Source organism: Thalassophryne amazonica, chromosome 1, assembly GCF_902500255.1.
Source record: "Thalassophryne amazonica chromosome 1, fThaAma1.1, whole genome shotgun sequence".
NCBI classification, from domain to species: Eukaryota; Metazoa; Chordata; class Actinopteri; order Batrachoidiformes; family Batrachoididae; genus Thalassophryne; species Thalassophryne amazonica.
The window spans coordinates 87,022,293-87,094,381 of NC_047103.1; the positions used below are offsets into that span (position 1 = coordinate 87,022,293).

Here is a 72,089-nt window from a genome sequence, read left to right on the forward strand (position 1 = left end):
TAATCCCACCCAACCTTGTTAACCACACAATGAAGACAAGGATGTGGAGCTATTTTACCGCTAAAAACACACAAAGATACATCAGCATCTTACCAGCTTTACTTACAGCTTATAACAACAGTTACCACATAAGCATTAAGTTGACCCCAAATCAGGTGACAAAGCAGAACGTCAGAGAAGTTTTCAAGAACTTTTATGGCACGATGCCAACCTGACCCCCACTTGTGAAGATGAAATTTAAGACGGGTGAAGTCGTAAGAGTTCCTAAACTCAGACGCATATTTGATTAAAAAAAATATGAACAGAGTTACACCGATGAAGTGTTCACGGTTTCAGAATGTATACAACGTGTACCGCCCATTTATAAATTGAAAGATTATGACGGTGAGCTTCTTCACGGCTCATTTTATGAGCAGGAATTACAAAAGTTTAAAATAAGCAAAGACAAACCCTATCAGGTGAAAGACATTCTGGACGAGTGGATAAGGAGGGGGAGGAAATATTTCCTGGTCAGGTGGAAGAATTGGCCAGAAAAGTTCAACTCCTGGGTGCCTGCAAATCAGTTGATTTCAGTATAAATACACACACCATCGATTCTCTACTGCACTTCAAAATGGGTCAGGAACTGAGACACGGGTTTTACGTGACCCTGCCATCAAATTCCAGCCTGGATGTGTTTAAAGACAACACAATTTCATGCTTTCAGGTTGACTTAGCTCAGCATCTCTATTCAGAAGGGGAATGGCAGGTGGCCGTAAGTGAGATCTCGTACCCTCACACCTGGTTAAATATTCCAGACAGGCAGCACTCCGTGTTTCACTGGATGAAAAATGCACCCCCGGTTCATGAAGACTATGTCGAGTTGGGATATTACGATGACCTTGACGTGATTACACATCAAATCTCGCTTTAAGAATATCAAGCTCTTGCTGAGTTTAAATCCAAATGAATGGTTCAGGTGTGGGCCAGGAGCCATGAACTCCCCCACCACCCAGATATAAAAGGGCTGAAAAGGGCTGCTCTGGAAACCATCACGATAAGAATTCACACACTGCCAAGCCAGAACATCCCTCTTTTACAGAATTCGGATGGTTTCTTGATGATGGACATGAAGTTCCAGTTCCATCTATACAGCAGTGGTGTCAAAAGTACACACATTTGTTACTTTAGAAGTATAGATACTGCAGTTTAAAAACACTCTGGTAAAAGTTGAAGTATCAACTTGACCTCTTTACTCAAGTAAAAGTGAAAAAGTATGTGCTCCAAAACCTACTTAAAGTATAAAAGTATAAAGTAACCTGTAAAAAAAAAAAAAAAAGGTAGATGCCAGTATATGAATTGAAAGCTTAATTTAAAAACTGATTCGTTCTACATGTGGCCCAAGACCCAAAACCCCAAATTACCCCCCAACACCACCTGCATGAAAATGTTTCAATTCTAGAAGCTCTGAAATGCAATCTGGGACTATTCCAGACAATAAACTGCAGTGAGTGCAGCATCCATTTAGTGAAGGAAAAAATTCATTCCAGTAGTATTCTGCTCTTACTAGGATGCAGCAGTTTTCTACTTTGGCAGGTACAAGTAGTTCTGGAGAAAATCACTGAAGAAATTAACAAATTGAAAATATGGTTTGACCGAAACAAACTGTCATTAAATAAGACAGGGATGAAATGGAGGTGTAAGAGTCACTAGGTGTTCACAGGAAACACTTATTTATTTCTATATGTATGTATATATTTATTTATGTATGTTCATTGTTAGTTGCTTTTATATTTTCTGTTGTGTTTCTATTCAGGTTCTTTTTGCCTCTTTCTCTAAAATTGTATATAATAATCATTAGATTATTAATATATAAACAAAAATAAATTTAAGAAATATTACAATTTGAAAACAAATGCACCCGAACATGATGAGAGCTGCAATTGCTTAATGCTGTTTCAACATTGAAAATGCCATAGACATGCTAACGCGTTAGCGTTGCTCCCGTTTTTAAGTTATAAAATACATCTATCAACTGTTTCAGAAGACCATAACAGGTCGGTTTAACATAGAAAAGGTAAATAATACTCACAGAAGTATGCTCTTTAGGGTTTTAGCAGGGGAAAATTAAGCGAAAGAAAGAATAAATGAAGCAATAGGTCGAAGCATTGCGTCAATCTGTGAACCACTGCTTCGATTGGTTCACGGTTCAAAGCAAAGCCGCGCTGCAGAAAAGTTGATTACAGGCGCACATGACGTGAAATATATATATAAAAACAATAAACTGAAGCCAAGAGTAACAAGGCTGTTTTAAAAATGTAAGGAATAGAAAGTACAGATACTTGTGTGAAAATGTAATGAGTAGAAGTCAGAAGTAGGCAGAAAAATAAGTAATGGAGTAAAGTATAGATACCTAAAAAGTGTACTTAAGTATAGTAACAAAGTATTTGTACTTCGTTACTTGACACTTCTGGAAATTGAAGGTCATTTTGGTCAAATAATTACAAAGAAATTCAGTCCTGATTATTACATACTGGTCTCTAAAAGACATATTGCAAAAATACGCATTGAAATCAAAAGCGATCAAGACCAGCCGGTTAATTTCACATAAGGTAAAGTGATTGTGACATTACATTTTAAACCGGTGGGTTAAAAAATGTCTGGAGCAACGCACAAAACCGACATTTATAGATTTGTGCCTTACTATGAAAACCAAGTCGGAAATGGACTACAGGGGTTCCATGGCACTCCTAATATGTACGCTTGCGGCCTTGGGAACATATTTTCGAAACTATTCAAATTTGTTTAAACAAGGATACACAATCGTCAAGCCTCACCTGACAAATGCGGCTCAAAGCATCGCTTCCGACGTAGTGAGCCAAGTTGTTGAGAGGGTCGCATGGGATCAGGAACCTGAACAGCAGCGGGGGTCCGGGATCATGGTGCTCTCAAGAAGGCCACAGAAACACCCCCCCCCCTCCCCCTCCAGGGACACGCGTGAAAACAATTAAAAACATAAGATCCCCGGGAAAAGCAAAATAGTTCAAAGAAACCGTAAGAAGAGGAGGTTGTCCAGAGATATTTTCTCTTAAACAGTGTCTCTTTTGCAATATAATTCCCCCAAATGCGCCATGAGCGAAATGGATTTATTCGCCATCCCCGGGACCCAGCTGTCTATTGAACACAGCCAATACGTCGAGGTCACCTCGTTATCCGCGCTGAGGGACATGGCCCTATCGAATTTTTTATCCCCGGAGACGGTGAGAGGTATTTAGACCTCAGTAAGAAGGTCGTTGAAGATGGCGCCTGTGTGTGTTCCGGCTGCTGCTTGCCTGCTACCATGTCGTTTTCTGTTATTTTCCTGATTGTGTGTGCTGTCATATCAGCTTTGAGGGATAGCGATTGCGTGAGTGCAATACAGATTTATGATCGCGACTCTCTTTTTAAAATTAAAGAGACAATGGAATGCCTCTTTCATGACTGGGATAGCTACAACAAACTTTCCCACCTCCGTTTGTGTGTTCCCCCTCCTCCCGGGAATACCTGATGTTGTGGCGACGTCCAGGTAGTCCGAAAAAGAGGAGAAGAGGCTGCAGAGCGGATGTCCAGGTTCGGATCAGACAAGGAGTGTGGCGTGCGGCTCGTGGATACTGGAGTTACAGGTGGCTTCACCCAGTTCCACTCTTGCAGGGCCATACGGCTGGCGGTGCGGCCCTGTTCACGCATTCCACCACTCCTCTGTGTTGCAGGACTCAGCCTGGACATCACTGGGTCCCCGATGGACGAGTCGCTTGGGTCCCGGGTCCGTTCCTGCTTTCCGTGTTTACATCTCGGGAGCAGCGTGGGTTTCGCCGGTACAGCGGTGCCTCACGTGACCGTGGGAGATGTCTGCAGCCTATCCCGCTGTGCTCAGCGGATTCGACTACCACCTCATTGTTGAGTCGGATTGGATTATTGAATGTGTGCTCTATTTCAAATAAAGTGTTCTCCATTAATGAGCTTTTTGTCAGGAAAAACTTGGGCTTTCTTTTCCTCACAGAAACGTGGCAGAGGGAAATGAATGCATCCATTTAAATGAGCTCTGTCCTGCTGGTTGCTTAGCAGTGGGTAAGCCCCGCCCCTGTCGCGCGGGGGGAGGACTGGCTGCTGTGCACCGGGACCGGTACACATGCAGACTGTCGGATACGAGCCACGCCCCCTCTTTTGAGGCGCTGATGATGGAAGTTGGTTCCTCACATAAATTTTATAGTATTTTGATCTATCGACCTCCTGGCCCTGCTGGGACTTTTCTTAAGGCTTTTACTGACTTTTTATCGTCTATAATTAGATTGGAAAAGGTCTTCATTTTGGGTGATTTTAATTTCCAAATTGATGTTGATACTTCCACTTCAGCAAGAGAGCTTATAACTATGACAGAGGCTTTTAATTTTAAACAGTATGTGTCAGGTCCCACTCACAACAAGGGTCACACGTTGGATCTGGTTTTTGCACTGGGCCTGGAAATTACCAATGTATGTGTGGAGGATGTTCTTCTGAGTGACCATTGTTGTGTTTTCTTTGATTTGATGGTGCCATCTGAGCCTCGACCTGTTTCTACTAAGGCAGAAAGGAGAATTATCACAGAGACAACAGCTACGCTTTTCTGTGATAAGTTCAACCCCTTACTTTTTAATGATTTCACTGAAACTGATTGTTTCATGAGTAGCTTTAATAGCCACTGTGCCACTATCTTGGATCAAGTGGCACCACTTAAGGCTGATGGAGCTCCTCGTGAAAGTTTCTGTCCTTGGATAAATGATGGGATTATGACTCTAAGGAGAACATGTCGCCAGATTGAACGCTTATGGAAGTTAACAAAACTGGAGGTTCACAGGCTACATTTAAGAGACTTAATATCTTCCTTAAATAGGATGATAGAGGAGGCCAGGATGAGTTATTTTAATCGCCTGATTGCCTCCAATAAAAGAAATCCTAAAGTGCTTTTTGACACAATCAGCTCTCTTGTGTCACCTGCTGCCGTCACTCCTGTTATATCTAAAACTAGTTGTGAGGAGTTCCTGGATTTCTTTATTGATAAGGTTAGAGTTATAAAGGATAACCTGCCTCCATAACCTGCCTCCCACTCAGTGCTGGGCCTCATTTGAGCCTGTTTCTGTAGAGGACATCTCATCCATCATGAATAAAATGAAGCCATCCTCTGGTATTTTGGATGTTCTTCCATTTAAACTGTTTGTGAATGTATTTGACTCCATCTGGCCCTACATTGCTAAAATGTTTAATATGTCTTTGTCGAGTGGTGTGTTTCCCTGTTATTTTAAACATGCCATTGTGGAACCACAGTTAAAGAAAGCTGGATTGGATTCTACAGAACTCAAGAACTTTAGGTCAATATATAAAACCCCTTGCTTGGCCAAAGTCTTGGAAAAGGTAGTCTGTGCTCAGTTTAGATCGTTTTTGCAGGCTAACGACATCCATGACACTTTTCAATCTGGGTACCATGAGTTTCATTCTACTGAAACAGCCCTGTTGAAGGTGTCTAGTGACATGATGATGGCAGATGACACTGGCAAATGCTCTGTGCTGATTCTGCTTGATCTGTCTTCGGCGTTTGATACCGTTGACCATGGCATTCTGATAAACAGATTGCGGGATTTGGTTGGAATGTCAGGTGGTGTTTTAGAGTGATTTACCTCTTACCTGACTGGTAGAACTTTTAGTGTGATGGTGGGCAATGCGGTGTCGGAATCTGCAGATCTTCTGTGGGGTGTGCCGCAGGGATCGGTCTTGGGACCTGTTTTGTTCTCGTTGTATCTCCTTCCTCTCAGCTAAGCTGATCCAGCAGTTCAGTGATGTGTCCTATCATTTGTATGCTGATGATCTGCAGTTGTACTGCTCTTTTAAGACAACTGAGCCACAGAAACTCTGCTCTCTCACAAATTGTTTGGCCAGAATTACAGAATGGCTCACTGAGAACAGTCTGCAGTTAAATTCCAATAAGACTGAGACTCTGATTGTAGCACCAGATAGTGCTGTACCTGGAATTAAGCAGCATCTCGGTAGCCTAAGCTGCATGGTCAAAAGCAGCCTGCATAACCTGGGTGTCATTTTGGATGGAGAGATGTCTCTGGAGCAGCACACAAATTATCTGGTTAAGAACTGTTTTTTCCAAATTCGGAACATCTCTAAGCTCCGTAAGATGGTGACTTTAAAAGAGCTTCAGATGATTGTTCATGCGTTCATCTCATCGCGTTTGGATTATTGTAACAGTCTTTTCACCTGTCTGAATAAGAAGGAGTTGGCCCGCCTGCAGGTTGTGCAAAATTCTGCTGCGCCCCTGCTTACCCGCACCCGCAGGAGGGACCATATTACTCCTATCCTTAATACTTTGCATTGGTTGCCTGTCTCCTACAGGATTCATTACAAAATCCTGGTATTGACTTTTAGAGCTCTGCATGGACAGGCACCGGAGTACATCAGGGACCTGATCCAGCCTTATGCTTCCTCCAGGAGCCTCAGGTCGTCCAATCAGAACCTGTTGATGGTTCCTCGGACTCGGTTTAAAACTCGCGGGGACAGATCTTTTAAAGCGGTGGCGCCTAGCCTCTGGAATGAGCTTCCCTGTGCCCTTCATTCTCTGGACTGTAGAGATAGGATACTTTTAGAAGGCAACTAAAGACGCATTTCTTTAAGTTAGCTTTTTAGCCTAATATTGTATTTTATTGTTTTTATACGTTATTTTTAGATTATTTTTGTATGCCATGTGCAGCACTTTGTGACCCTGGTCTGTGAAAGGCACTTTATAAATAAAGCTTACTTACTTACTTACAGTAATATGCTACTTTATCTGCGTTTGAAAATTACGAACACTCATGGGACTGACCTGGCTAATGATGCCCGAGTGGGGTTAATAAATTACCCTCTCAACACAATTTTTTTGCAAATTGACGTGACTCTGGGGGACAGGTTAATTTCCCAGTCCAGCGCAACCCACCCCTACAGAGCTATGATCGATACACTGCTGAACTTTTCACCCGATTCTTTGAAATCGCAGTTCACATCAGGATTGTTTTATAAGGACATGGCGGGTCATCACAATTCAGCCATTGTGGCTGCAGTGGGTCCAAATAAAGGCCTCGTGAGCAGAGCACGCTTTAGTGCTAGATCAAGAGAATTTCACATTCAGGGACCGTTGCATGCGGACATATTTTTTGTGAGAGACTTCTTCTGAACAACGTGTATCTTAGAATTAAATTAGTTCAGGCCAGCAACGCTTTCTGCCTGATGGGATTGGAAGCTAGCACTTTCAAGTTGGAAATTCTGGAAATGTCACTATTCATCAAAAAAGTGTCCATATCCCCTGCAGTGAGACTGGGTCACTCTGCAGCTCTCATGAAAGGGAACGCCCTGTACCTATTATCACGAATCAATGTCAAGACTTATGTGATCCCCCACCACTCCAGGATATGCAGTCAGGAGAACCTGTTTGTAGGAGCCATGCCCAAATATGTGGTTCTGGGTATGGTGAATCACAACGCGTTCAGTGGCAGAAGAGATCTGTCACTGTTTGCATTCAGACACTATGACGTGGAGTACCTTGCACTCAGTCAAAATGGGAGACAGGTGCCGGCTAAGGCTTTCCAGCCTGAATTTAACAAAGGAGTCTCGGTGAGGGAGTTTTATAATCTGTACACGGCCACTGGGAGACAGCTCAAAGACCTACCGCCCTGCTTCGACCAGGAGGATTTTGCACAGGGTTATGTCCTGTACATCTTCAATTTAAACCCGGAGGAGGACAGCAGTTTTCTGAGTCCTGTCTCCACAGGGACCCTATAACTTGAAATGAGATTCAGAGTCGCAACTCCTCACACCATCACGCTGATCGTGTACACATGTTACGATTCTCTCCTGGAAATTAATTCCTAGCGGCAGGTCCTCGTGGAGATTTACTGATGAACACCCTGGAATTGGAGGCTGTTATGAGGGGATTAATAGGAGGCCTGTTCGGTGGTGTTTTGATGTCTGACGAGTTAATCTGGGTCAAACACACCATCAAGACTGTTGTGAGTTGCAGCAATTATGGAAACAGCCATGTCACACAGAGAGATAAATGTCCTGCATTTGGCCAGCAATGCCATAACGGCAACAAATGGAATCATTACAGGAAATGCTGCAAATCCACCCCACATGGTCAAGCTCATGAATTAAATAGATGTGTAAAGAGAAACCAATACAGGCAACTGGTGCACCGGTTAGAGGTAGAAGAGCCAGAATGCAGTGCAGCTGATGACACTTTCTATGTGGACGGCGTGGAGTTAATTGATGTGTGTGTGGACACTGTCATTCCTCGGACGGAGGACTGAGATGAAGGATTTGTTACATTGCTAGTACACAACAAACCAGTTGAGTTGAAAGTAGACACAGGAGTAAAATGCAATGTAATATCAAAAGACACTTTCGAACAACTCTCAAAGGGGCAAACAGTGAAATGCAGCAAAACCACCAACTTGTGGCCTACGGAGGCAGCAGAATACAGATTGCTGGGTTAGTCACGTTGCCTTGTTGTCTAGATGGACAGCAACACATGCTTTCCTTTTTTGGTAGAGCATGATGTGGTACCGCTGCTGGGATTTTGTGCATGTGTACACCTGGGACTTGTCACATTGAGCCCACACGTTCACCAGATCAGCACAGAAACCAATGTTGACTTCACAAAAAACATTTTTGACCAGTATAAAGACGTGTTCAGTAACGAGCTTGGAGAACTCCCAATCACATATTCCATGACCCTACATCCGGCTGCACAGCCTGTCGTCCGCCCGGCACACCATATCTCCTTGGCGATGCAAGTCAAAGCAGAGCTTGATAGTATGACACACAAAGGTGTCATTACCATGGTGTCAGAGCCTACAGACTGGGTTTCATCCATGGTTGTCACACACAAAAAAGACAAGCAGGAAATAAGGTTGTCCATTAACCCTAAAGATCTTAACAATGCCTTAAAGAGACCCCACGACCCGATGCGTAGTGTAGAAGAAGTTGCCACAAAAATGTCAGGTGCAGCACTGTTCTCTGTGCTTGATGCAAAGAGCTCATTCTGGCAGATAAAGCTTGATCACAAGTCATCCATGCTCACCACATTCAGCACACCCTTTGGTCGCTACCGATTCCTCCGCATGCCATTTGGCATAAGCTCAGCAAGCGAAGTTTTCCAACACTCAGTGGAGCAGCTGTTTGCATGATATCCATGTGCCATCATAATTAATGACATAATCATTGGGAGTCATGATGTTGCAGAGCATGAAGCCAATTTAAAAATGGTGCTCGACCGGGCACAAGAGATAGGACTCAGACTAAACCCTCTCAAGTAAAGGTTTCGCCTTGACCAGGTCTGCTACGTGGGTCATGTGTTCACAAAAGAAGGGCTGACGGCGGATCCCGCGAAGACAGAAGTGATCACAAAAATGTGAGTCCCTGAGGACGTCCCCTCCATGCAGCAATTCCTCGGTATGGTAAACTATCTCGGGAAGTTTATCGCAAAGCTCAGTGAGCTAGCAGCACCTCTGAGACAGCTCACACACAGAGACACCGCATGGAGTTGGCTTCCACAGCACCAGCAAGCATTTGACCACCTCAAATCATGCTTATCCAGCCCTCCTGTTCTATTCTACAATGATGTGAGAAAAGCAGTCACACTGACCTGTGATGCATCACGCTATGGCCTCGGAGCTCCATGCCTACAGGATGAAAAGCCAGTAGCCTATGTGTCTCAAATGCTCACAGACACAGAAACCCGTTATGCTCAGATTGAGAAGGAGCTGCTGGCGGTAGTGTTTGCATGCACCAAGTTCAGAGACTATATCTATGGGAAAGCAACGGTCGTCGAAACTGATCACTAACCTCTCGTCACAATCTTAAAGAAGCCAATCCACACAGCTCCTGCACACTTGCAAAGAATGCTGCTGCAGTTACACACCTACAACATCACACTGGTCTACAAGAAGGGTAAGCACATGTACCTAGCTGACACCCTGTCACAGTCCCCAGACATGAGTGTTTCCCAAGCATTAGTTATGAAGGACACATTTGAAGTGATGTCTGTCAGCTACATTTCAAGTGCCAGGCTAGATGAGCTACAGGCCCACACAACACAGGACCGAGCCATACAGACCCTCAGCACGGTCATTCAATGTGGTTGGCCTGACAAAGAGCACCAGCGTCCCCTCCCTATTCATCCTTTCTTCCACTATAGAGATGAGCTGGCATTGGAGGGTGGCATTGTTGTTAAGGGTCACAGAGCTATCATTCCCCACTCCCTGCAGCGAGAATACATCGATATCCTGCACAGAGGTCACCCAGGCTTGGAGTCGACTAAGTGCAGGGCAAAGATGACAGTGTTTTGGCCAACAATGAACAGAGACATCACAGAGAAGTTACTGTCATGCTCAGTCTGCAATAGCACTCGAGCACACCAACAGAAAGAACCCCTACAGCCACACCCTGTTCCAGTTTTGCCATGGTCCACAGTTGCTACCGATGTGTTCGAGTGGCATGGACAACAATATATGGTGGTGGTAGACTCATACTCAGGGTGGTTTGAAATCGACCTCCTTCACAATACATCTTCGGCAGCTGTAATCACAAAGCTCAAGCGACACTTTTCTGTTCATGGATCACCCCACACCCTTATCACTGACAATGCAAGATACTACACAAGCCAGTACTTCAAGGAGTTTGCTGAGCAGTGGGACTTTGTTCATGTCACCAGCAGCCCCGAGTACCCACAGTCAAACGAACTGGCTGAGCAGGCAGTCTGCGGCGCCAAACAACTGATGAAGTGGTCTCATCAAGATGGGACTGACGTGTTCCTCAACCTGCTGAATGTCAGGAACATCCCCCGCGACAAAACACTGGGCTCACCTGTGGAGCATCTGATGTCGCGACAAACACGTTCAGCTCTTCCTGTTAGCAACAGACTACTACCGCCAGCTCCAAAGAACACAAAACATGTCACAGCCCAGCGCCAAAAGAAACGACTCATCCAAAAGCAAGTACTACGATGCCTCAAGTCACTCGCTACAGCCACTGGCAGAAGGACAGGTCATCCGGATGCAGACAACCAAGGGCCACGACCGCTTGGGTATTGTGAAGGAAGTTTGCAAAGAACCACTCTCTTACATCATCCAATCTGAAGGGGGTATCTACAGGAGAAATCGCCACCACATCCTTCCAGTTGCTGAGACACCACCACAGGTCGACACTGCAGACTCTGATCACCAGGCAGCTGACCCAGCCATGCCAGACGTTTACCCTTCCACACTGCAGCTGCTGCAGGCGCCGCTACCCTCTCAGGTGATTCTTCAGCACTCTACCAGCCTGCAGCAGAGACCTGCAGTCTGCTCTCCTGTCAAGTTAACACGCACTAACACACCATATGTGACACGGCAGGTCGAGTTTGCAAGCCAAACCCGAAGTATAGACAATGAAAACAGGTACTGGCAGTCCACAGACCAGGGACCACCTTCAAGAGTGGGACAGAGAAGTACTTGTTGGGAAAGTGTAGGAGCACGGACCCACAACAGGGGGCGCAAATGAACGGACAATGGATAAAGCCAAATACAACACTTTACTGTTGTGAAAATGCACAACAACAACCGATTACAATAGTGAATGAAGTCAAATACAAGATGTCATGTGGGCAGGCTCGAAGATAGGAGACATCGGTCCGAAGCCGAACCGGAACCACACGATTTCCTCCGCCACCGAACCCCGGGAATACTGGAGCCGCCAAGTCCCGAACTCCCAGGTGACCACTGCCTCCGCGTGTCGGATCTGGTACTGCTGGCGAGGAGCAAACACAGTTAGAAGTGGGTGCGTGTGCACCCAGCAACACGTATGGTGGGAAACCACCTCCACCTCTCGTCGAAAAAAGGAACAGAATGAATACTGTCCAACTCACACAAGTAACAGATATTCCTGTCAACAAACACAGTCAGCTGAGAATATTACCTCCTTAGTAGAGTGATATCTCGGCAAGGAGGTGGAGATGCCGTCTTGCTGATATACCTCTGTAGATCTGGTGATTGATGACAGCTGTCGTCGGTGATAAGTGACAGCTGTCACCCCGGCTGCTCCTGTGAGGCGGCAGCGCCCTCTGGTGCCTGGAGCCCGCACTCCAGGCAGGGCGCCCTCTGGTGGTGGTGGGCCAGCAGTACCTCCTCTTCAGCGGCCCACACAACAGTACTTTGGACTCTAAGGGTCTGTTATGTGTAAATGTTGTGTTCATTTAGGAAATGAAGAGAGGAGACTTTATTGCATTAACGTTTATGTTCTTAAAAAAACAACTTTGGAAAAGAGTTTTACACTCTATAGCTCTCTAATTGAAATATTCAGTTATCATTGATGTACTTGATCTGCTTGATTTTCATTTTTATCTTATTCATATGGGATGTGATCAGCCTATAATAATAATAAGTTTGTGTTCAGGTCCTTGTTGAAACTACCGCTGGCTTGCATTGGCTACAGAAACGCCTCCAGTTAAAGCAGCCATGTTAGGCATTATTTGTATGTTAATGCGTAAACATATTTGTTTCCCCATAGAAGCACCAAGTAAAAGGGGAGGATGTAGCCCATTCTGGTGTTCAGTATGAACCTTATCAGACATCGTAACCAGACTGAATGCACATGCGCAGGGTTCTCCCACTCGGTGTCAGGTTCAGCTTGCAGTGTTTTCTTGCATGGGTACTGTATCCTGCTGCAGGTCTTCAATAAAAGCCATAAATGGATTTAACTGCGGACCAGTTGCTCATTCTTCACACACACACGTCGACCCAAATTTACAATCTATATCAACCAGAAAGGGAATGTTCCAACTCTGGGGTTGACCCGGAAGTGAAGCAAGAGTGTCCAGTTCTGGGGTTGACCCAGAAGTGAAAGCAGGAGCGGCAAGTTGAAGTTTATTTTAGTTGGAAAGCGATGAAGTTATACTTTGCCCATTTTGTGGAAAACACATGAGCCACTTAACGTGGTTTTGCTTTTCGTGTTTTTAATTCGAATGGACTCGGCCGATGGGCCAGATATGCTGCAACAGTGCATACAGTATTTTAATGAGGGACACTCGTACGCTGTAATTGTGGACATGATGTCATGTTTACATGATGTGCACATCAGGTTGCGGTCTCTGAAAAGCAAACTGAATGAAGCCGGCTTTTATCACAGAAAGGATTTATCCTCTACAGACGCAATAACTAGTGCCATATGACTGGAACTTCGTGGACCCGTACAGTTGTTTGGCTACCACATGATGTGGCAGGTACTCAAATAGAAGTGCCATCTGCGAGGGAAGAGGGACCATGTAATGAATTTGCTCCGGGAGCTCAATCCTCGGGGGTGCGAGAGGAGAGCACACAGAAGGTGAATGAATGAATGAATGGATTTATTCGGCACACACACAAATCCGAAAGAACAGAAACATACCAATAATATGAATGTTATATAAACAAGCCTGTGAGTCCGAAAGGGTGTGGGCAGAAGCAAAGCTTATCAACGTCCACCCCTGCTAGAATGAGTCCAACAATTATAACAGTCATAACAGCATATACACAAATTCACAACACACTACATATCAACACAGACATACACTTCAATATTCAATTACATTTCAATTCATGTATAAGTATGTTATGTATAAAGCGCCAAATCACAGCAAACTTGGCCCAAGTCACTCCATATTAACCCTGCCGACCCCCAGAGCAAGCACTAGGCAACTGTGGTGAGGAAAAACTCCCTCTTAGGAAGAAACCTCAAGCAGACCAGGCTCTAGGGGGTGACCCTCTGCTTGGGCCATGCATATATACCTGTATACGTACATACATATACACACATTATATACATATATACACTTATACACACACATATACACACTCACATATATACCTATATACATACCCACTAACACATAAATAAATATACACTACATATATATACACATACATACATTTATACCTACACATACATATACATACCCCTACACATATACACATATATATACACGCGCACATATACATACATACACACACACATGTATACATATATACACATACATGCTACATATATGCATATACATATATACACACACATATACACGTACATATACATACATATTGACTGATTGATCATTTATTTTGAGTTTTACAAAATAAGCATTTCTTTGACATCTACATTTACCCACAGTGGGTTGAAAAGAACAGGAGATACAAACATACACGCATACATACCCGCGCACTTAACCCCGAAAAGGGGTGGGATGAAGACGAACTTATTTAATCCCACCCCCAAATACCCATACATTATTACGACTACCGAGTGTGACCAGTATTCCTTTTTTATTACTATGTAATTGATATCATATATTAGTGATGAGTATCTATAATAATAATAATAATGATGATGATAAAAACAATTCCCACCATAATAGACAGTAATAATGACAATAATTATTGTCAATCAAAAATTTTTTTTCTATTATTATTATTACTACCATTTTTTTTAATTGCTATTGATATTGCTGGTGTCATTCCTTAAGCCATTTTCATATGTCAATAAATTCCCCACATTTACTCAGAAAATGACTATTTAAAAGGACTATTCTTGTGTGTGTCGATGGTAATTCTGTCTCAATATATATATACATACATACACATACACATCATACATGCGAACATACATACACAAAATATACACATACATCACCTATACACACATGTATACACATAATACATATACATATATACAGTTATGCTACATTCATTTTATTTTATTAATTTAATTACCTTAACTTTTTTATTAATTTATCATTATCATTATTATTATCATTATTTTCTTTTTTTTTTCCCTTCCCCTCCTTCCCCATTTGTCATGTGTGTGGTGAATTAAAAGATGCAAAGTATTTTGTAAACCTGCTGCCAGAGAGGGGTCACCCCCTGACACAGGTCCACCCTTTGCTGAATGTCCTAGGCTTTGCATTAAAAGACAAGGTTTTGGAGTCTGCTGGCAGAAGGGGGAGACCTTTGAGCAACAGACCCCCACTTGCCGACCCTGATTTGGTGATAATGATGTAAGTGATGTAAGAGGGGGAAACAAGGAGGAAAGAAAAGGAAAAGTCTTTTTATGTATCAATAAACTTACATATGTACATATTTATATAAATGTAAACATAAATATACATATATGTATATATACATACATACACACCCACATATACATACATATTATACATACACATATATATATATATATATATATATATATATATATATATATATGTACATACATACATGCATACACACGCATACACATATATATACGCATACATATATACATACATACATATACATGTTTCCCCCCTCTCTCTAAGTTATCATCACCATACTTCTATTTGACTAGCATTTCAACTACAGGATCATGATGTATAAAAATAATACTTTTGACCATGGTTACGACACTGGCAATAACAGGTATTATGCAAATATGTTAACATCTATTATATTAACAAACATATAGTAAGATTTTATTATCATTATTATCATTTTTTTTATAATATAGTTTACAATTATGGCTATGATATATATATAATTAAATTGATGTACAGGATAATTCCAGGTATTTTATGAAAGTTTGTGTGTCCTAGCGAGACCCCTTCTATTGCTGACAAGGCAAAAAAGCAAAGGTAAATTAACTAGAAATAAATTAAAAAGACGTGACGATCACGCACCTCTCTCTTCATTCATGTATTTCAACAGAACCATTTCTTTGTATCTTTTTTTGAATTGATGGATGTTAGGACATCGCTTGAGCTGAGGTGCCAAACTATTCCACAGCTTAATGCCACACACGGACACACAGAAACTTTTCCTGGTAGTTCTCACTGCCTTGACTTTAAAGTTACCACATCCCCTCAAGTTATAGCTTCCTTCTCTCTGGGTGAAGAGACTCAGAATATTATTAGGTAATGAGTTTTTACTGGCTTTATATAATAATTGTGCAGTGTGAAAATTAACCAGATCTGGCATTTTCAACAATTTGGATTGCAAAAATAGACTATTTGTGTGATCAAGATATCCTACCTTATAGATGATTCTTATTGCCCGCTTTTGGATTATACAGAGGGGATGTAGCAAACTTTTGTAATTGTTACCCCAGATTTCTATACAATATGTTAAGTAAGGAGAGATTAAAGAACAATACAATAAATATAATGCATTATGATCCAGAAAATATTTTGCTTTGTACATAATAGAGACATTCTTGGAAACTTTTTTATGTATGTGGCTGATATGAGACTTCCAGCTTAATTTACTATTGATGGTTATCCCTAAAAATTTGACTTCTGACACTGTATCTATTTTGACACCGTCTATATTTATTGGTAAATTAGAATTGACATTATGATTTCCAAAAAACATGACTTTAGTCTTTTTTTATATTTAAGGATAATTTATTAATATTCAACCAAGTTTTCAGCTTAATTAATTCACTATTTACCACATTAATAAGTTTGCTATAGTTATCACTGGAATAGAATATATTGGTATCATTTGCAAATAATAATTTTAATAATTGTGACACATTAAATATGTCATTTATATAAAGATTAAAAAAATGTGGACCCAGTATGGATCCCTGTGGGACCCCACAAGGGATGCCCAAACACCCGGATTTAAATGCACCCATCTGCACAAACTGATGTCTCTCCATTAAATAGCTTTGAATCCAGTTCCAAGCCACTCCCCTGATACCATATCTTTCCAATTTATTGAGTAGAATTGAGTGATTAAGTGTGTCAAACGCTTTCTTTAAATCAATGAATATTCCAACTATATAGTTTTTACTATCTAAGGTGTTTGTAATCTCTTCTATTGCTTCAATTATTGCAAGTGAAGTTGACCTACCAGACCTAAACCCATATTGACTTTCGTTAATTATGTTATATTTTTCTATAAAGGATCCTAACGTTATAACATATATATATATATATAACGATATAACAATGTTATATCATAACGAAGGTTTATAAGGATAACCTACCACTCCATGGGACCGAACTATATGTGGCACACGGATGGTTATGATAAACTCAAGCCATTCGGTTTGGCTCTTTCAGGCTGTATCAATGGGTTTTCACGTAAAGTACTATGGCTTGAATGTGGACCAACAAATAATAACCCAGCTGTGAGCACTCACTATTTCCTGCCATGTGTGTGAAAACTCTGCATCATTCCCATGGGACTGAGGACTGAATGCGGCACGGAAAATGGGACCATGGCCGCAATTCAGTGCACCCTACGTCATAACCACAATGACTACTACTCTGGAGTGTCCAGCCACATGTATGGCTCATCCACAAACAACCAGAGGATTGAGTCTTGGTGGTCCATATTCAGAAAGGGAAGGTGAGTGACCTTAATAAAGTAATTTAATTATGTGTAACTTTCATTTATTAATTCAAACATATATGCTTAAAATGATAATATGTTATTTTTCATTTTCTTATAGGGGTCAGTTCTGGATGGAGCTATTTGCAGACCTACGAGATGCCGGATACTTCAACTGGAGCCACGAGCATCAGTGTTTACTGAGATATTGCTTTGGAAATGTTATTCAGAAGGACTTGGATGAGTGTGTGAGACTGTGGAACAGCCACAGGATTCGCCCCTCCAGAACAGCATCATGTCCAGCAGGAGTGGTCAAGCTCTACTACTTGACACACAGGTAATACTTTGGTGATAGATGATGCTTGTATTTGTTTTCCTTTTATCTTAAATTTAAATAAATGTTATTATGTCTTCTGTTTAACATCGGTTTTAAAGTTGAACAGGGTGAACTGGATGGCTTTCCTGAGGCACATCCAACAAGAGCTCCATGCAGGGACGCAAACATGCAGGAGTACTTGGACTTTGCCATGGAGCACACTCATTTACAGAAGCCTGAGAACTGGCAGTCTTCAAGTGAACTCTATCTGAAACTAAAAGAAACTGCTCAACTGTGAGTTGAAGGGAGGTTTATTGTAATGGTGGAACATGTACAAAAAGCGTCTGAATTAGTCACCCACAACTTCTGTACCTCAAAGTTGGAAATAATGAATAAAAATGAAGGAAATAAATTTGTATTTATTACATTTTGTCTTATAGAAAACAATGTCTCTTTAAATACTTGGGGTTTTTTTTAGTCTAAATCCAAAAGGCACTAGAAGCAGGTCACACAGCAGAAAAGATCAAGCACAGTTACCTTAGGAGGATTTTGGGTCTTAGAATTAGAAGGCTTCATTTTAAAATATTAGACCTCCAAAATAATCTTGATAGTCTGCACAAAATGTTAGAAACTTTAGTGGAGGAAGAGGCCCATAATAAGATCACAAAGTTCATAGTTAAAATTCAAATGGCTGAGCATTTAAAAAGTAAGGAGCGGCAAATCAGGAAGTTTCACAACCTTTTAGTGTTGGGGAAAGTGTAATGCACGGACCCACACCAGGGGGCGTAAATGAACGTACAATAGAGATGCCAATAAATACAATTTAATATTGCAAATGTGCACAACAGGTCAAAATACTGCTTTAGTCTGTCAATTAAGTTTCCACAAAAGGTGACGTGTGGGCAGGCCCGAGGGTAGGAGACACCTATCCAGAGAAGAGCCGGGACCCACAAGGTTCCACCGCCAGCAGAGACCTGCAATACCCCGAAGCCGATAAGTCCCAAGTCCCCAGGTGGCCACCGCTTCCAGCTGTCAGATCTGGTACTGCTGGCAGGGAAAACAAACAGGTTAAGGTGGGTGTGTGTACACCCAGCAAACAGTCAGCAAAAAGGACAGTTCCTTCCTGAGGGAAAAAACCTCCACCTCCAAACACAGGAACACAGAGTACGTGCAGTGCCTTATGTATCACTTAATCAAGTCAGCAGTGAGGAGTGGAAACGCCAACTCCTTCCAATTTCCACAAACTCTGCTACAAGCTGCAAGTGTACAAAAAGGTTACGACTGCAAAAAGCTCAGATACAAAAATGTGTGCGTACAGCACAATAACGGCTGAAAACATTTACCTGACGGGTAAGCTGATAACTCGGCAGAGTAGTGATGTCTCTCCCAGGCTTTTATGGATGAGGTGGTGATGGGATGATTACTGACAGCTGTCAGCTCCGGGCTCCTGGTGCTCCTGTGAGGCGACTGTGCCCTCTGGTGCCTGAAGCCCGACGTCAGGCAGGGCGTCCTCTGGTGTTGGGCCAGCAGTACCTCCTCTTCGGGCGGCCCACACAACGGGACACCCCCCTCAACCTCGACCAGGCTTGTCGGGATGCCGCTGGTAGAAATCGGCCAGGAGGGCCGGATCCAGGATGAAGCTCCTCTTCACCCAGGAGCGTTCCTTGGGTCCATAACCCTCCCAGTCCACCAGATATTGGAAGCCCCGACCCCTCCGGCAAACATCAAGGAGCCTGTGGACTGTCCACGCAGGCTCGCCGTCGATGATGCGGGCAGGAGGCGCTGCTGGTGCGGGGGTGCAGAGATCCGAGGTGTGGTATGGCTTTATTTTGGACACATGGAACATGGGATGGATCCGCAGTGAAGCTGGGAGTTTCAGCTTCACTGCGGCTGCGGTATGATGGTGTCAGGTGGATCCGACAGCTCTGTTCTGACCTCCTCTTCATGCACCCGGGACAGTGCATCAGACTTATGGTTTTTGGTCCCGGGGCGGTAGGTGATCCGGAAGTCAAAACGTCCAAAGAACAGTGACCAACGGGCTTGCCTGGGGTTCAGACGCTTAGCGGTCCAGATGTAATCCAGGTTCCGATGGTCGGTGAAGACCGTGAATGGAACCACAGCTCCCTCCTACAGATGTCTCCACTCCTCCAGGACCTCTTTCACCGCCAGGAGTTCCCGATTACCGACATCATAGTTCCGTTCTGCCGGGGTCAACCTGCAGGAGAAATAGGCACAAGGGTGGAGAACCTTATCGGACTCCCTACTCTGGGACAGCACGACTCCTATCCCTGAGTCAGAGGCATCCACTTCAAATACAAACTGGCAGTTAGGATCGGGCTGCACCAGAACTGGCGCAGTCGAAAACCGGCGTTTCAACTCCCTAAAAGCGGCTTCACACTGATCCAACCAGGTGAAGGGGACTTTTGGGGAGGTCAGGGCTGTCAGGGGACCAACCACCTGACTGTAGCCCTTAATGAACCTCCTGTAGAAATTTGCGAAGCCGAGGAACTGTTGCAGCTTCCTACGTCTTGCTGGTTGGGGCCAATCTCTCACCACCGCTACCTTGGCCGGATCGGGTACGACGGAGTTGGAGGAGATGATGAACCCCAGGAAGGACAAAGAAGTATGGTGGAACTCGCACTTCTCGCCCTTCACAAAGAGCCGGTTCTCCAACAACCGCTGCAGGACCTGACGTACATGCTTAACATGGGTCTCAGGATCCCGGGAGAAGATGAGAATATCATCCAGGTATACAAAGACAAACCGATGCAGGAAGTCCCGCAAGACATCATTTACCAATGCTTGGAACGTTGCGGGGGCGTTAGTGAGGCCGAACGGCATGACCAGGTACTCAAAGTGACCTAACGGGGTGTTAAATGCCGTCTTCCATTCGTCTCCCTTCCGGATCCGAACCAGGTGATAAGCATTCCTAAGATCCAATTTTGTGAATATTTTGGCTCCATGCAGGGATGTGAACACTGAATCCAATAGAGGCAATGGGTATCGGTTGTGAACCGTAATCTCGTTCAGCCCTCTATAATCAATGCATGGACGGAGTCCGCCGTCCTTCTTGCCCACAAAAAAGAAACCATCACCTAACAGGGAGGAAGACTTCTGGATTAACCCGGCAGCTAAAGAGTCCCGGATGTAGGTCTCCATTGATTTGCGCTCAGGGCGTGAGAGGTTGTACAGCCTGTTGGACGGATACTCAGCGCCGGGGACCAAATCAATGGCACAATCATACGGTCGGTGCGGGGGAAGCGTGAGAGCCAGATCTTTGCTGAAAACGTCAGCAAGATCGTGGTACTCCGCCGGCACCATTGTAAGACTGGGGGGAACTTGGACCTCCTCTTTAGCAGTCGCACCGGGTAGGACCGAGGATCTTAAACACTCCCGGTGGCAGGTTTCGCTCCATTGAGCCACAACCCCAGATGGCCAATCAATCCAGGGATTGTGCATACTTATTCATGGATCACGCAAAATAATTCTGGAGGTAGAAGGTGTTACAAAAAACACAGTCTCCTCCCTGTGGTTTCCAGACACAACCAGCGTTAAGGGCTGTGTCTGGTGTGTTATTAATGGAAGAAGGGTGCCATCTAGTGCACGTACCTTCAATGGTGAAGGAAGGGCCACTAGAGGGAGCCCTACTTCCTTAGCCAATCTACTGTCAAGTAGATTCCCCTCTCACCCCGTGTCGATGAGTGCTGGGGCATGAAGGGTTAAATCCCCACAGAGGATCATAACTGGGACTTGTGCGGATTTTCGTGCATTTCCTGCGTGTGTGTTATGGCCCACCCTTAGCCCAGTCTCTAAGGGCGAGCGTTGGCAGTTAACCGTTTGGGGCAATTTCTCTGCAAATGCTCACTCGAGCCGCAGATAAAACACTCTCCGCGGGCCAGCCTCCTTTGTCTGTTGGCTGATCTCATTTTCGCCCTGCTCGTGTCCATAGCTTCGTCAGCAGGGGGAGCTGTCGTCACGCGGAGCGCTCTGGCTTTGGAGCGTGGGGAAGGCGGCGCTGGTTCGGACCTGGAAGGGAGAGGGACGGCTCGTGCCCGGCCACGCCCTTCGTATCGCTCCCGACGTTGTTCTTCTAATCGGTTGTCTAACCGTATAACGAGGTCGATAAGCCCGTCTAATTCCCGCGGCTCGTCCTTAGCCACCAGGTGCTCCTTAAGGACCAGAGACAGTCCATTTACAAAGGCGGCGGGGAGCGCTACCGTATTCCAGCTGGCTCTCACTGCCGCGACGCAGAAGTCGAATGCATACTCAGCGGCGCTCCGACGTCCCTGTCAAATTGACAGCAGCACGTTAGAAGCAGTTTCACCTTGATTAGGGTGATCGAACACCTGTCTGAACTCCCTCACAAACCCAGTGTATGTCATTAGGAACCGCGAGTTCTGTTCCCAGAGCGCCGTAGCCCAGGCGTGTGCCTTGCCTCGAAGTAAATTCACGACATAAGCCACCCGGCTGGAGTCTGACGCGTACATAACGGACGTTGTGCAAAGACGAGCGAGCACTGCATCAAGAAGTCCGCGCACGTCTCGACACAACCTCCGTCCAGTTCCGGGGGGCTAATGTATGCTTCAGGGGATGGGGGGGGGGTTCGTTGAACGACCACTGGAGGGTCTCTGTTCAGCAACAGGTACGCAGGAGGAGGAGCTGCAGCCATGCCCTGTCTGCGCGCTTCCACCTGAGCGGTGAGAGCCTCCATCCTACGATTGAGCAGTATGTTCTGCTCGGTCACCAACTCCAGCCGAGCAGTGAGGGTGGTCAGTATTTGCTGCAACTCACCCATCATGTCTCCTGCTGGAGCCTGTGCACCTTGCATCTCCATTGATTGTTCAATGGATGGTATGTGCCCCTCGGAATCCATGATGTTGGCCGAGTTATCCTGTTGGGGAAAGTGTAATGCACGGACCCACACCAGGGGGCGTAAATGAATGGACAATAGAGATGGGTTTTTTTTTTCTCTCTTTTTTTTCTATTTTTTGTTGGTGATTTGCAGGTTTGTCTGGAGGGGGAGGAGTGGCTGTTAGGCGGTTGGACGTCCGCCTGGACTCTTGTCCTTATTGCTTTTTTATGTGTTTTTAGGTATTTTCTGTTTGGGCATGTTGGGTCGTTTTCTTTTGTTGTTTTTTATTTCTCTACATTCCTAACCCCAACCTCACTTGCCCCAAGACCGTTTGTCTTGTGGGTGGTGGGGTGGTGCAGGTTGGTCACTGAGTATTCTCAGAAGACCTCTGCACCTGGGGGGGGGGTTAGAGGCGTTGTTTTTGTTTTAGTTAGGGCCCGGTTCCACTCCAGCCTCGGCGTGCCTTTGTACCATTTGTCATTGGTGTTGCCGGGGTATGGTGCTGCGAGGACTTACCTCGGTCGGAGGGGTGGACCGATCTGTTGCCGTTCGCCATTTCGGTAGTTCCACCCCTCCCGAGAGGCTGGGGTATGGTCAAGTTGAGGCACCGGACGTTTTTCCGGTTCTCTGCTGCGCCTTGGGGTTGGAGCCGGGCTAGTTTTTTCCTGTTCCCTTCTCCGGGTTAGTATTGTGAGCGGTTCGCTGATATTGAGCCACCGAAGGGCTCTGGGTGGGACCTGGGGTCTTTCGGGGTGCCAGGGAGGGTAACGGGGTTTAGAGTCGTTTTACCATCCCCCGGGGTTGTTTTTGGTAGTCCTCCGGGGGTTGATTTTTGCTTTTGTTTTGTTTCCTTCCGGGTTCCGCCTCCTGGGGTTGATGGTACGGTCCCCTGGGGGGGCACCGTTTTACTCTATGTACACCTGGGGACCTGTGTGGGATCTTGGTTCTGGCTGTTCCTCCTGGAACAGGCGATGAAGGCCTTCTGGGGGGGGTTGGTCTTTGCAGGTCATTCTGGGAGGGTTGTTTGTTATTTTTCTTTCGTGTATTTCTGTTTACGAGGTCTCTTAGATAATAAACCGACCCTTTTATTTTTTTTTTTAACTATATGGATTTGAATGACATGCGATTACACCAATCATGCTTGAACCCTCGTGCGCATGCGTGAGTTTTTTCACGCGTGTCGGTGATGTCATTTCCCTGTGGGCAGGCCTTGAGTGAGATGTGGTCCCGCCCTCTCGGCTGAATTCCTTTGTTTCACACGCTGCTCGAGACGGCGCGCGTTGCTTTATCAAAATTTTTTCTGGACCTGTGAGGAATATCCGAGTGGACACTATTCGAGAAATTAAGCTGGTTTTCTGTGAAAAGTTTAACGGCTGATGAGAGATTATGGGGTGTTTCTGTCGGTGTAAGGACTTCCCACGGAGCGGGACGTCCTGCAGCGCTTCCAGGCGCTGTCGTCGGCCTGTTTCGAGCTGAAAACATCCTAATTTAAGGCTTAATTCACCCAGGACATCGTGAGAGAACAGAGAAGATTCAGAAGAGGCCGGCATGAGGAATTTATGTGGACATTCCACTGTTTAAGGACATTTTTTTAATGAAAGACGTACGCGCAAATTCGCCGAGTCGTTTCCGTGACGACTCGGCAAATCTGTGTGCGCCGCGACAGGAAAAACACCTCCGTGTTGAAAACCATTTGTAGAATTCAGGCGGCTTTTAATGACTTTCAACAGCTTGGGCATGTTCCAACTTGCCCGTTAAGATTTCCAACGGAGGTGTTTTTCCTGCCGCGACCCCCCGCGGTCGGGTCCAGCCCGACATGCGACTCTGCCCGCACGTTCTTTCATTACAAAAGGACCGTTAACAATGGAATGTCCGAATAAACTCCTCATGCCGACTTCTTCTGAAAGTTCTCTGTTCTCTGACGACTTACTGCGTCAACAGAGCCTGAAATGTGGAAATTTTCAACTTGAAACGGCGAGACGCTGCCGCCTCGAAGCGCAGATCGCTGTCAGGCGCTGTGGACCGTCCTTAAAGCGACACTACCAGACCAAAATCTCTCATCAGCCGTTAAAATTTTTACCGAAAACCAGCTGAATTTATTGAATGGTGTCCACTCAGTTGTGCCTTACAGTTTTGAAAAAATTTTTATCAAACAAAGCAACAGTCTCTGAGCCATTCCTAAACAATGAAAAAAATCGATGAGCGGGTGGACGACTCCTCACTCAAAGACTGCCCACAGGCGAATGACGTAACCGACAGGCGTGAAAAAACTCTCGCATGCCCACGAGGGTTCAAGCATGTCTGATGTAATCACACGTGATTCAAATCCATATGGTTTTTGAAAAAAATAATAAGGTCGGATACTTTTCTAATAGACCTCGTATATTGTGTTTGTGGGACTGTGTTGGGTTTTGGTGTTTGGGATGATTTCTTTTCTTCCCGGGGTTTGATGGGACAGTCCCCTGGGGAGGTTGTTGGGTGGGTTTTGTGTTTTTTTTGTGTGTGTTGGATTGTTTTGGGGTTTGTTTTGGGGCTTTTGTTGACTCCAGCCGGCCTTCCAGCTGCGGTGCTGTCTGCTTCCTGGCGTGGACCCCGGAGGGAGGTGCTGTTCTCGGTCCTGGTTTGGTCGGTCGCCGGGGGGCTTCCCGTTGATGGGGGGGGTACTGTTGTGTGTTGGGGGGTGTGGCTGGAGGTTTTGGTGTTTTTTTCTTTTCTTTGCTCCTCAGGTGGCATGGAAGCTGATTTGTCTGTGGAAAAAAGGTGCTGGCTGAAGAATCCTCACCCTCGTCAATATCATGTGAGGCACCTGGGACTGGTGCTCACATGCAGCCCTAAAGACTTTCAGCTGTAGCAGATAATTGGATGGCGTTCTGCTTTTAAGGCATGTGTGAGTCGAGCAGAACTGCCGGGAACTCGACCTTGTGATGTTCGTTTGTGAGACGCTGAGGACCGCACCTGGGTTTGACACATTAAGCCTGTGAAGCAGGGAAGGATGAGGACACATGCTGTCAGCACACAGTAAAGGTAATTAACTGTTTGACTAATTGTAGATAGTAACTTGATCTTTTGCTACTTTGTATACTTGAAATTGTGATGAGAATGGTGTGGCTTGCTTCTCACTGCTGTGGCGTGCAGGATAAGTGATCCTCCACTTATTGTGAGAAGCTGCTCATGTGCATAAAGATAAAAAGTACAGACCTTGATGTGTTGCTGATAGCGTGTGTCTTGTGAAAGAAATTGTTATAACTGCTAACTTACCTCACATCTTCTGTGCTTCACAGAGAGTCAGTTTGTCGTGTCCACCTGGGGGGTGTTTGTCTGATGGTAGTGAGTCCAGGAGCGCCGGACTTCTCTCCTTATGAATGCTGGAGAGCGTGCCAGCAGTCACTCCTCTTGAAGGACATTGGGTTGGGGTTTTTTGTATAATTTATTTAGGCACAGGTGAAAAATAAATTGTTTTTTGTTGATGGAGCCACTTTCTGGTTATTTTTAGTACTGGGTCCTGTCTGACGCAGGTTCGCTCCTCAATCTGCGTCGACACATAACACTAAGGACAGGATCCCTAGTTACAAACAGAGCAATGTAGTGTATTCTATCAGATGTCAGGAAAACTGTAACGAACACTACATAGGTGAGACTAAGCAACCTTTACACAAAAGGCTATACCAGCACCGCAGAGAGGGTGCCAGTGGACCTCAGTCTGCAGTTCATCTCTACCTTAACAACACTAACCACACGTTTGAGGACAAGGAAGTTAAAATATTAGCCAGAGAGAAGAAATGGTTTGAGAGAGGGGTCAAGGAGGCATTCTTTATGAAACGTTTGAAACCCAGCCTTAACCGGGGAGGGAGTCTGAGACACGCTTTATCCCCTGTTTACAATGGGATACTCAGGTCAAAACAGTTTAGCCTATAGCAGTCTGCCTCTCGGTAGGAGGGGTCTGGTTAGGTTTAAAATTCCAGCTTTTGTGACTTCTGATTATTCTTCTCTACAAGAGTCAAGACAGAAGTCAGACCACCAGAGCAAGAATTTTAGCTGAGGAAGCTTCTGAGATTTGAAGCGAAAAGTCCTCGCGTCAAGCAACCCAGTCCATTGAAGATTCAAGCTTCTCTACTATTCAAAACAGTGATTCATAAATAGACAACAGTATGAGAATCAGTGATTGAAAACAATTGTTAAAATGCTAACTGCTCTCATACCCTTACATTGTAAAAACTTATTTAACAAAAGCAACTGCACTTTTATGTGCACCTAGAACTGCAACAAAGAACAAATAACATTTTTAGAGTCCGAGCTCTAGGTGCATCCAGTTGTATGGCTTATAAACAGCCAAATCCTGGACTATTTTGAATTCCAAATTCCATTTGTGACTTAAACACACTGTATGAACCCAGGACTGATCATTTCAAAATGTTTGAACATGTATTTGCCATTGGGAATGGCGAATCATCCAGGAACTCTATTAGCAGTCTCACCTTCTGCAAAGAAAGATTTGTTCATATACGAGGTCTGTTAGAAAAGTATCCGACCTTTTTTTTTTGCAAAAACCTGATGGATTTGAATCATGTGTGCTTGCATGAGCCAACCTTGAACCTTCGTGCACATGCGTGAATTTTTCACGCCTGTCGATTGCGTCATTTGCTGGTAAGCAGCCTTTGTGTGAGGTGGTGTGTAGTGCTCGCAGTGGTTTTTCATTGCAAGGAAAATGACGGAATGACTGGAGCAGCGCTACTGTATCAAATTTTGCCAGAAACTGGGTGACAGCCAGGTGGAAACCATTCGGAAGATTCAGACTGCTTTCGGTGACGTTGCTATGGGCGTCACACAGATTAAGGAGTGGTACAACCGGTTTAAAGACGGCCGCACTATGGTGGAGAGCGAGCCACGCCCCGGTCGGCCATCAACATGCCGAAATGACCAGGTCATTGCCAAAGTGAATGCTGTGGTGATGCACGAACGTCGTGTGACTATCCGAGAAATTGCGGAAGAGGTGGACATCAGCACTTTTTTGGCACATTCCACTGTGACAGAAGATTTGGCCATGAAAAGAGTTGCAGAGAAATTCATATCAAAGCTGCTGACGACGGAGCAAAAGCACTTTTGTGTTGAAGTCTCACAGGACATGCTGGACTCCGAAAAATGATGCCCACCTCTTCCGCAATTTCTCGGATAGTCACACGACTGAAAAGCCACCAAAAGCCGTCTGAATCTTCCAAATGGTTTCCACCTGACTGTTGCCAGTTTCTGGCAAAATTTGATGCAGTAGCGCTGCTCCAGTTGCTCCATCAATTTCCTTGCAATGATAAACCACCGAGAGCACTACACACGTCCTCACACAAATGCTGCTTACCAGCAAATGACGCAATCGACAGGCGTGAACAAATTCACACATGTGCACGAAGGTTCAAGGTTGGCTTATGCAAGCACACATGATTCAAATCCATCAGGTTTTTGCAAAAAAAAATAAAAAATTAAAATAAGGTCGGATACTTTTCTAACAGACCTTGTATAATGCATTTTAAATTCAGTTGTAACTTCCAGAACACAATAGGATCTTTTTTTTAAAGATATTTTAATTTATTTGCAACTGCACCACAAACAATCCCCAGTTGAGAAACACTAATATATACCATGGTAATATGATTTTTCGAGCAGTTACAAAAAACCTTACCTTCACAATCAAGGAGAAAGTCGGCCTAGTAGGCCAATGTTTGACATTCTTTTAGTCTCCTGGTACTTCCTGAAGGGCTGAGGTCAGGTTTGAAGATTCTTTCAAGTTCAAAGCCAGTGAGTCTCTTTTCAGAGTGGCACAGGACCGGGGTCAGCAAAGTAGGGTGTTGCTGTAGTGCACTCAGAAACTGAACAGCTGAAAGACCATCTTTGAATCTGCAAAGTGAACACAAGCACTTTCACTGCTGTGTTCCAACTTCTTTGTGCGTCCTGCTCACTGCTGTAGTGAAGCATCATTTACTTTGACAGCATACTGTGGTCCGTGTACTGTGGTAAGGTAATTATTCTATCCAGATTAATTTGATTTATAAATCAAAACAATAAGTCAAACCTGCTTTCCTTTTCAAGATGTCTGCCTCATGGCTGGACCTCTGTATGCTGTCAAGGAAAATTACTTTTTTGTCGCTGCTTGGTGGCTAGGCTCCTTCTGTTGGGGTAAAGTTGAGCTCAGCTGCCTTGCTGTTACGCAATATGTAGCAGACAGGAGCCAACAGGGTTCGTAAATGTTTTTTACTAACTATGTAAAAAAAAAAAAAAAAGTTAGCAGTCTAAAAGTTATTGGAACTAAATATATTGGAAGCTAATTGGTCTGCTGATGGTTTTTGAAGTTATCAGAAAAGCTAATCTGCGAACAAGAAAGTTAGCTTTGTTAATTAGAGGATTAGCAGAATGGTGCCCACCACTACTCATATGTGCATAGTAGGTTTATAAATACAGTATTACAGCTGAATAAGCTGGATAAATTTATTCTGTAATTAACTCCTATGAAACACTGTCAACCTCTTACCAGCCACATTTGTGTGTATGTGTGTGACTTTGACAACATGAGAACTGCTGAATTTATTTGAGCACTAACTTTTCATTAATGTACCTTGTCATAATATATCTGAGCTCGCATATGATGGTCATCGGTCAAGTTCAAGGTTGCTTCTGGTGCAGTCATTGTATTTCTTTCTTAAGTTGAAATTCTTCTGTTCCATATTTAAAGTTGTTTGTGCAAGTAAATTCTGCTGAGACCTGACTCATAATGCACTAGTAAAATACATGAAATGGTTTATTTCTGCCTGATGTTGTCCAGGTGTGGTAACCCAGGGTGGTGGAGTGTTTGACACTTATATATCAAGCTTCTACCTGCAGTTCAGCCACGATGGCAGACACTGGTACACTTACAAAGAGGTGCTCACTGACGAACGATCTGCAGCTAAGGTCCCACTTTGTGTGTTGGGTCTGTACGTTGTAGAACTGATTTCCCACATCTTGAATTGTTAGATTATTAATTTTTTTTGCCATTCTCTGTCCAGATTTTTCATGGTAACTATGATGATCGTGGGGTGGTGGAGAACAGACTGGATAGGAGGGTGTGGGCTCAGTTTGTTCGCCTCCTACCACATGACTTCCACAATGGGATCTACTTGCGCCTTGAGCTGATGGGCTGTGGAGCTGGTGATTAGACGGCTACATGTACTTCATTCAGCTGACATGTATTTGCACAAATATTATGTCAGGTTGACAACTCTCATCCTTGCCTCTTCAGTCTCCACAGCAGCTGGCTGCACAGCAAAGGAGTTCCAGTGTAACAACGGCCACTGTGTACCTGCAGACTCATCAGGTGTTGTATGTGATGGCATCAATGACTGTGGAGATGGATCAGATGAAATGTACTGTGGTGAGTTTCCAAAAAATAAAATGCCTATTTCTCCTTTTTGTTTAGTCAGTCATGAAATTTGACTTATATATATATAATGTGTGTGTGTGTGTGTGTGTGTGTGTGTGTGTGTGTGTGTGTGTGTGTGTGTGTGTGTGTGTGTGTGTGTGTGTGTGTGTGTGTGTGTGTGTGTGTGTGTGAGGTCTTGAATAGATGTGTGCGACACCTTACAACCCAACTCAATTCTCTTGGTTGCTCGTGAGTGTCAGTAATTAATTCTTTGCTGGTTCTTCTTTCTTCTCTTGTTGTTCTTCAGGTGTTTCTACAACTCAAGGTTTTTCTGGGCTCCAGAATCAGACCAGCCCCACAGGGAGACCAGGCTTCCGTAGTGACACAACCGTTGGTGTTCCAGGAATCTATACTGCCAGATCACAAGGTGGTTGATACAACGTAGCTCACCCAGGGGCCACAATCCAACCTGAACTTCACCAGACAAGCAGCCACATTTTACACTGATTAACTAATTAATCGAATATGCTCGGTCACTCAGGAGGAGCTCGGAGTCGAGCCGCTGCTCCTCCACGTCGAAAGGAGTCAGTTGAGGTGGCTCGGGCATCTTTTCCGGATGCCCCCTGGACGCCTCGCTGGAGAGGTGTTCCGGGCACATCCCACTGGGAGGAGGCCCCGGGGAAGACCCAGGACATGCTGGAGGGACTACATCTCTCGGCTGGCTTGGGAACGCCTTGGGATTCCCCCGGAGGAGCTGGAGGAGGTGTATGTGGATCGGGAGGTCTGGGTGGCTTTGCTTGAGCTGCTGCCCCCATGACCCGACTCCGGATAAAGCGGAAGAAAATGGATGGATGGATGGATGGATCAAATATGCTGATGATACAACTATCATTGGACTGATCAGTTCTAATGATGAATCACTTTATCACTTTTTTTTTAGATAGAGAATGTTGTTCTCTGGAGTGAGAAAAACAACCTATTACTGAACACTTCAAAAACGTGTGAACTGGTGATAGATTTTAGTCACAATAGGAACCATGATCCTATTATTATCCATAACTCTGTGGTGCAAATTGTTGAGAAAAGGAAATTCTTGGGTGTGTTTCTTTCCCATGATTTGAAATGGAACTCAAATACTTCCAATATTGTTAAGAGAGCAAGGCAGCGTCTCTTCTTTTTATGTAAGCTGAGAGAATTTACACAAAACAAAAAGATTCTCGTAAACATTTACCATTGCGTAATTGAGAGTGTACTTTCTGTTGGGGAAAGTGTAGTAACATGGACCCACAACAGGGGGCACAAATGAACGGTCAATAGATGAGCCAAAAGGTAACAATTTAATGTTGTGAATGTGCACAACGATTATACAGACAATCACAGAATCTGATAGCAGTCAATACACAAAGGTGACGTGTGGGCAGGCTCGAGGATAGAAGACGTCTGTCCTGAGAAGAGCCAGAACCACACGATTTCCACCGCCACCGAACCTGGTGAATACTGGAGCCGCCAAGTCCCGAATTCCCAGGTGATCACCGTCCCCGACTGTCGGATCTGGTACTGCTGGCGAGGAGCACAAACAGTGAGATGTAGGTGTGTGCACACCCAGTAACAAAAACAGTCAGAAGGTGGAAAGTCACCTCCACCTATAATCACATACTCGTGCAGCTCCTGTTACCACTTATCTGGTTGGAGTGAGAGGCGAAGACGTCGGCACTCTCACTGACCGCCAACCCAGCTGACAGGGCACCACAGGACAACGGCTGCAAACAGATCACACGTAAGTCAACGTTTAGACACAGCAGAGAATATTACCTTCACAGGTAGATGATATCTCGGCAGCAAGGTGGAGATGACGTCCGGCTTTTATGGAGTGGATTGATGAAGTGGAGATGGGTGACAGCTGTCATGAGTTGATGAGTGACAGCTGTCAACCCCGGCTGTGTCCGTGGCGGCAGCGCCCTCTCGTGCCTGAAGCCCGCACTTCAGGCAGGGCACCCTCTGGTGGTTGGCCAGCAGTACCTCCTCTTCTGGCGTCCCACACAACAGGACCTCCCCCCCCCCCCCCCCCCCCCCCCCCAACGGGCGCCTCCTGGCGCCCGACCAGGCTTGTTCGGGTGACGGTGGTAGAAGTTGGCCAGGAGGGCCGGGTCCAGGATGAAGCTCCTGTTCACCCAGGAGTGTTCCTCTGGTCCATACCCCTCCCAGTCCACCAAATACTGAAACCCCCGGCCCTTACGACGGACGTCCAGGAGCCTGCGCACTGTCCATGCAGGCTCCCCGTTGATGATCCGGGCAGGAGGTGGCGCCGGTCCAGGAGTGCAGAGGGTGGAGGTGTGGTATGGCTTGACACGTGAGACATGAAAGACCGGGTGGATCCGCAGTGAAGCTGGTAGCTTCAGCTTCACTGCGGCCGGACTGAGGACTTTGAGGATCTGGAATGGTCTGATGTAACATTCCTTCAGCTTAGGGGAGTCCACTTGTAAGGGGATGTCCTTCGTTGATAGCCATACCTCCTGCCCGGGCTGGTAAGCAGGGGCCGGGGAACGCCGGCGGTCTGCATGGGCCTTAGCCCTCGTCCGGGCCTTCAACAAGGCAGAGCGGGCGGTGCGCCACACCCGTCGGCATCTTCGCAGGTGGGCCTGGACCGAGGGCACACCAACCTCTCCCTCCACCACGGGGAACAGTGGGGGCTGATACCCCAGACACACTTCGAACGGGGAGAGGCCGGTGGCAGAGGACACCTGGCTGTTATGGGCGTACTTGATGCAGGCCAGATGGTCACTCCAGGCCGACGGGTGTGCGGACGTGACGCAGCGGAGAGCCTGTTCAAGTTCTTGGTTGGCCCGCTCTGCCTGTCCGTTCGTCTGAGGATGATACCCGGACGAGAGGCTCACGCTGGCCCCCAGTTCCCTGCAGAAACTCCTCCACACCTGGGAGGAGAACTGAGGACCACGGTCCGAGACGATGTCCGCTGGTATCCCATGCAGACGCACGACGTGGCGGACCAGGAGGTCTGCTGTCTCCTGGGCCGTTGGGAGAATCGGGAGGGCCACGAAGTGGGCCGCCTTGGAGAATCGGTCCACTATCGTGAAGATGGTTGTCATGCCCTGAGACAGTGGGAGACCCGTGACAAAGTCCAGGCTAATGTGGGACAAGGGGCGACGAGGCACCGGTAGAGGCTGCAGATGTCCTTGTGTCTTCGTGTGGTCTGCCTTGCCCCTGGCACAGGTGGTACAGGCCTGGACATACTCCCGGACGTCGGCCTCCATAGACGCCCACCAGAAGCGCTGCCGGACAACTGCCACGGTCCTTTGCACCCCCGGATTACAGGAGAGCTTGGAACCGTGACAGAAGTCCAAGACTGCAGCTCTGGCCTCTGGTGGGATGTATAAACGGTTCTTTGGACCGGTTCCTGGGTCCGGGCTCCGTGCCAGCGCCTCCCGGATGGTCTTCTCCACGTCCCAGGTGAGGGTGGCCACGATAGTGGACTCAGGAATGATGGACTCCGGTGGATCCGACAGCTCCGTCTTGACTTCATCTTCATGTACCCGGGACAAGGCAGCATCCGATCTCTGGTTCTTGGTCCCGGGGCGATACGTGATCCGGAAGTCAAAACGCCCGAAGAACAGTGACCAGCGGGCTTGCCTGGGGTTCAGCCGCTTGGCGGTCCTGATATACTCCAGGTTCCGATGGTCAGTGAAAACCGTGAACGGCACAGATGCTCCCTCCAACAGGGGTCTCCACTCCTCAAGAGCCTCTTTCACCGCAAGGAGTTCTCGATTGCCGACATCATAGTTCCGTTCAGCTGGGGTCAACCTGCGAGAAAAGTAGGCACACAGGTGAAGAACCTTATCGGTCTCTCCGCTCTGGGATAGCACGGCTCCTATCCCTGAGTCAGAGGCATCCACTTCAACCACAAATTGGCGGCTAGGGTCGGGCTGCAGCAGAACTGGTGCAGAGGAGAACCGGCGTTTCAACTCCTTGAATGTGGCTTCGCACCAATCCGACCAGGTGAAGGGGACTTTTGGAGAGGTCAGGGCTGTCAGGGGGCTAACTACCTGACTGTAGCCCTTAATGAACCTCCTGTAGAAATTTGCAAAGCCGAGGAACTGTTGCAGCTTCCTACGGCTTGTTGGTTGGGGCCAATCTCTCACCGCTGCAACCTTGGCCGGATCAGGGGTGACGGAGTTGGAGTTTTTTTTTTTTTTTGCCAGCTTGCACTCGACCGAGACGGACGCACTTTTCTCTTCTCCCTCCCTCCTTATCTTTCCTGCTTCTGTGGCGTGTTGTCTGTGAGGCTGCAGCTTTGCTCTTCTGGAAACGACAAAAATGGATCTGTTAAAGTCGTCTCTGAACGCAATTGACACTATTTTTTTTACAAGACATTCGGGAGCGGAGGACCCGACCTGTCCTGCTGGGACGCATGTGATGGGTTACGTGATGGACCCGTGAAGGAGATGGCAGGTCATGTGCCTTTACATGCTTTCTGTGGAGGACGTCGAAGATGTGTACATATTCGGCTTGGTGGTGACCGGCTTTCTGATGTGTGGTGCGGGCACTCTGCTGGTTTACCAGAAAATCAAGAAAGTGGAAGCAGCTTTGATTGGTCCTTCCAGGCTGCCCTATATGATTGATTCGTTTGGGAAGGCAGTGGCTGCGCAGTCGGCGGGGGTTAACCGCGCGTTGGAAAACATCTCAGGCAAGATCGCAGCCCTGGAAACCCGCTATGATCGTCTGTGAAGACCACATTCTACATTCAGATGCATTGACAGCCACTCTGTTCTCAGAACTGTGGAATCTTTCAGGCGTCTGCTAATCTGGCTATTCATTTGGCTTCCCCAAATACAGCTGCACTCCAAGGTCGCTGTGATAAAAACCTCCTCAGAAGATCAACACTTAAGCCTCGTTCCCTGGTCTTCCCCCCTCCCCTCAGCTTCTCCAGCTCTGACGTTAACTGTGTTAGAGCTGTCCAGGACTGCTCAGATGTGCAGGGCTGTTCCCTCCCCCCTCCAGACTGTCGGACAAGGCCGTTGACGGCGCCGAACAGGCTGCCTCCGGAGTGTTCTGATAAACTGGTCCTTTCAAATCTCGGTTGTCGTCCTGTGTCCTTGTTTTGTCTCTGTGATTATTGTTTTTCTGTGCTAATGGGATTTTTTTTCCCTCATTGCCGCTGTGTAATGCAGCAGCTATGAGGGTTTTTGCTTTCATATATATGTTTTATGTACCGGGCCGGCCTATGTGTTGTGTGTTGTGTGTGTGTTGTTTGTTATGGGTCGGTGTTGGTTTGCTCAGCCCTGCTGTTCACCAAGGCAGGGATGTACATCTGGAGCTGGTCCCCGGGTGCCTAATTGGCGACCTCTGCTCCTACTGGCAAATAGGATGGGTTAAATGCAGTAGCCACATTTCATTGTGCAGGGAACTTGTTCTTCTGTGCATATGACAATAAAATTCCTTTGAATCCTTTGAATCCTTTGAATGATGAACCCAGGAAGGACAAAGAGGTGCGGTGAAACTCACACTTCTCGCCCTTCACAAACAGCCGGTTCTCCAACAACCGCTGCAGGACCTGACGTACATGCTGGACATGAGTCTCAGGGTCCGGGGAAAAGATGAGTATGTCATCCAGATATACGAAGACGAATCGGTGCAGGAAGTCCCGCAAGACGTCGTTTACCAATACTTGGAACGTCGCGGGGGTGTTAGTGAGGCCGAATGGCATGACCAGGTACTCAAAATGACCTAATGGGGTGTTAAATGCCATCTTCCGTTCGTCTCCCTTCTGGATCCGAACCAGGTGGTACGCATTCCTAAGGTCCAGTTTGGTGAAAATTTGGGCTCCATGCAGGGGCGTGAACACTGAATCCAACAGGGGTAAAGGGTATCGATTACGAACCGTTATGTCGTTCAGCCCCCTGTAATCAATGCATGGACGGAGTCCGCCATCTTTCTTGCCCACAAAAGAGAAACCTGCACCCATCGGGGAGGTGGAATTCCGGATCAGCCCGGCAACTAATGAGTCCCGGATGTAGGTCTCCATTGATTCGCGCTCAGGACGTGAGAGATTGTACAGCCTGCTGGACGGGAACTCAACGCCTGGGACCAAATCAATGGCACAATCGTACGGATGGTGCGGGGGAAGGGTGAGCGCCAGATCCTTGCTGAAGACGTCAGCAAGATCGTGGTACTCAACCGGCACCGCCGTCAGATTGGGAGGGACTTTAACCTCCTCATTAGCATTTACACCGGGAGGAACCGAGGATCCTAAACAATTCCGGTGGCAGGTTTTGCTCCACTGAGCCACAACCCCAGACGGCCAATCAATCCGGGGATTGTGTTTAATCATCCATGGGAAGCCCAAAATCATGCGGGAGGTAGAAGGAGTTACAAAAAACTCAATCTCCTCCCGGTGATTCCCAGACACTACCAGGGTTACAGGTAGTGTCTTGTGTGTGATAAAAGGGAGAAGAGTGCCATCTAGTGCTCGCACCTTCACTGGCGAAGAAAGCGCCACCAGAGGGAGCCCTACCTCCCTTGCCCATCTGCTATACAGCGGATTCCCTTCTGACCCCGTGTCCAACAGTGCTGGGGCTTGAAGGGTTAAATCCCCGCTCAGGATTGTAACTGGGAGTCATGTTGAAAGATGTGTATGACCCACGTGAATGTTTTGACCCCCCCTCAGCCCAGTCTCTAAGGGCGGGCGTTTGTATTTTGACCGTTTGAGGCAGTCCCTCTGCTGATGCTCACTCGAGCCGGAGACAAAGCACTCCACACGGACCAGCCTCCTCTGTCTGAATGTGGCCCTGCTTGTGTCCCTAGCATCGTCAGCAGGGGGAGCTGTAGCCACACAGAGCGCTGTGGCTGTGGAGCGTGGGGAAGACGGCTCCCTTTCAGACCCGGGAGGAAGAGGGACGGCTTGTGCCTGACCATGCCCTTCGCCTCGCTCCCGTCGGCGTTCTTCTAACCGATTGTCCAAACGTATAACCAAATCGATAAGCTCAGCCAAATCCCGCGGTTCCTCCTTAGCCACCAGGTGCTCCTTCAGGACCGACGACAGTCCGTTTATGAAGGCGGCGCAGAGCGCAGTCATATTCCAGCCGGATCTCGCAGCCGTGATGCGGAAGTCGACTGCATATTCGGCTGCGCTCCAGTGCCCCTGTCTCATTGACAGCAGCACGGTAGACGCGGTTTCGCCTCTGTTAAGGTGATCAAAAACAGTTCTGAGCTCCCTCACAAACCCAGTATAAGAGGCAAGGAGCCGTGAACTTTGTTCCCAAAGCGCTGTAGCCCAAGCGCGTGCCTCACCTCGAAGCAAATTAATCACGTAAGCTGATCACACTTTACGCCAATCCCACAGATAAGGAAACGCCACAGGAATACGGCTGCAAAGAAGTTCAGATTATTACTCAATGTTTAAGTCAGCAGAGACAATTACCTTCACAGGTAGATGATATCTCGGCAGCGAGGTGGAGATGACGTCCGGCTTTTATGGAGTGGATTGATGAAGTGTAGATGGGTGACAGCTGTCATGAGTTGATGAGTGACAGCTGTCAACCCCGGCTGTGTCCGTGGCGGCAGCGCCCTCTCGTGCCTGAAGCCTGCACTTCAGGCAGGGCGCCCTCTGGTGGTGGGCCAGCAGTACCTCCTCTTCTGGCGGCCCACACAACACTCAGGTAGTGAAGAGCTCCTGGGCGCTTCATCATCCTCTTTAATGACAGGACATAACGTTATGACGTCTTTAAAAGACATGTTAAGACATGTTTTGGTTGCACTGTACCTTCTGACTCCTGGTCCAAGGTGGATGAGGGAGGGAGGCCCTGGTTCTGGGCCTCTTGTGGCTCCTGGACCTGGCTCATGTTGCTGGTAGTGGGCTGGGGACCCAAGAATGGGTCCAGGAATGAGAGGACACCAGAGAACCTCCGTCTCCTCCGCTGGTGTGCTGCTGCCCCACTCTTCCTGGCCTCCATCTCCATCCTTCTCTCCCTGAGGTACATGTCCCGCAAGCCCTTCCACCGCTTGCGGCACACTTCCGCTGAAAATAGATTAAGATAGATTTGTTTTTGTAAACACTAACTATCAATTAACATAATATCATTTTGATTAGTGTAGAGGATTAACCATTAAATAACTTGACTATGTGGAACAGCGGCTCTCATTTTGGAGGTCAATATATAAACAGTTACTGATTTGGAGGGCAACGTATAATGTGATGACAGCGGCTCTCATTTTGGAGGTCAATATATAAATAGTGATTGATTTGGAGGGCACATATTCAGTGAGCTGGAAATGGTCATGTGTGGTCATGTGTTCTTTCCCTAACATGTCTGAAGAAAACTGTCCGTAAAAATGATTCATATTGTCAATATTCCTTATGTTTGTCTGTTTACTTATGGCCTATGAAAATGGCAGGACTGTGCTTAAAGGTAGCTGTAATTTGTGAGTGGTTCATGTGATATTTAATACACAGTTAAAGTTTTGATATTTTCACCTTTAATACAAGAGTATTAAAGGTGAAAGTTGGATGTCCAAACTACAAGCAGATCTTAACTGTTTACTTACAGTTCCATTGTGGTGGTATGTGGAGACAAAATTATAAAACTTGTCACTGTTCAAATACTTATTGACCTGACTCTGGTTTTTTTGTCTATCCATTCACTAACTGTCTTTTACCTGGTACTAGATTCAGAATAATCTGCCAGGTGCTGTGAAAGACATCACTGACAATGCATCAGGCACAACAAAAAACACTTATCTTTGAATTCTGGCTTAATTACATGCAAAGGTCTGTGATCAAGTTGACATTATGATGTATGGGACATTTGTTGAATGTAGCACTTCTCATTGTCACTCTATTTAAAGTATGACTTGATGTTTACCATAGAAGTAGAGAGATGGAATGCCAACTCTTGATCTCAGGGGCTGAGGTTGTGCCACGCATGTGTGAGGGCAGTTTGGGTTCTTCACTTCTGGTCTTTTGCTCTGCAGCCAGCGCTTCATTCACAGGTATTTTAAGCCTCTCAAGGCAGGCGCTGGAGATTTGCAACAGCTAAATATCTGATTTTTCCTGTTACTAAAAATTAATTTGAGCCTGAGAGGGATAAACTCCAATTTCTGCTGGGAATCGACGATATGAAACATCACAAAATAAGGTTAATTGTTTTCATAAATTATTCCGTATAATTTACTGAGCCTTACATTTTGTAGCTGCCCCGATTATCGCTCACAAAGTCACGCTGCTCTGAAAAATGCGTCGGTGCTGCTCTGTTATTGCTGCGAAGGTTTGGAAACAACCGGTTAGGTTGAAAGATCAAGATATAACCCACGTATCCCACATGTCGGGAATTATTCAGCTAACATTTATGTTTTATAAAATATCGATCTTGCAGTCGATTAGCAACAAGGCAAGTTTTAAAAGACAGTTAAAGTTAAGTTTATTCAGTCAGCTAAGGGAAGAGGATCACGCCACCCTTTTTATTTATTTTTTAATGTGATTTCTAGTCCAAAAGATGAGCTTATCTTTTAGTCCATTATTTTCTTGTTCAAAATGTAGTGCTAAATTTGTTGTCTACACTTCTACAGGGATACAGTTGCTATTTACTTTTATTGAGATCTTATTGTTCTGTGTTCAATTTATACTTATTTTATTTTATTGGTATCCCAGTTGTTGTTGTTGTTGTTGTCGTCGTCGTCCATTCGACTGCTCCAGTATTGTTCGGGGTCGCCGCAGTGGATACAGCCAGATCCGCATTAGTATTTGGCACAGCGTTTACGCCGGATGCCCTTCCTGACGCAACTCCCGTTTTACCTGGAGAAACACACAGCCGCTGGTGTTCTGAAGAGGTCTCCCATCCAAGTACTAACCAGATCCTGCACTGCTTTGCCTCTGAGATCTCACGGGATCAGGCTTACACAGAGCAGACGGGCTGCTTATTGGTATCCCAGTATAAATTGTATATATATAAACTATACACTTATTGCTACTTACATCAATTGATGAGATGATTATGTCTTTGCAATCTTTACGTTTAATCGAGTACCTCAGTGTTGTCAAGTTTTAGCCTCACATGGACCACAATGGAATTAAGCGTTTGTTTCATTGTATCATGTGTGTATCATTGATATATTCACCTTTCTGTGTTTATATTGATTTTACAAACAGGGGACGAAATAGTACATACATGTGCTAGTTTGTGCAAATATTATTTGAGCAGTGCACGTAATTTTATACTGCACTTGGTGCAAGTAACTTTATCCAAGTTTTATCAACTATAAGCACCAGTAGAATGAACCAATAAAGGAATAAATAAGGGAAAAAAAAACAATTTCCAGAGTGGTGTCTTCGTCTTCCCTGCGTTTTATGACTCACACACGGAGTGAGTTGCTGTGCTCTGTTTGTTGTGGAAAGCTGACAAACATCGCCAGCGGCGCCGTCCCTGGGTTCACAACATCCTCATGAGACATTCCCAATAGAGGCTGACATTTTTCGGGAATCCCATGAGTCACGGGATTCCCATGGGATTCCCATGGGAATAGGAGTCACCTTTGCTGCTTATCATGTGATTGGGACAGGATGGGATTAAAAGTTCACGGGAGCAGACAGGAGCGGGAACCAAGGTTTTAGACAGCGAGCCGTTGTAGAGGCAGGATTTTTGAACTATCAAGTGTCCCCCATCTGAACTGTGTGCCCTCTAGTTGAACTGTCAGGTGTCCTCCATCTGAACTGTGTGTCCTCTAGTTCAGGGGTGGGTATCGAGGGCCGAGACACTGCAGGTTTTCCATGCAACGATTCACCTCAGCAGGTGGGTTGCTGATGAGCTTCTCCTCTGAACATAAACACCTGGTTGTCTATGAAATCACCTGCTGAGACACCTGATCATTAATGAAATCACCTGCTGAGGTGATTGGTTGCACGGAAAACCTGCAGTGTCTCGGCCCTTTATGGCACATGATTGCCCACCCCTGCTCTAGTTGAACTGTCAGGTGTCCTCCATCTGAAATGTGTGCCCTCTAGTTGAACTAACAGGTGTCCTCCATCTGAACTGCTAAAGATGGATTTCATTTGAGCTAATTAGTGCCCCATTAGTCTCTCAGACTGTCAAGTACCTTCCAACCTGGTAGCAGAGCTGGCTGACACCCAAGCAGTAATGAGCCCTCATGCCAGGTGCAGCTGGTAGAAAGTGATGTTTTTTAAAAATGACAGTTGTAAATCTGTTAACCATAATGGGGGAACTGTCATATAGGAATAATTAAGCTCTACGCCTGCTTAGGGTGAACTAAAGGTCGCTTCCATTAGAAAACCATGTTTGAAGAATGAAATAAATGAATGAATGAATTAATTAATGGATTTATTTGGCACACACACAAATCCGAAAGAACAGAAACATACAAATAACATAAATGTTATATAAATAAATAAAATTAAAATATATATAATAAAATATATAAATAAATGTTAAATAAATAAAATAACAGAGGAGGAGCGATGCCCACGGGTTTCCTATAAAAAGATGAGCGCGGTTGGAACATATTCAGTCTCTCTAGAGGACTCAGTTTGTACAAGTATTCTGCTCTGCTGAAACTTGACTAAACTTAAACTCTGCGCATTTTATCCTGTCCAAGGCTGAGTTTTTCTAAGTGTTGTGTCTCCTCTCTTGCAAACCACCTGCAGTCATTTTTGTGTTATCCAAGAAGACATTCTGAGACAAACAAAGAGAAGGACCACGACATAAATTGGCGAGCCAGAGTCAGGAGGGACCAGAGGCGTCACGGCGACCTGGGTCGGCCCGGATCAACCTTCCAGAACGTAAAATAAAAGTGATCACAACAGAAAGGTAAGCAGAAACCTTTTATAAAATCTGCACGCTCTGGAGGATTGAGTCTGGATTCCGCCCAAGTTGCAGGTGAAATTTTTGTAATTGTAAATGCCTCTTACCCAGAAGAACCTGGAACAGAGAATTGATAAGAAACCAAAAAGGAGATAAGATTGACAAAAATTCTCAGGCCTTGTGGACAGAATGCTCACAGTGTGAATGAGTATACCCGGGGAGGAGAGTGTCTGTGTGAGTAAAATGTTAGGAATGTTATGAACTCTGGTGCGGAAAGAATGCATGAAGACTAACCTGGATGTTTCGGAACAATTGATGTTAAATTTGTCAATAACATGCTGGCTGATAGCATGCACTGTGTTTTAGGGGGGGTAATTTGGTTAGTAGTACATGCTGAGAATAAGTAAAAGAGAAGTAAAGGTAACATAAGTATATTTATAGAAAAAAGAGACTGAAGCAGAGAAAAATAGTGCTGAAGGCACACGCTAAGCTCACGGGAAGCTCAATAAAGGAAAAGATTAGTGCGGGAGGCACAATATACGCTTGTAAAGTGCGGGAGAATTAATTAATGAAGCAGAAAAAATAGTGCAGAGAGGCACAGCATCTGCTCGTGAAGCACGATAGAAATACTGTAATTGATGAGGAAAAAGATTAGTGCAGAGAGGCATAGCGTGATAGACACAGAGTAAAGTGAAATACTGTAAGCTCGGGAGAGAGCTTGTTAAAGAAAATAATATATTAGATGCTGGCAGCGACTGAGTGCTGTCTAAGTGAAATACTGTAAGCTCGGGATGGAGCTTGATAAAGAAAATAATATATCAGTTGCTGGCAACGACTGAGTGCTGTCTAAGTGAAAGAGAGATACTCAGGCATAACGTATTGATGTTAGAAGAAAAAGAAGTTGTCCACAAAGTAAAGGGGTGACAGAGGTCAAGATAAAGACGTATAGGGATTTGTTTTAATAATTTTTGTGTAAAAAGATTTGGAGTTGTTGTGTGATAGCTCATGGGAGAGCGGCGAGAATAAGATGGGTGTTACAAGTGCCCTGGGAGTGCTTAAATAAGTTGTAAACCAGCTGACATATAAGATTAATGTGAGTGTGTGAGAAGGTTGAGGCGTTTGAACCCAACGTGATGGATTGGGTGTGCTTACCAGATAAAGAGGACAGTGAGAAATAGGCTGTACAACGGGTGCAGTGATATGACAGAAAAAGACGAGAGAAGAGAGTGATAGTAATAAAAGATATTGTTTCAAAGAAAGGAAGACTAGGCATTAAGAAGTAAATAAACATAGCAGGAAATAATGGGAGAGTAGAAAGATATTAGGAGAAAAAGTCAGGAGTGCAAACACATGAGGAGGTGTTTGATAATACTAATAAAATAATTGGAAGAGATAGAATTGACTAAAACTAAAGAATTAAAACTGTAAAAGGATTAAAGAAATAAAATTGATTAAAAATTAAAGAGTTAAAATAAAAGAGAATATAGTAAAAGGCTAACAGACTGATCAATGCCTGTGACAGTCATTGATGGGAGACCTAAGTGATGATGAAACAATACTCCCTGAACATTACGCAACTGACGGAGACATAGAAACCCAGGGAATTAGGACACATTTTTGGCTGGAGAGGACATATTATGATAATACAGGTGCAGAGCATTGGCAGGACGAACAACAGATTAATCACAAATTATGGCAAATAACTAGAATAGTCAACTTAAAACAAAAGAAAGAACAATTCCCTCTAATTAATTGGGAGCTGCTGATAAGACAACTGTGGCATCAAAGCTTAGCCCCATGATTGGAACTGCTTTGTGCTGATCCTAATAAAGAAATTAGTATACCACTAAATCAATTAATAACACTACCAAATGATCCAGGTGAAGAACTATTCCCTAGGTTGACTCTGACTGTGGTCCCAAGGAAGGTTCAGTGGGAAACAGGTAAATTTGCATATTTGGTTAAAGAAAAAGAAGACGGAAAATACAGATGGAAATTTAATCCATTTAAGAATTTAAAATACAAAACTGGTGTTACAGCAGGCAAACTATTAGTCTGGATCAGGACAGCCCCTGAGGGACAATCAGAACACCATAGGAACATCTCACACAGTGTTTGCCAGGGTTATATGGGTAACGCTCAAGGCCAAGGTCCCGCTAGGCTTAGTACTAAGAAAGTATCCGGGAAAATGCATTAAGGCCAACCGATGTATGAGAAAGTGGCATAAGAGGTCACATGTGGACAGGCAATGGCTGTTGGAGGGATCATTTGATCCAGTGATGTGTGAAGCAGTTGCTGTAGAAATACAGAAAAAAGAAATTAAAGATCAGCAGAAAAACATGAATAATAACAAAAAACGAGCTGAAGAAAAAGAAGTGTTGGCCGTGTTCAAACAAGAGGCACAAAAGCTACAGCAGAGAAAAGAGAAGGTGGCAGAGGAAAAATCCAAAGAGACCAAAGCCAGTGCACCGAGCTGGGAAGCAAAGCCATATAAACATCATGATGGGTGGAAAACAGCTGGACAATTTGTACTAGGCACTCTTGAAGAGGACCAGGGCATGGATGTAGAGGGCAAGTTCACATTGACACTAAAGACCCGAGAACCACAAGGAAACAGGCCCTCAACCTGTCAAATGGATCCCATGAGGTCTCCGAGTCCAAGGAGGAGCAGCACCCCACCCCAGTCAACAGAGGGGGCCACATATGACAGTGAAGCTGAGTTGGATGAGGAAGAAGAGGGAGGGTCGAAACCTTCACCTGCGCCCAGAGGCCGACTGAAAACCATCCCCTCCCACCATAAGTCAGCCGACTGGACACTCTCAGGCCAAAAGGGCTCCTAGGAGTGGTACCAGAAGTTTAGGGACACACTGGATCTGGCCAGAAGAGACAATGAAGAACTAGCTGAACAACTTCGGCTAGTGGAGGAAATAAGACAAAAATACTGGGACGCCGAGGAAAGAAGGAAATTTCAGCAGTCAACACCCAATCAAGGGAACCACACCAAAGAGCCGCCCACCCGGAGGATTTCTGGTGAGGTCACCATTGAGAGTGCAAGAGAGGCCCGACTCAGGCAAAGGCAACAACGTACAACCAAAGAAATAGCAGCTCTGGAACAGGACATAACTGGCTTACTGGGTCGCCTGGGGACCGTCAGTAGCACTCGATCCGGCAGAAATTATGGAGCCCCCACAGGGATAGAAGAGGACGAGGAAGACATTATGTGACCACTGGTAGCTAGAAATGGTCATCATGTGTACACCCCATGGAGTTGGACGGACATGGTGGGGCTGGCCAACAGACTGCCAGATGTCACCCAAGGAGCTGGGAGATGGATAACCGCCCTAGAGGAAGGCACTGCAGGGGTCACCTTGTCTTTAGGTGACATAAAGGTCTTGCTGATGCATGTAATGGGGAAGCATGACACTGAAGAACTAGCAGGAAAGGTCGGACTGACACAGATGATGGGCACTAATCTATACGATGAAGTCCCCTTTAATCGCTATAGGAACACTATGTGGGAGGAACTGAGAAGAAATTACTCTGAGGTTTTGGACCCCTCTAAGTTTGATGATGAGGAGTGGAAAACCAAGGAGTGCCCAAAGAAATTCCTGCACAGGTTCCAGAAGAGGTGGGCGGAGGAAACAGGAAATGCATGGAACCATTCCCCAGCAACTGAAATCCTGTTCAAAATAACTGTAAAAAAAAAAAACCTCTACCTGAAGCTGTTCAAAAAGCCCTACATGGAGTAGTGGGACTATCAAAAATGAACTGGGCCTTATATTCTGAACATTTTTGTCACCACCTCGAAATCTATAAGAAAGAAAAACAAAAAGAAGAAGATGCAACCAAATCCCTGACACAAAAACTGGTGCAGATGCAATTGGGAGAACTGGCCAAAGCAAAGAAAGAAAAAACAAAGACCCAAGCTCCTGTGATGACCCCTGTTTCGGACTCCCGTCCGACTCCTTCTGGACCGGCGGGCACCGGTACTGCAGCAAACACTGCTGCCACCATATAGGCGCCTGTGGTAACAACCACACAGAGCGCCCAAGGAGCAACTGGACCCAGTGGAAACAACGCTCCCGCGGGGGGAGCCTCAGCACCAGTGGAGCATCACCATCACTACCATAACACCGACACACCTGGAAATGGGCCCACCTACAGTCATGGGTGGAGAGGAGAACCACGGAACTTCCAGGGTCCCAGAGGAGGGTGGCGGAGAGGACTTCGCCAAAATCCATTTGAAAACAGATTCCAAAACTTGGCTCCCAGGAACAGTCAAGTGGGACCACCTACAGGACCAACACCCCCAGCAGGGAATCAACCTCTCAATGAGTGTTGGAGCTGTGGACAATCCGGATATCGAATGAGAGACTGTCCAGCTCGACCTTGGGTCGGACCCTCCACCTATTGGCAATAGGGGGGCCTAGAGAAGCCGGAGGGGGAAACTGTGGTATTGGCTATTTCTGCGATACCAAAGGAGGAGCCAACTGTCACCGTTAATATTCAAAACAGAGATTTCCCTTTTATGGTGGATACAGGGGCAACATACTCTTGCATAGGGAAAATGGGCGCTCTTCTCCCCCTCTCTGGGTCTGCAATTAAGACCATCGGCTTCTCTGGGAAAACCCAAATAATACCTTTTACACGCCCACTTCCTGTAACTACTGCAGAAAAAACAACTGAAACACCCTTGTTATACTCACGAAATACACCTCTGAACTTGTTGGGAAGAGACATTCTATGCAAACTACAAACCAAGATAGTGTTAAAAAAATCTCCTTTAACAGTGGAATATCCAGATAAAATGCTGAAACCGACTTCTTCTGAAGCTTCTCTGTTCTCTCACGACGTCCTGGATCAATAGAGCCTGAAATGTGGAGGTTTTAAGCTTGAAACAGGCTGATGACGCTGCCTGAGAGCGCTGCACGACGTCTTGCACCGTGAAAAGTCCTTAAAGCGACAGTATCACCTCAAAATCTCTCATCAGCTGTTAAAATTTTCACTGAAGACCAGCTTAATTTTTCGAACCATGTCCACTTCGATGTGTCTCAGAGGTTTAGAAAAAATTTTGATCAAACAAAGCGCCAGTCTCTCAGCAACTTCTCAGACAAAGGAATTCCGATGAGGGGCTGGACGACTCCTCCCACAAGGAGTGCTCACAGGCAAATGACGTCACCGACAGGCATGGAAAAACTCACGCATGCGCACGAGGGTTCAAGCATGTCTGACATAAAACCATATGAATGAAATACATGTAGTTTTTGAAAAAAATAAAAAGGACCTATACTTTATGGACAGCCCTCGTATGTGTATGCATTTAGCTTTATCTGTGTTACGCAGATGATGGTAAGGACAGACATTTACCCGACCTTCGTTACTAACATATATCCTTCTTTGTTTTTTTTTATTTACACTCAGATTTCTGAAACCAGTCCGTAATTCAAACTCAAGAACCAAGGTCATCGTCCGTTTTCAGTGCCATTACGTCAGTCCGCGCTCCTCAGCATTTACTCAGCATCTGAAGTTTTGGGAGAAGTTGGGGAATATGGGGAGGTTGGCCTTTCAGGGGTAGTGGGGGAAGGATCAGGAATTCTGGCTTTCAGACAGTCGCGCAGTTCTCTGATGGATCTTTCCAGCTCCTTGTGCTGCTTGGCCAGGTTGTACAGGGCCCCCAGAGAATTCTTGCCCACATTCAGGGTGGTGGTGGCCAGCCCTAGGTGTTCCCTCTCCATATGCTCCATCATGCTGGCTAGCATGTCCATACTAGACTGAAGACCACACAGTTGAGTATGGAGGCCCTCCTGAGCACAAGAGATGTTGGCATTGTCACGGTGTATCCTTAACAGGTATGCAGCTGTCTGACTCAGTTGTGGCATGAGTTCCTCAAATAGTCCATGGGGAATGTGATTTGTGAGGGGCAGGAGCTGCTCCAAGGTTTTTGGAACAGACTCTTTTGGAAGACAAAGCTCTCGAACCAAGATTGCCATGTCCTGTGGGGTGACCATGACCAGATTAAGGTTGTGCAGTCCAGGGGACAGGAAGTACAAGGGGGAAGGCATTTCGTGTGTGAGGGGAGTATTGTTGATGTCGCCCGGGCAAGTGGTTGGGACACTATGGGCATTTAGCAGCCTATACAAAGCTCCCCTCTGTCCTGGTGGGTGAGTTCGGCTAAGGTCCACCCCTGCTGATCCTCCTCCAGAGGCACTGGGCTGATCAGAATATCTCTCCTGCCTTGGGGGTGGAAAGCTGGGGACAGGTCCTAGCAGTGAATTGGGTCTAGGATGCACTCGGGCGGTTGCTGCATATGGCCAACCTTGGCTGCCTCCCCTGGAGGGTATCGTTGCCACTGGCACATGTGACTGTCTCCATGGCATCTGCGGAAGGGGTGTGTTCCTGAGTCCAAAGGGTCCTTCAGGTGATGGTGGAGTCCTCGGGCCGACTCTTGCTGCAGGCAGATTCTGTGAAGCCGTCATCGCCAGGTGCTGGAACGATGAAGATCCTTCTGTTGCCAACTGGTTTAGCTGCTGGATGGATGGCGGCTGTGGCGACCAATCATGGCTCGACCGTCCCTCCATTATATCCTCTTCTCCAAACAGTTCTGAGAGTCCAAGCAGACTTGATAGAGGCAGATCAGGCATAAGTCCCTGATCAGGGGAGTCTGGTCTCTCAGCCATACTCCTGTGTCCTATTAATATACATATACGTTCATTATTACAGCTCCATGTCATTCTTTCAGATACTGTCTATCCTATCCCTCATTGTTGTGGGTGCATGTGTGTGAATGTAAATGTGCGTGCATGTCTTCTTCCTCGTCTACAATATCACCAAGCACGGTCCATCCCAGTCCTCCCTATCTGGGGTATACGCCACAATATTAGGTAGCTGGGGGCTGTCGGGGAGGATAATTGGTATTTCATCCATTTCCATATATTCTGGTTCTCTGTCTATTTCGTTTGTGCTTTCTTCTAGAGCTCGGACGGCTAACAGTGGGAGCTGTCCTACTGTGGATGAAATCAATTTATTGACCAGAAATTTTATCAAGGGAATACCACAACATATTACCAGCAAGACCGCCACCCCTGTTAGTGCCAAGATTACACCTATCTGATATAACCAGTCTTTCCATGATATCCACCCTCTCCTTAGAGCCCCAAACAGTGAAAATAGTGGGCCAATATTCATTCCATTCCCTACAATGTATCCAGAATCGTCAGTTTCATTTCTCCCTCCTATGGAGTTACTTAATAGTTCCTGTTGCATCTCTTCAAGTGTGATTAAGAGCTCTGTCAAATTTCTGTCTTCCCCTGTACGCATGGGAATAGCTGTGCAACATTCGGTGGCTTTGATCATAATACAAACTCCTTGTTCATCAGCCATCATCATCTCGATAGCTAATCTATTTTGCATTGTCATTAGCGAGGTGGCGTGCAGTTGTTTGGTTAAGGCTCCTACAGCTGCCAATGTCCAATTCAAATATCTTTGTTGATTATACCACAAGTAATTAATCCACTGCACCTCCTGGAACCTAGAACGGACTTTTGGAGTAACCCCGAACAGAGCCAATGCCCATCCCCATTTATCCCCATCTTCATCTGCTTTAACTCTGCTACTGTCTATGGCTTCTAATTGTCGGGGTATCCCTTCTGGTATCCCGTTTCTTATTGTGACGTTGTAGTCTGTTTTAAATGTCATTATTCCTCTCTTCTTACGAAGTTTCTGTGGCATGGGTTGTATTGAATTTGGCATTTCAATTACTGTTATTGCTCCTGTGAGCATCCAATTAGGGGACAGCGATGACAGGAGTTTCCTTTTTTGTCCGCATATCCAAAAGATGTCAGCCAAGGGTACCGTTCCCTTAGCTAAATTTGGAGTGGATACCCATGAAGCATGGGTGAGATTCAGTCCAATTACAGACCCCCCTGTGGCCGGTACTATTTGTTCACACTGTATGCCTGCTGCTGGCAGGGTGTGACAGACGGTAATGTTCCATGCTGTTTTGGCCGGTTTGTATTCTTGCTGCTTTTGCATACACTGTATGTGGTGTTTTGCCTGGATCGTCCCTACCTGCCAATCGCTTATGTATTGTGCTACTAAGCCTTTAGCTATACAGAATGGGTGTATCATCCCTTTCTCTATTTTAATCATAGGTGGAACGGTTCCTTCTGTACTTAGGAGCACTGGACAAAGTTTAATGTCGGCAGCATATTTTTCATCACCTACTGCCATTTTCATAACACATTGTGTATAGCATTCTGCTTGGTCTGAGTTATGTTGGGGGCTCCTATAACAGTTGTTGATATCAGGTAGGGGTTTAGCCTGAGGTATCACACCCTTCCGGTGACAGGCTATGCAAGGCTTTTCACTGATCTGCCTAGCCGAAAATTTCAACCATTGGTAAAATAAATTAGTCTTCAACCCTTGTGTGCGGGCTAGGTCTGTACTGGGATCCCATCTCCCTAAGTGACTGCTTGTTTCTAGGCTTCTAATTGTCCTCTTTTTCCTTGGTTTGATTTTTACCCATTTTGTGGCTTCATGTACTGTAACAGTTACGTCTTGCTTGGTTTCCCTGCATCCTCTTTTATCACAAATTACCTCTATGTTGAGTGTTCCCTCCTCTTCACATTTGATGCTAATGGCTTCGCCTAATATGTAATCCCCCAGCTTTCCCTGTATTCCTATGTTCTTGTAGGCTTTTGATTTAATGTATACCAAATTATATGTTTTTCCTGTGTTTAGAATGCCTTGTTTAGTTGCTATTGCGGCCATGGCCACTGCACAGTCCGTTGTATGTTTTGGACGTCTATTTTCTCCCATACTAACCACCAGTAGCATTGTCAATCCCTTGAATAATTCCTTAATCATTGTTCTGGTGACTGTTGAGATGTGCTACTAGATGTGCTACTGAGTGAGCCGTCGCTAGATGAGCTGTCACTAGGGATGTGTGGTGTATCTGTGCTTTGTCTGGGTTGTACTTCCTGCAGTTCTTCTGTCGGTAAATCTACTGAGTTGCTGTCCGAGTCTGATGTCTCCTGTGGCCTGTCTATCTGTCGGTCTGTATTTCTGTCTGTTGGCCTGCGTCTCTAGTTGTTTCTGAGTCTGCATCTGAGTCTGTCGCTGCTCTATCTGGCAGGGATCCACTACTCTCTGAAGCTGTGCGTCGTCTTTGTTCAATCAGTCTCTGTGAGCGCCTTGGCCGGTGTTCGCCTGGCTGCAGGGAGGCGTGGCCTTCCCTCGGTGCTGCTTCTGGCTGCAGGGAGGCGTGGCCGTCCCTCGGTGCTGCTGTAGGGTCTCTGGCTTCACTTGCTTCCCCCCTTGGCCCGGCGGCTCTGCCAAGACGAGCTTGCCGAGGCCGCAGGGGCACTGGGCCACCAACCCTTCTCGGCGGGGCCTGTCCCACTTCTTTTTGAACACTTTGACGTAAACCAGATCACCAGGCTGGATGCTCTGATTTTCAAGTGGAATCTCTGCTTCTCTGTCTTCTGTAGCACCTTTGACCTGCAAAAAGATAGTTTTGTGTATTTGGGTTAACTGTCTCAGATAATTATGCCATTCGTCTTGTAGCTGCTCCAGCGATGGTCCTTCGTAGGGTCCTCTCAGGTATGGAATAGGCATCGGCTGACCTGTGAGAGCTTCAAATGGTGTCAAATGGGTTAGTCGGTTAGTTTGTGAGCGCATTGACAATAAAGCAAGCGGCAACGCATCCAGCCAGGTTAGTTTGCCATTGCTGTCTGCTATGATTTTTGCTAGTTTGTTCTTTAAAATGCCATTAGCCCGTTCCACCGCCCCATTTAATTGAGGGTGATAAACACACCCAAACTTCTGTTTGATACCCAATTGTTTGAATGTTTCTTGTGTAACCTTGGCTACAAAAGCCCTACTGTTGTCAGATGAGATAGTATCTGGAATGCCAAATCTTGGAAAGACGTCTTGGCACAGGAATTTGGCTACCGTTTTATGGTCTTGATTTGCAGAGGCTACTGCCTCAACCTGCTGAACCTGCATATCACTACCAAAACATATCTCATTCGTTTAACTCGGTTTTCAGCTCCCATGTCTATGAAATCCATCATAAGATGTCTGAATGGCCCATCAGGGACCGGAATGTGGGCTAAAGGGGCTGTGAATGATTTCCGGACATTGTACTGTGCACATACCTCACACTCATTCAACAAACGGTCCACTGTAGCTGCCATATATGGTGACCACCAGACAGCTTTTAGTTTGTTCATAATTTGGACTCGCGAACAATGATCGGGTCCGTGGGCCCAAATGATTGCATGTCGTAATAAATTGGTGGGTAACACAAAATGTCCATGACTACTGCGCCACAGCTTGTCCGCTGGCCCCTGACTGCGTGTCTCAATAGCGCCTCGTTTAACCCACATTCGTTTTTCTTCTCCACTGGCCCTACTTTGAGCCACTATCAGTGCGTCAAGTGAAACCAGTGGGGCACAATCTTGGATGGTTAGCAGGGGAAACATATTTTCCCCTTGTGCTCCTTTGCGAGCTGTGTCATCTGCTAGGTTGTTACCTTGAGCTATGATATTATTATTCTTTTGATGACCTGCACATTTAATGATGGCTACCTCAGACGGTAATTGGAGAGCTTGTAACAGTTGGGAAATTGCTTCTCCATGAGTGACAGGGGTGCCATCTGCTCTCAGGAATCCCCTTTGTTTCCAAATGTTTGCATGTACATGACATACGCCATAAGCGTAGGCTGAGTCTGTGTAGATATTAACACGTTGATCTTTAGCTATCTGGCAAGCCATAGTTAAGGCTTTGATTTCTGCCAGTTGGGCTGAACAAGGCTGATCAATTCCTTGGGACTCCAGTAATTCAAAGGTCTCGCCATCCGTGTTTAGTTTAACAATCCCCATACCTGCATGCAATCCTGCAGCATCCCGAAAGCATGAGCCGTCCACAAACAGGGTTAGATCTGCATCTATGGCGTGATTATACAAATGTTCTCTGGCTCTCAAAAATTTCTCTGTCTCTGCCACACAGTTATGTTGAGTACCATCTAACGGTGTGGTCAATTTGGTGGCGGGATTCACCGTGTGACAACGTTGTATTGTTATTTCTGGAGCGGACAACACAACTTCATATCCAGTGCGTCTAGCTTGTGTTAAGACAAAACGCTGACTTGTTAGCAGGGCATGTAACTGATGCGACGTATACAACGTTACTGCATGTCCCATGATTATGGATGATGCTTTTTGAAATGCAAAGGCAGCTGCTGCTAGACCCTGATAGCATGGTGGCAATCCTGTTTCAATGTTGTCAAGCTTTGTACTATAATAGGCCAATGGTTGTTTTCCTTCATTTGTTTCCTGCATTAGTACAGCACAAGCATATCCAGCTTTTTCAGTAACATACAAATGGAAAGGTTTCCCATAATCTGGGTTACCTAACGCGGGAGCAGATTGCATGTCTGTTTTTAGGGCCTCAAAAGCTCCCGTTGCCTCATCTGTCCAGACGAGGAGAGCTGCATTGCTTGTTTGCCCCACTGCTCTAATCATGGCACGCAAAGGTGCAGTTTTTATAGCATAATCACAAATCCACGGCCGGCTGTACCCTGCCATCCCAAGGAATGAAAGCATCTGTCCCACTGTTTGGGGTTTGGGAGCCTTGATTATAGCCTCCACTTGGCTTGGGGCTATACATCGCGTGGTCCCACACAACTGTCTTCCCAAGTATTCTACTTGTTGTTTGCAGAACTGCAATTTGTCCTTACTTACTTTATGACCTCCATCTGCCAATGCATGCAATACAATTAATGAATCTTTTTCACACTGTTCTTGAGTCTCTGATGCAATAAGGAGATCATCCATATATTGCACCAATGTACTGGGTATGTCAAGGTGTTGTAAATCTTCAGCCAGGACTTTGTTAAAGATGGCTGGGGACAGGTTCAGTCCCTGAGGTAGCCGTGTATACGTTAGCTGTTGTCCCAGAAATGTGAATGCAAACAAATGTTGTGAGTCTGGGTGCACAGGCACACTGAAATAGGCTGAACACAGATCGATTTCTGTGTACCATTTTGCTCCAGCAGGGATGCTTGATAGTATAGTATGCGGATCAGGTACTATAGGTGCATCCATTTCTATTATTGCATTGATAGGACGCAGATCATGTACCAGCCGATACTCTTTGGTATTGTTTTTAGGGATAGGGTAGATAGGAGTATTGCATGGGCTTGCAGTTTTTATTAAAACTCCAGCTGCCATTAGTCCCTTAATTACTGGTTTTATGCCTTCAATAGCCTGAGGTTTTAATGGATACTGCCTTTGGTGAGGCAGTTTTGCTCCCGGTTTTACTTTTATTTTTACTGGTAAGGCTGTTTTTACTAGTCCTACATCTGTTTTGCTTTTGGACCACACCACTGGTGGTATTTGCTCTAACAATTTCTCTTGTTGGGCCAATAACACCATCTGTCCCTCTGGTCTAGGATTGAGCTCCACTTTTTGAGCTATAGCCTCATCATTTACTTTTAAGTTAATTCGTACAAACTGCTGGTCTTTTGACAGATGTACTTGTGGACTTTCCATGTTTTGCCATTCTTCAACTTCTGAGGCTGTCTTTACCATTGGACCTAGGTCATGGGATTCGTACTTTTCTGAGACTAAAAGGGTCACATGAGGCGTGGCATTCGGCACTTGATACCATTGTTGTTCAGCTGAAGTTAGCTTGACAGAAGCTGCGGCCCCTTGGGGGCCTAAATAAATTTCTGTGGTGGTTATGTGAAACAGCCGTTGATTCATCAATGCATCCCAGCAGCATGCATAGTCAGTTTGTTCTTGTTTGGCATCGAACATCAGGGTGACATGTAAAGGTAAACTAGGTGTATATACTGCTTCATAGTGTTGTTCTGCCCAGGGCTTCCATTTTTCCCATTCCAGTTGAAGATTTGAATTTTCTGGTTGTAACTTCAGCCAGTATACCATGGGTTGCACAGGTCGGACCTTGTTTTCCATGTCCATAAGCACCATAATGTTGGCGAGTGCTTCGTCAGGAAAGTGTATTTGCAGTCCTTGATGGGTACACACTATCTGGGTTTGTAGCTTACATAAAATGTCTCTTCCCAGCAAATTCACAGGTGTATTTTGTGAGTATAACAGGGGTGCTTCAATTGTTTTTCCTGCAATCGTTACAGGAAGTGGGCGTGTAAAAGGTATTATTTGAGTTTTCCCAGAGAAGCCGATGGTCTTAATTACAGACCCAGAGAGGGGGAGATGAGCGCCCATTTTCCCTATGCAAGAGTATGTTGCCCCTGTATCCACCATGAAAGGGAAATCTCTGTTTTGTATATTAACAGTGACGGTTGGCTCTTCCTTAGGTATCATCGAAATAGCCAATGCCACCGTTTCCCCCTCTGTCTTCTCTAGGCCCCCCTATTGCCAATAGGCAGCGGGTCCAACCCAAGGTCGGGCCGGACAATTTCTCATTCGATGTCCAGGTTGTCCACAGCTCCAACACTCATTAGAGGGTTGATCCCCTATTGGGGGTGTTGATCCCATAGGCGGTCCCGCTTGACTGTTCCTGGGAGCTGAGTTCTGGAATCTGCTTCCAAATGAAGGTTGGCGAGATCCTCTTCGCCACCCTCCTCTTTGACCTTGAAAGTTCCGTGACTCTCCTCTCCACCCATGACTGTAGGTGGGTCCATTCCCGGGTGTGCCAGTGCTATGGTAGTGATAGTGATGCTCCACTGGTGCTGAGACTTCTCCTGTAGGAGTGCTCCCTGCTGCTCCTTGGGGGCTCTGTGTGGCTGTTACCACAGGTGCCTGTATGGTGGCAGCAGTGTTTGCCGTAAGGCCCGTGCTTGCCAGCTCAGAAGGAACAGGGGTCATCATTGGTGCCTGGGTCTTTGTTTTTTCTTTCTTGCCTTTGGTTAGTTCTCCCAACTGCATCTGCACCAATTTTTTCGTCAGGGATTTTGCTGCATCTTCTTCTTTTTGTTTTTCTTTCTTATAGATTTCAAGATGGTGACAAATATGCTCAGAGTATAAAGCCCAATTCATTTTCGATAGTCCCACAACTCCATCTAGGGCTTTCTGAACCTCATCTGGTAGAGCCTTTTTTACAGTTATTTTAAACAGGATTTCAGTTGCTGGAGAATGGTTCCATGCATTTCCTGTTTCCTCCGCCCATCTTTTCTGGAATTGGTGCAGGAACTTCTTTGGGCACTCTTCAGGTGTCCACTCCTCATCATCCAATTTAGAGGGATCCAAGACCTCAGGGTACTTTCTTCTCAGTCCTTCCCACATGGAGTTTCTATAGCGATTAAAGGGGACTTCATCATGTTGATTAGTGCCCATCATCTGTGTTAGTCCAACCTTTCCTGCTAATTCTTCAGTGTCATGTTTTCCCATGACATGCATTAGCAAGGCTTTTATGTCACCTAAAGACAAGGTTACCCCTGCAGTGCCTTCTTCTAAGGCAGTTATCCATCTCCCAGCTCCTTAGGTGATGTCTGGCAGCCTGTTGGCCAGCCCCACCATGTCTGTCCAGCTCCATGGGGTATACACATGATGACCATTTCTGACCACCAGTGGGCATATGAGGTCTTCGTCCTCCTCTTCTTCTGTGGGGGCTCCATACTGTCTTCCAGATCGAGTGCGACTGACTGGTTCCAGGTGGTCCATCCAGTTGGTTATATCCTGTTCTAAAGCTGCTATGTCTTTGGCTACACATTGTTGTCTTTGCCTGAGTCGGGCCTCTTTTGCACTCTCAATGATGATCTCACCAGAAATCTTTCGGGTGGGTGGCTCTATAATGTGATTTCCTTGATTGGGCGTCGATTGTTGTAATATTCTTCTTTCCTCAGCGTCCCTATGTCTTTGCATTCTTTCCTTCGCTAGCCGAAGTTGCTCAGCTAGTTCTTCATTATCTCTTCTGGCCAGATCCAGTGTGTCACAGAAGCTCTTGTGCCACTCTTTGGAGCCTCTATAGCCTGAGAAGGTCCAGTCGGTTGACTTATGGTGGGAGGGGACGGTTTTCAGTGGACCTCGATGTGCAGGTGGAGACTTCAGGTCTTTCTCTCTATCTTCGTCTACTTCAGTGTTACTGTTATATGTGGCTCCCCCTACTGGTCGTGATGGGAAACCACTTACTTCTGGACTTGGAGACCTTGTATGATCCATTTGACAGATCGAGGACCTGTCTCCTTGTGGCTCTGGAGCTTTTAGTGTCAGTGTGAATTTGCCCTCCACATCCATGCCTTGGTCCTCTTCACGAGTGCCTAATACAAACTGTCCAGCTGTCTTTCCCATATCATGACGTTTATATGGAGGTGGCTCTGCTTCCCAGCTCGGTGCACTGGCTTTAGTCTCTTTGGATCTTTCCTCTGTCATTTTTTCTCTTTTCTGCTGTAGCCTCTGCGCTTCCTGCTTGAACAAGGCCAAAACTTCTTTTTCTTCAGTGCGTTTTTTGTTGTTATTCACGTTCTTCTGCTGATCTTTAATTTCTTTTTTCTGTATTTCTACTGCAACTGCTTCACACATCACCGGATCAAATGATCCCTCCAAAGGCCATTGCCTGCCCCCATGTGACCTTTTGTGCCACTTTCTCATACATTGGTTGGCCTTAATGCGTTTTCCTGGATATTTTCTTAGTACTAAGTCTAGCGGGGTACTTTCCCGACCTTGACCTTGAGAGTTACCCATGTAACCCTGACAAACACTATGTGAGATGTTTCTATGGTGTTCTGGTAGTCCCTCAGGGGCTGTCCTGATCCAGACCAATAACTTGCCGGCTGTAACACCTGTTTTGTATTTTAAACCCTTAAAAGGATTAAATTTCCAACTGTTATGCCCGTCTTCTTTTTCTTTAACTAAATATGAAAATTTACCTGTTTCCCACCGAACCTTCCTTGGGACCACAGTCAGAGTCAACCTAGGAAACAGTTCTTCACCTGGATCAGTTGGCAGTGTTATTAAATGATTTAATGGTATGCTAATTTCTTTATTAGGATCAGCACAAAGCAGCTCCAGCCACGGGGTTAAACCCTGATGCCACAGACGTCTTATCAGCAGCTCCCAATTAATTAGAGGGAATTGTTCTTTCTTTTGCTTCAGATTGATTACCTTAGTAATCTGCCATAATTTCTGATTGATGCCAATGTTCTGCTCCTACACTGTCAAAATAGGTCCTTTCCAGCCAAAAATGTGTCCTGATTCCCTGGGTTTCGATGTCTCCGTCAGTCAAGTAATGTTCTGGGAGTATTATTTCATCATCACTTAAGTCTCCCATCAAAGACTGTCCCAAGCATTGATCAGTCTGTCAGCTTTTTCACTATAATCTAAGCTTTAACTCTTTTGATTTATAACCAACTTTATTTATTTAATCCTCTTACAACCCTAACACTTCCTAATGTCTTTGCTCCCGACTATCTATTTTTCCTTCTAGTTTTCTTTCTTTGAAATAATATCTACCTTCTCTGTATTTACATAGCAGTCTCTTCTCCTGTCTTTTTCTTCACTGTCTCTGTTTCACACTTTCCTCTCTGCCTGTCATGCACCTCCCAAGTCCTTCTGTTGAGTCTAAACGTCTCCTCCTCCTCGTACTCTTTACATTAATCTTGTATGTCAGCCAGCCTGCAAGCCCTCACAGCTTTGCCTGCAACTCCCCGCTTACTCTCCGCTCTCCCACACACCAATCTTCAAAAGCTTTATACACAAAAATTATTAAAAACAACTTTCTATATATCTCTATCTAGACTTCTGCCACCCTTTACTCCGCGGCTTTAAACAACCTTTTTATTCACTTAACACCAATGTGTTCTGTTTAAGTATGTATCTCTTCTTCACGTTAGACAGCTTCTCCGGCGCTGCCAGCAACTCATATATTATTTTTTAACAAGCCCTCTTTGAGCGTACAATATTTCATTTACTTCTACGCCTTACCGCGCCTCGCGTGCGTATCCTGTGCTTAATATATTATTTTTCACAAGCTCCTCTCTGAGCATACAATATTTCATTTATTTCTACGCCTTACTGCGCCTCGCGTGCGTATCCTGTGCCTTTCTGCACTTTCTTCTACTTTTTTCACTTACTGAGCTCCTCGTGAGCTTAATGTGCCTTTGCACTGAAAATACTCTCTTTTTCTTTTCTTATAAAAAACTCATATTACTGTGTACTTAATTACTTATTCTTCTCCCACGCCCCACAAGCGTGTATTTGGTGCCTTACTGCACTATTTTCTGCTTCATTAATTCTCATGTATTCTGCACTAACTCTTCATTCATTATTTTTTTTTATATAGTTTTTCTCTTTTCTTAAAAAATGACGTCCTTTATTGAGCTCTTTTACTTACTGTCAGCTGTGCTACTTTGCACTTTTCTCTTTAAATCTCTTTTTCTCACTTATTTCACTTCAGTCTCTGTTAAACTCTTTAAATAACCTTGTATTACCTTGTATCTATTTGTCAGTATACTCCCCTAAATTAACCCCTACAGCGCATGCTATCAGCCGGCACGTTAGTAACGAATTTCAACACCAATTATTCCCCAAGCATCCAGGTTAGTTCTCCATGCACTCTTTTCCGCACCAGAGTTCATGAACATTCCTGACCTTTCACTCACACAGACATTCTTTTTCCCGGGAACACACACACCTTCTGAGCATTTTATCTACAAGGCCTGATAATTTTCAATCTTATCTTTTTTAGTCTCTTATCAATTTTCTTAGTCCAGGTTCTTTTGGGTAAGAGGCAATTAAAAATATCACCTGTCAACTTGGGCGGAAATCCCGACTCACTCCTCCAGATCGTGCAGAAGTTATAAAAGGTTTCTGCTTACCTTTTAGTCATGATCACTGTTATTTACGGTCTGGAGGGATGAGCTGGACCGTCCCAGGCTGCCGGAATGCCCCTGGACCCTCCTGAAGCTGGCTCGCCAAGTTCTGTCGTGGTCCTCTTTTTGGTCGTCTCAGGATGTCTTCTTTTAGATAACACAAACTAATTGCAAGTGATTTGCTAGAAAAGGACACAACACTTTGGAATAATTCAGCCTTAAGCAAGATAAAATGCACAGAGTTTTTAAGTTTATTTAAGCCTTTGACGCAGAGCTTATACAAACTGAGTCCTCTAGAGAGACTGAATATGTGACAACCGCGCTCATCTATTTATTGGAGACCCGCGGGCATCGCTCCTCCTTCGACTTTTTTATTTATTTTATTCCCAAAACATGGTTTTCTATTGGAAGCGTCCTCTAGTGAACCCTAAGCAGGTGTTAGGCCATTATTTCAATATGACAAACGCTCCCATTAAAACTTGAAGGATTTACAACTGATTTTTTTAAAAGACCTTCGGCCACAGGTGCAGCTGGCCTGAGGCCCCCTGCACGTGGCCTGCAGGAAAGCACCTAAAAGGCCTTGGAAAGCCCCTGACAGACCGAATAACTAATAGAGCCCCTTTTTTTTTGGGTTGAACACCTGCTAGTTCAGCCAGAGGACATACAGTTCAGATCAGGACACTTGATAGTTCATCATAGTTCAAATAAGGACCTAAAAATTCTTCTACAATAGTGTGTACCCATCAAGGACTGCAAATACACTTTCCTGACGAAGCACTCACCAATGTTATGGTTCTTATGGACATGGAAGATAAGGTCCGAACCTTACAACCCATGGTGTACTGGCTGAAGTTACAAACAGAAAACTCAAATCTCCAACTGGAGTGGTGAAAAGTGGAAGCCCTGGGCAGAACAACACTATGCAGCAGCACATCCGCCCAATTTACCGCTGCATGTCATCTTGATGTTCGATGCCAAACAAGAACAAACTGACTATGCATGCTGCTGGGACACATTGATGAATCAACAGCTGTTTCACATAACCACTACAGCAATCTATTTAGGCCCCCAAGGGGTCGCAGCCTCTGTCAAGCTGACTTCAGCTGAACAGCAATGGCACCAAGTGCCAAATGCCGCGCCTCATGTGACCCTTTTAGTTTCAGATAAATACGAATCTCATGACCTAGGCCCAATGGTAAAGACAGCTTTAGAAGTCAGAGAATGGCAAAACATAAAAAATCAACAGGTATATCGTTCAAAAGACATGCAGTTTATACGAATTAACCTAAATGTGAATGATGAGGCTATAGCTCAAAAAGTGGAGCTCAATCCTAGACCAGAGACACAGATGGTATTATCGGCCCAACAAGAGAAACTGTTAGAGTAAATACCACCAGTGGTGTGGTCCAAAAGCAAAACAGATGTAGGACTGGTAAAAACAGCCCTACCAGTAAAAATAAAAGTAAAACCAGGAGCAAAACTGCCTCACCAAAAACAGTATCCATTAAAGCCTCAGGCTATTGAGGGCATAAAACCAGTAATCAAGGGACTAATGGCAGCAGGAGTTTTAGTAAAGCTGAGAGCCCGTGTAATACTCCCATCTATCCTATCCCTAAAAACAAATATCAAAGAGTACCGGCTGGTACATGATCTGCGTCCTATCAACGCAATAGTAGAAATGGATGCCCCTGTGGTTCCTGATCCACATACTATACTATCAAGCATCCCTGCTGGAGCAAAATGGTACACAGTAATCGATTTGTGTTCAGCCTATTTCAGTGTACCCGTGCACCTAGATTCACAACACTTGCTTGCATTCACATTTCTGGGACAGCAATTAACGTACACACGTCTGTCTCAGGGACTGAACCTGTCCCCAGCTATCTTTAACAAAGTCCTGGCTGAAGATTTACAACACCTTGATATACCCAGCACATTGGTGCAATATATGGATGATCTCCTTATTGCATCAGAGACCCAAGAACAATGTGAAATAGATTCATTAACTGTACTGCATGCTTTGGCGGATGGAGGTCACAAAGTAAGTAAGGACAAACTGCAGTTCTGCCAACAACAAGTAGAATACTTGGGGAGACAGTTGTGTGGGACCACGCGATGTATAGCCCCAAGCCAAGAGGAGGCTGTAATCAAGGCTCCCAAACCACAAACAGTGGGACAAATGTTTTCATTCCTTGGGATGGCAGGTTACAGTCGGCCGTGGATCTTTGACTATGCTATAAAAACCGCACCTTTGCGTGCTATGATCAGAGCTGCAGGTCAAACAAACAATGAAGCCCTCCTTATCTGGACAGATGAGGCAACTGGAACTTTCGAGGCCCTAAAGACAGACATGCAAACTGCTCCAGTGCAACCCTGATTATGGAAAACCTTTCCATTTGTATGTTACTGAAAAAGCTGGTTATGCCTGCGCTGTATTGATGCAAGACACAAACGAAGGAAAACAACAATTGGCCTATTACAGTACAAAGCTTGACAACATTGAAACGGGATTGCCACCATGCTATCAGGGTCTAGCAGCAGCTACCTTTGCATTTCAAAAAGCGTCATCCATAATCATGGGACATGTAATAACACTGTATACGTCGCACCAACTACATGCCCTGTTGACCAGTCAACGTTTCGTCTTAACACAAGCTAGACTCACCGGGTACGAAGTCGTGTTATCTGCTCCAGAGATAACAATACAACGTTGTCACACAGTGAACCCCACCACCAAATTAACCACACCGTTAGATGGCACTCCACATGACTGTGTGGCAGAAACAGAGAAATTCTTGAAAGCCAGGGAAGAATTGTATAACCACGTCATAGATGCAGATCTAACCCTGTTTGTGGTCATGCTTTTGGGATGCCGCGGGATTGCATGCGGGCATGGGTATTGTTAAACTAAACACTGATGGTGAGACCTTTGAGTTGTTGGAGTCCCAGTGTATTGATCAGCCTTGTTCAGCCCAACTGGCAGAAATCAAAGCCTTAACTGTGGCCTGCCAGATAGCTAAAGACCAGCGTGTTAACATCTACACAGACTCAGCCTACGCTTACGGCGTATGTCATGTACATGCAAACATTTGGAAACAGAGGGGATTCTTGAGGGCAGATGGCACCCCTGTCACACATGGAGAGGCAATTTCCCAATTGTTACAAGCCCTCCAACTGCCATCTGCAGTAGCCATCATTAAATGTGCAGGTCATCAAAACAATAATAACATTATAGCACAAGGTAACAATCTGGCAGATGATGCAGCACAAAAAGGAGCACAAGGGGAAAATATGTTTCCATTATTGACCATCCAAGACTGTGCCCCACTGGTTTCACTTGAGGCACTGATAGTAGCTCAGAGTAGAGCCAGTGGAGAAGAAAAGCGTATGTGGGTTAAACGAGGTGCTATTGCCAATGGCCAAGACGCGTAGCCAAGGGTCAGCTGACAAACTGTGGCGCAGTAGTCATGGGCATTTTGTGTTACCCACCAATCTACTACGACATGCGATCATTTGGGCCCACGGACCGGATCATTGTTCGCGAGCCCAAATTATGAACAAATTAACAGCTGTCTGGTGGTCACCATATATGGCAGCCACGGTGGACCGTTTGTTGAGTGAATGTCAGGTGTGTGCTCAATACAATGTCAGGAAATCATTCACAGCACCCCTAGCCCACATTCCGGTCCCTGATGGACCGTTTACTCGTAGACATCTCATGATGGATTTCATAGACATGGGAGCCGACAATCGAGTCAAGAGAATGAGATATGTTCTGGTAGTGATATGCAGGTTCAGCCGATGGATCAAGGCAGTGGCCTCTCCAAATCAAGACCATAAAACAGTAGCCAAGTTCTTGTGTCGAGACATCTTCCCAAGATTTGGCATTCCAGATACTATCTCGTCTGACAACGGTAGGGCCTTTATAGCTAAGGTTACACAGGAAACGTTTAAACAATTGGGCATCAAGCTAAAATTTGGGTGTGTTTATCACCCCCAATCAAATGGGGCGGTGGAGCAGGCTAATGGCATCCTAAAAAGCAAACTAGCAAAGATCATAGCAGACAGCAACGGCAAACTAACTTGGTTAGATGCGCTACCGCTTGCCCTCTTGTCAATGCGCTCACAAACTAACCGACTAACCCATCTAACACGATTTGAAGCTCTCACAGGTCGGCCGATGCCTATTCCATACCTGAGAGGACCCTACAAGGGACCATCGCTGGAACAGCTACAGGATGAATGGCATAATTATCTGAGGCAATTAACACTCGGAGGTCCAAGCTTTTCTCTTCTACCTGTAAAGCCCACGGAGAGTCAAATGACCCTGGCTAGCTGACTTGGCTAGCCACATTCTTGTGTTTGCATAAAGCCCATGGAGAGTCAAATGACCCTGGCTAGCTGACTTGGCTAGCCACATTCTTGTGTTTGCATATGTGCTGTCTGTGTGTTCTGAGACTTCTTTGTTTACATAACAGAAGTAGCTCTCCACAGGGGATCTTGGAGTCACTTGCCTGCTTAGCTGAAAGGGCTGCGTATGAAGCAGGAGTTGTGTGCAAAACGTGTAGAATTACAGCTGCCTAGTACACCTATTGCTACAACTATTTGTGCACCACAGCGGCTTTGGTACATTTCAATAAAATCCAGAAAACAATGTTTTCTTTTGGTGTGTTTTTTGGTACATTTCAATACAATTCAGAAAAAGTTTTCTTTTGATGTGTTTTTTGGTACATTTCAATACAATTCAGAAAACAAAATTTCATCTCTCCCCCAGGGTAAAGTTATTTATCCACCTAAGCACAAATCAGCAGCCCTTTCAGACAGCAAATATGCAAACACAAGAATGTGGCTAGCCAAGTCAGCCCCTCCCCTGAGGTGTTCTGAGACTTCCTTGTTTACATAACAGAAGTAGCTCTCCACAGGGGATCTTGGAGTCATTTGACTATCCGTGGACTTTAGAGGTAGATTGGTCATTTGACCAGACCTTGGCCTTCTGGGTGTTAACCCAAATACACAAAACTATCTTTTTGCAGGTCAAAGGTGCCACAGAAGACAGAGAAGCAGAGATTCCACCGAGAATCAGACCATCCAGCCTGGTGATCTGGTTTACGTTAAGGTGTTCAAAAAGAAGTGGGATCAGCCTTGCCGAGAAGGTCCTTTTAAAGTGATTCTTGCCTCGTGAACAGCAGTCAAGGTAGACGGTAAGGACACTTGGTTCCAGTTAAACCACTGCTGTAGGGTTGGTGGCCCAGCGCTCCTGCGGCCTCGGCAAGCTCGTCTTGACAGTTCTGCCAGGCCAAGCAGGGAAGCGAGAGAAGCCAGGACCCTACAGCAGCACAGAGGGAAGGCCACGCCTCCCTGCAGCCAGAAACATCAGGCGAACACCGGCCAAGGCGCTCACAGAGACTGATCGAACAAAGACAACGCACGCCTTCAGAGAGTAGTGGATCCCTGCCAGATAGAGCAGCAACAGACTCAGATGCGGACTCAGAGCTAGAGAGAGACCCAGTTAGTGACATTTCAGAAACAACAGGAGACGCAGACTGACAGATAGAGAGACAACAGGAGACATCAGACTCAGACATTAACTCAGTGGACTTAACCGCAGTAGAACCGCAAGAAGAACAAGCTAGAGGAAGCACAGACACACCTAGTTATAGCTCACCTAGTGCAAGTCCATTCAGTAGCACAACTAGTGGCACACCTCAACCAACACCAGAACAACAATGATCAGGGAACTACTCAAGGGATTGACCATACTACTGGTGGTTGGTATGGGCAGAGACAGACATCCAAAACATACAATTGACTGTGCTGTGGCTATGGCCGCAATAGCAACTAAACAAGGCACTCTAACAACAGAAAAAACATATAATTTGGCATACATTAAATCAAGAGCCTATAAGAACATAGGACTACAGGGACAGCTGGGGGATTACATACTAGGAGAAGCTATTAGCACCAAATGTGAAGAGGAGGGAGCAATCAACATAGAGGTAATTTGTGATAAAAAAAAAAAAAGGATGCAGGGAAACCAAGCAAGACGTAACTGTTACAGTACATGAAGCCACAAAATGGGTAAAAATTAAATCAAGGAACAAGAGGACAATTAGAAGCCTAGAAGTCACTTAGGGAGATGTGATCCTAGTGTAGACCTATCCCATACACAAAGTTTGAAGACTAATTTATTTTACCAATGGTTAAAATTTTCAGCTAGACAGATCAGTGAAAAGCCTTGCATAGCCTGTCACAGGAAAAATGTGATACCTCAGATTAAACCCCTACCTGATATCAACAACTGTTATAGGAGTCCCCAACATAACTCACACCAAGCAGAGTGCTATCCGCAATGTGTTATGAAAATGGCAGCAGGTGATGAAAGGTATGCGGTCGACAGTAAATTTTGTCCTGTGCCCTTAAATACACAAGGGGGGACAACCCTCCCACCCATGATTAGAATAGAGAAAGGGATGATACACCCATTTTGTATAGCTAAAGGCTCAGTAGCACAATACATAAGTAATTGGCAGGTAGGGATGGCCAAGTCAAAACACCCCATACAGTGTACGAAAAAGAAACAAGAATATAAACCGGCCCAAACATCATGGAATATTACTGTATGTCACACCCTGCCTACAGCAGGCATACAGTGTGAACAAGTAGTACCGGCCACAGGGGGGTCTGTAATTGGAATGAATCTCACTCATGCTTCATGGATATCCATCCCAAATTTAGCTGATGGGACAGTACCCTTAGCTGATATTTTTTGGACATGCGGACAAAAGAATAAACTCTTATCATCTCTGTCCCCTAATTGGAAAGGCCTTTGTGCCCCCGTAATGCTCACAGGAGCAATAACAGTAATTGAAATGCCACATTCAACACAAACCATACCCCAAAAACTTCGTAAGAAAAGGGGACTAATGACACTTAAAATAGACCACAACATCACAGTCAAAGACGGGGTACCAGAAGGGATACCCCGACAATTAGAAGCCATAGACAGTAGCAGAGTTAAAGCAGAAGAAGACTGGGACAAATGGGGATGGATAGCAGCTCTGTTCGGGGTTGCCCCAAAAGTTCGTTCTAGGCTCCAGGAGGTGCAGTGGATTATTTACCTGTGGTATAATCAACAAAGATACTTGAATTGGACATTAGCAGCTGTAGGAGCTTTATCAGAACAACTGCACGCCACCTCACTAATGACAATGCAAAACAGATTAGCTATTGAATGATGATGGCTGATGAGCAAGGAGTCTGCATAATGATTGAAGCAACAGAGTGTTGCACAGCCATACCCATGCATACGGGGGAATATGGAAATTTAACTGAACTCCTAATCGAACTTGGAGAGTTTCAACAAGAACTATTAAGTAACTCTGTAGGAGGAAGGAACGGAACTGACGAGACCTCTGGAAATACCTTAGGAGATGGAATAAATATTGGCCCACTGTTCACGCTTTTTGGGGCTTTAAGGAAAGGGTGGATATCATGGAAGGACTGGTTATATCAGATGGATGTGGTCTTGGCACTAATAGGAGTGGCTATCTTGCTAGTAATATGTTGTGGTATTCCCTTGATAAAATTTCTGGTTAATAAGTTAATTGCATCTACAGTAGGACAACTCCCCCTTTTAGCCATCCGAGCTCTAGGTGAGGACACGGGTGAAATAGGCAGAGAACCAGAATATATGGAAATGGATGAAATACCAAATGTCCTCCCTGACGCCCCCCAGCTACCTGACATTGTGGCATATACCCCAACAAGTAACAGGGAGGACAGGGAGGGACAGTATTTAGTAGTGTTGTAGACGAGGCAGAAGACAGGCATGCACATTTACATTTACACACATGCACCCACAACAATGAGGGATAGGATAGACAATGTCTGAAAGAATGACATGGAGATATAGTAATGACTGTATATGTATATATTAATAGGACACAGAAGTATGGCTGAGAGACCAGACTCCTCTGACCTGGAACTTATTCCTGATCTGCCTCTGCCAAGTCTGATTGATCTCTCAGATTTATCTGGAGGAGAGGATCCAATGGAGGGCCAGTCGAGCCAAGGTGAGCCGCCACAACTGCCAACCATCCAGCAGCTGTGCCAGCTGGCGTCAGGAGGACCCCTACTGCTTCGGCCCCAAGCGACGAGGGCTCCACCGCTTCAACCTGCACCAAGAAATGGCCAAGGGACTCCACCATCATCTGGAGGACCTTTTGGTCTCCGGGAACCACCCCCTCCGCAGATGCCATGGAGACAGTCACATGTGCTGGCAGCTATGGTACCTATGAAGGGAGGTAGCCGATGTCGGCCATATGTGGCAGAAGCCCGAGTGCACCCTAGACCTAACCCACAGCAAGGATCTGTCCCCAACTTCCCTTCCCCAATGCAGGGAAGGGGTTCTGAACAGCCCAATGCCTCTGGAGGAGGACCAGCACGGGTTGACCACGGCACTCTTCACCCACCAAGACAACAGGGAACCCTGTACCGACTGCTGAATGCCCATATGCATGTCCCAACAACTTGCTCGTGTAACATTGACAATACTCCTCCTGCACGCGAGATGCCTCCCCCCATGTTGCTCCTGTCCCCTGGACTGCACAACTTTAATCTGATCATGGTCACCCCACTGGACATGGCAACCCTGTCCCGAGAGCTCAAGCTTCCCCAGGAACTTGCTCCAAAGACCCTGCATCACATTCTGCCCCTCACGAATCACATTCCCAGCGTGGTATTCGATGCACTCATGCCCAAACTGAGTCAGACAGCCGCATACCTACTAAGGATGCACCGTGACATTGCCAACATTTCTTGTGCTCAGGAGTGCCTTCAGACTACGATGTACTGTCTTCAGACCAGCATAGACAAGCTGCTCGGCCTGGTGAACCATACGAGAAGGGAACACCTAGAAATGTCCACGTCCACCTGAATGTGGGGAAAAATACTCTGGGGGCCCTATTCCAGTTGACCAAGCAGAACAATGAGCTGGAGAGAACCTTCAGAGCACTGTGTGACTGTCTGCGAGCCAGAATCCCGGATGATCCTCATTCCACTGCCCCTGAAAGGCAAACCCCTTCATATTCCCCAACTTCCCTTCCCCAAAACGCGGACGCTGAGTGAACGCTGGGGACTCGGACTGATTTAATGGCTCTGAAAACAGACAAGGACTTTGGTTCTTGGATTTGGATTATGGACTGGTTTCAGAAATTAGTGTACAAAAAATGGATTGGTATATGTCAATAACGAAGGTCTGATAAATGTCTATCCTTACCATCATTTATGTAACACAAGTAAAGCTAAATGTACACACATAGTTAACACACTGGTTGATTTATAAAAAGGGGACCCTTACACGGTGTATCCGGAGAGTTAGTGGTGAAGAGGCGCCATAGGGACCCCTTTTGTTATTCAGTGCATGCCTCAAGAGACATGCATTGCTTAGGTTTGGCATCTTGCCGAACGGGCATTGAAAACAAGCTGGAAAAGAAGAAAAAAACAACAAAGTGGACAATGTTAAGAAATGGCCTATAATGATAACCCATTATATGACTAGACACGATAGATGACTCAAGAACGGACATGAAGGGTAACAATTCATTATATTTATCATTAGGCTAGACTTCATTGTGTTGACCCTAGAATAGTTCCTTGGTTGGCTGAATAAATAGTGATAACCCACCCGGAAGCGAACATTTGCGAACGTCAAACAAGCGTTCATAGAATGTTTGTTTACTGTTCAGCAAGTTTGCGAACATTCATGAAATGTTCGTGATGTTTGTCTAATGTTTGCATGGAAGCAAAAATTTGCAAACATCAACTGAACGTTCATAGAATGTTGATTTACTGTTCAGCAAGTTTGCGAACGTTCATATAATGTTTGTAATGTTTGTCTGTTTGCATGGAAGCAAACATTAGACAAACGTAAGCAAACATTTGCAAAAATCAATCAAATGTTTTTAGAATGTATGCTTAATGTTCAGTGTGTTTGCAAACATTCACATAATGTTCATGTTGTATGTGTAAAGCTTGCCTCTAAATAAAAGTATATATATTCTAAAATTTTGTAAAATTTCATATTACAGGAAAACATTAAATATCATTTACTGCCTACAGAAAGTTAATGTTGGAGTACATTTAAATTATGTGTCCAAACATAGGTAGAATGAACAATAGGAAATAATTTAAACACTCATGGTAACCAATAATTTGTCGATTTATGATTTATTCAGGCCTACTGAATATATAATTTCAAGATTACTGTGATAAACTGACAGAGCTAACTCTGAAACATGTCTTGGGGCAACTTGCATAAACATGCACTCTGTTAATTGGAATATTAATTTTTGCAAAAAAAAATTACGTCACTACAGACTGTGATTGTCAGCTACCAAAAATATGTTTTTTTATGGAAACAGATTGCAATGGCAGCTTATTATCCAGAAGTCCCACAGACCTGAGTTACATACATTTTGCCAAATTTTCTAAAAGCATAATATCTTTAGCATTTTTTGGAAATAAGGAAAAAATACATTAAAGGTATTAAAAATTGATTTACAAAATAATGTTTTCAACATGCATGAGCAGGAAGCATTGACATTTAAATAAAACAGCTCATAGACAAATAATTTTTACTGGTCACTTCACAACTTGCAGTTCAAACATTATCAGACATGTTTTAAACAAACATGCTGAACATGAGACGAATAGTCACACATGTTACAGTAGAACATCAACTCGATTTCACATTTCCAGAATGAATATTTGTCCAGGGATTACTGTTTCGCTCAGGCCTCATTTGAGGATGACTTCATGTCACAGTTGAACAGTGTTTGGTGGGAATTCCTTCTTCCTTCCTTTCTGATTCCTTTAATTTCAGTTGCTCAATTCATGTTTGCAGTGAGGCATGATATTATAATTATCCAGGGTAAAACATGTACATTGTACACAATATAACACCTGGATACAATCATTTCTGTATGTAAAATGCAACGTTCTCATTCTGGTTTAAAAAAAAAAAAAAAAAAAAAAAAAGCTTGCAGTGCTCTCCACCAAACAGTTGGTGACAGTAGTGCAACGAGTTGGGTTAAAACCTGCTGTTTAACAAAGAAGAAGAAGAAGACGACTTAGCTAACTAACAGTGCAGAATGCTCTCCGTTCTCTTTTGGCAAATAAAAGTTTAGGTTCAAGATGTTAATTTGCCTGTTCAGTCTCTATACTACGATTAAGAGACCACTGAGAGCAGAAGAGGAGACTAACGCTGGAAGATCATCGACTGGATCACAGAAAACCAACACAACCACGAGTTAGCAGCTAGCTTCAAATGGCGAGGCCTTCCTACAGTCATCACAAGGTAATGGAACCTGAAGTGAGCACAAACCCATTTTAGACAGAAAAGACAGAACTTGCTTGAAGCTTGATTATGCCAGACATGGACTAATGGAAACCAAACCAACACATTTTTGACTAGCACGGAGCTAACGTTAGCCACAGAGAGGCACAAGCCTAATTCATATTTTGTCCATGTTTTAATTTATTCTGATATTAAGCCGGCAGCACGGTGGCTTAGTGGTTAGCACTGTTGCCTCACAGTGAGAAGGTCGTGGGTTCAATTCCTGTGGCCTTTGTTTGGAGTTTGCATGTTCTCCCCGTGTTTGCGTGGGTTTCCTCCAGGTGCTCCGATTTCCTCCCATATCTAAAGACATGCGGGTTAGGTGGATTGGACTCTTTAAATTGTCCGTTGTGTGTGTGTGTGTGTGTGTGTGTGTGTGTGTGTGTGTGTGTGTGTGTGTGTGTGTGTGTTTGTCTGTTTGTGGCCCTGCGACAGACTGGCGTCCTGTCCTGGGTGTACCCCGCCTCACGCCCTATGACTGCTGGGATAGGCTCCAGCCCCCCGCGACCAGTGTTGCCACAGTTACTTTGAAAAAGTAATCCAATTACTGATTACTCCTTGAAAAAGTAACTTAGTTACTTTACTGATTACTCAATTGTAAAAGTAACTAAGATTACTAGTTACTTTTTTAGTTACTTTTCCCAGCTGCCGACAACAACCCTCTGCCACCTCAACATGACAATACCTGTTTTGCCAAAACTTACTTTATAGTCACCCTTTCTTGACTTCAATGAAAATAAATACTTGTTTTATAAAAAGTAAAATAAAGACCTCTTTCTTGACCTCATATTTAACTGTTGACAGCACTGTAACAGTAAAACTTGCAATTTCGAACCTACATTGTTTATAAATGTAACTATTAAATTCATTCTAGCATTTTTCTAACATTTAAATTCTCTCTAAATATTTTACTTGTCGAAATTAATATTATTTTAAGTAGTATTAGTAGTTGTAGTAAAAAAAGGCTTCAAAACTGGACCTTTAATCTAGGGGTGTTGTGAGGGGGGCACATCCCTCCCCCACGCCCCCATTCCATCTGGATTCGCCCCTCCTTTGGCGTTTGAGCACAAAGAATGGATAACATTTATTTATGCAGAAAACGTGACCAGATTTACAGG

The 72,089-nt window shown here is 45.2% G+C and overlaps 1 long non-coding RNA gene across 1 annotated transcript; it reads left to right on the forward strand.

Annotated features, from left to right (window-relative positions):
* Positions 1-17,599: 17,599 nt before the first annotated feature.
* Positions 17,600-29,969, forward strand: LOC117519837. The gene is made up of 3 exons (XR_004563453.1): positions 17,600-17,719; positions 21,526-21,529; positions 29,958-29,969. It is a non-coding gene; the product is annotated as an uncharacterized LOC117519837 (long non-coding RNA).
* The last annotated feature ends 42,120 nt before the right edge of the window (positions 29,970-72,089 follow it).